Source organism: Molothrus ater, assembly GCF_012460135.2.
Source record: "Molothrus ater isolate BHLD 08-10-18 breed brown headed cowbird chromosome Z unlocalized genomic scaffold, BPBGC_Mater_1.1 matZ_random_MA35, whole genome shotgun sequence".
Lineage (NCBI taxonomy): Eukaryota > Metazoa > Chordata > Aves > Passeriformes > Icteridae > Molothrus > Molothrus ater.
Genome location: NW_023416471.2, coordinates 545,558 through 617,646, shown reverse-complemented (window position 1 = coordinate 617,646; position 72,089 = coordinate 545,558). Strand labels below are relative to the sequence as shown.

At 38.5% G+C, this 72,089-nt stretch overlaps 1 protein-coding gene across 1 annotated transcript; it reads left to right on the top strand.

Annotated features, from left to right (window-relative positions):
• Positions 1-37,241: 37,241 nt before the first annotated feature.
• Positions 37,242-64,610, top strand: SLCO4C1 (solute carrier organic anion transporter family member 4C1). Its single transcript, XM_036403330.1, has 13 exons — positions 37,242-37,476; positions 42,306-42,569; positions 46,319-46,513; positions 49,105-49,201; positions 50,094-50,215; positions 51,059-51,174; positions 51,455-51,599; positions 53,496-53,691; positions 56,870-57,023; positions 58,558-58,745; positions 60,313-60,377; positions 62,154-62,291; positions 63,797-64,610. The coding sequence occupies exons 1-13, from the start codon at positions 37,242-37,244 to the stop codon at positions 63,880-63,882; spliced, it is 2,001 nt and encodes a 666-aa protein (XP_036259223.1). The 3' UTR covers positions 63,883-64,610.
• Positions 64,611-72,089: the final 7,479 nt, after the last annotated feature.

Sequence of the window (72,089 nt, the reverse complement as noted above, 5' to 3'; positions counted from 1 at the left end):
GGCTGTTCTCCCTGGATCCATGTGCAGCTAGCTCCTCACTGGCAGATAATGAGATACTGACAAGTCCTTAGCACTACTTAAACACAGCCAAAACATCAGTATGTAATTAACATTATTGTCATACTGAATCTAAAACACCAGCTACTAAGAAGAACTAACTCTCTCCCAGATGAATCCAGGACATCATCAGCCATCAATTTCCATCTCTTGTTCTAGCTCTGATTCTCACTTAGAATCCCTTTTCACTTGCTGAAAGAAACATAAATTCCAGTTGTGAAATGCTGTAGTTATATGTTTGCAAAGATATAAACAATTGTAAGAGATACACTTGCTTACTCATGCAGAGATATTTGTAAGTGCCTGAATACTCAGTTAATAAATGTAATTCTGTATAGACATTTAGTATATAAGATTGTCTAAATATAGAAGGTATCCATTAGTTCATCTGAAAATTACACATTTATGTTAGTTACTGGCATCAAAAACCTTCTGAATCTTCTGTCAATCTCCTAGGTTTTGTTCTTTTCTCCTGCTTCTCATGCTGAGCCTTTTTTCCTCAGTAGATATCCAAAGAATCAGCCATAAATATTCCCCTTTTGCAGCATGAGCTATTTTATCCTCTTATCCAGGATGCTGATTTTGAGGGCTTCTTCTGAGATACTGTGCAGCAGATATATCTATTATTTGAAGTCTTTCCTATGTTTAATCTGTAATATTCAATGCAAGGGGTGGTGCTGGAGCTCAAAACTACAGGTTTCTTAAACTGGAGCCAGCTTGCAGTCATTAATGCTGTTTTAGGCTTAACCTGAGATTAAACAAAGGCATACAATAATTTTAGCAATAACAACAACAATGATAACCACAACAATTACAATGATGATGACAATAATGATGAAAAATTATACCTGTAAACAATGAAAACATCTATAAGGAGCATGGCGCAATTCTTGGTAATTCCTAGTTTTGTCTAAGAAGATGTAAGACAATTAAGAGCTCTCCGATATTTGGTAAGTCCAAGAGAGTCGTTCAGTTCTATTCCACCAAAGAAATACTGGCTGTTATATGAGATATGCTCAGTCTTCATTAGTGCAGTTGACAGAAAGAAAAAGCCAGAGTCACTGTCCCACACAGATAAGGAGAAGAGAAGCAGAGCATCCCAAAATTATGTCATTGTAAAAGCTCTAGCAATTTTAAAGGATATTCATGAGATGGCATAGACTGTTCTGAAAATAGTCATCGGATGTCTGCTTTCATTATTAGCAATAACAATCCTTCCCATCCCCCAAAATATGCTCCTTGAAGTTAATAAAGATATTTCTAGAGGATTCCCTTTTAGACTGGGAGTAATGATTCTGCATCTTACTTCTCAGTTACAGATTATAGTTTCTCTGTTATATATTTGTAGGCTGAATAAAGACCTGCCATTGATGGTCAGTTCCTGGCAATGTTTTGCAACAGTTTGGAAAGTACAATTTGGGTGTTATGAGAGTGAAATCCCAAGTCCCAAGGTTTGGATAAACTCTGAAATATCAATACAATTATTTAAATCAATGGAAACAGTTTCTGTTCCTCCTTCTGTTCCTTTCACTTTTTTTGTTTGCATTTACTTCCTTCTTCTTTAGCTTTTAACAGTTTTCTTGCTATTTCTTACTTACATGCTTACAGCATGATTCCTGCTTTCTTAATATACCCTTTAGAGAAATGGCCTTTGGGATAGATGTTATTTTCAAAAGCTTTCCTTTATATCTATTGCTCCTGGTCTTTGAAAGCCTAAGAAAGACCCATTTAAGGAAATTGTGAAGAAAGAATACAGTTAAGATAAACCAGAGAAACTTTTTTTAATACAAAGTTTAGAGTTCCAAACACACAGCTTTAGAAAATCTGGAACCAAATTCAAACTCCTTAGTTGAAACCACATTTTGAAAACTGTGATGGACTTTCTGTGGAGCAAAATAGTATGTTATGATGATCCTTTCTGCTCCACATTTCCCTTTGAATGTTTAGCCATATCTAGTAACTTATCTGCTAGGGCAGTACATGTTAGTGAATCAGTATAAGTCTGATAAATCTCAACATCAGGTTCCTCTGGTCACATTTTGAGAATCAGTTTACATACAGAGCTCTCCAAATATTTTATTTAACTAAAATTTTTCTTCCCAATAGATTTGTAAATATAGATTGTATTTTGAGAGCTTTTGCATTTTCTTAGGAAAAAACATCCAACTTCTGCCTTTTAGCACTTTTCCCAAATCCGTGGACTACAAAAGTAGATCTTTAGCCGACAGTCTCTGTCCATTAAAAATTAATTGATGCCATCTTGTGGCACATAAAGAAATTGCGAAAACAATCAACCCACATTCTTTGCCACAACTTGTGTAATTTTGCACCACATTTTTGTGCACTTCCTTTTTTTGCCTTTTGTCTACCACAATGTGCATGCCATTTTGTTACAGCTCAAAGTCTATTCTACAGTTGAAAAATGTTACTTTAAAACCATAATTTAAGAAATCTTCTAAAAAAGTTTGTAATTTGTAGTTTGTAATACCTATTATGATCAAATTAAACCAGGAAATATAAAGAAATTTTTAATCTTATGGAACTAAGTTTAGTCTTTGACAATTTTAAGTTAAAAGAAATATTAGGGAAAGGCTGTGTTTGGTGTTGGCATGACTGTGATAATACAAACCTTGCAGAGACATATGTTCAATACTCAGTGGAACTAATTGTTTTTGCTATTAACTGGAATTTCTAGTGCTCTTTGATTTCCAGTTTTGTATCAGAATTAACTCGATAATTTTTTTCCTCAGAATGTTTCATGTCAGATTGGCCATCTCATCTATGGCATGATTTGACCACTACAATTTGCAGTGCTACCTAATTGCTACCATAAAATTATTTGAAACATTTCTAGTATGTAATGAAATTGACCTTATATCTGTAATTTACAGACATCCCAAAATGATATGTATGTCCCACTGTGTCACAAAATTGTCAATATTTCTACCTTATGCTTTTATTGTCAATTTTTTAGTCATATTCCTGCAATAATAAGGTACTTAGCAAAAGAGCAGGCAGTCAAATAACTCATGTTTCCTTAAAGGAGTGTCTGGGAACCTATGAGACTCAGACATACCTTATCCTAGACTAGAATATTTTTTTTCAATAGTAAATTTATGGAAGAATATCATGTGGAGGATTACCTATGGAATAGTTGCAAGAGGAGTACAGAAAGCCTGGCCCTTCTGGGGACAGACTTGTGACACTCTTTGTCTATGCATTTCCATCTTTTTAATCTTGTAGAATAGATAAGCTCTGCATAATGTTCAATCTTTCAAAAAATCTTGAGGGAATGTTGAGACATGGGGGTAATAAATAGTCCCTCTGAGCCCTATCAATATTTTGCTATTACCAGGAACTTCCAAAAGAAAATCAGTGGAAACATTAATTCAGCCCCATGTCGGGGGAAAGTGGGGACAACATTTTCATATTTCCTTCAGTCAAATCACACTTCCCTGACAAGATCAATACATTTTATATCTCTTTCACAAGGCTCCATAAGGCTCAAGGACTCCTTTCTGTAATTTCATGGACCACTCCATCTTTGTGAAAGTCAATGGTGTTCTTGGTTTTCCTTCTCTGCAGAAACAAGCAGCAAGTTTGAATTAACCGTTGTGTGTTTCATGATCTGAACATGGTTAATTCAAGGATTATTTCAGGTGTTTGTTTTCACAATAACTGCATAAATGCTTCCTGGTACAATGACATATATACTTATATGTCATTATACAATGAAGAATGTCAATAGGTGTCACCGTGATATTTTCTGAAAAATCACTTCACCAGGATTTCTTCTCCTAGGAAGCTTTAGCTTCTCCCTGTTTTGCTGCTTTGGAATGTGATTTAGAGAATTGTTCACCCAGCATGTGGATTGTTTTAATTTAATGACCAATCCCAGCCAGCTGTGTCAGACTCTCTGAGTCTGTCATGAGTTTTTATTACCATTTTTGTTTAGCCTTCTGATGTATCCTATGGGTCTGAACACCCAGTGTTCCTTTTGTTTCTAGAATATGAATATTCTACTCAAAATGTACATGTTAGTCTCAATACCTAAACTGTGCAAATGGAAACTGAATAATGAAAACTTAATAGCTGGAGTATCTGCCTTGTGGTACTACAGTCACCATGGGGAAGGAAAGAATATATTTGTCAGGATATTTTTCAAATTCAGGGTCCAATATGCAGCCATACTGAATAGTTTTGCCTTCTTTTGTTTATGCTGAAAAGAAAAATCCCATGCCTAAGAGGGTGGAAAATAGTCATGAAATGATAATCAGTGTATCATGCGGTTGAAGGAAAAAATAGGGATAATTATGAAGATGTGAAGATTATTTGTTCTGAAAGTTTCTTTGTAAAATCCTTCAATTTTTAATTCCAAGCAATGCTTTTCATTACAAATTAGTCATTTTTTCAAAGCACCATAAAGTCGTGTAATCACCTTGAGTAACATGTCATCTGAGCTTATGCTGTGCTTAAAGCCATGTTAATCACACCTTCAATATGTCTAACAAAGGTTCATTTAACTTAATCCTAAGGACCTCCAGTGAAGGAAACACTACAACAGTACCAGGAAATCTGTTCTGGTTCCTTACTGTCATCATTGTTCACCCATTTATCCCAGTGTTTAATCTAAATCTTTCCTGCAGCATATGTGCTATTCACAGAACAGCTGTGAATAGTTAGAACAGTTTTTCAATTTCCTGTTAAGAAAAGCATTTACAAATTTTATCCCCCTTTTTTTTCTTTTCCTGCAGCTGCTCAAGCTTCCCCTGTAGATCACACTGTCTTGACTTTCTAACATCTCTGAATCTTTCATCCTTATTAATCCATATCTAAACTGAAGCACGGTGCAAAAAATAGCCTCTAAATGCCCAAATACCTCACTACTGAAGTATAGAAGGAAAATACCATTTATTGTTCTCAAATCTTGTTTCTTTTTGTTGAACCTGTGGGGTTTTATGTTTGTTTTTTAAATTATATTGCATCTTTTTTTTTTTTTTTTTAATTATCTTGCATGACTCACAGCTTTGCAAACCACTATGAACTCACATGGCGCTCTAGGAAACTCCTACCCACATGATTGGCTCACATTCTACATTGCGCAGCTGCCAATTTCAGCCTATACACGGGGTAGTAAATTTGGCACAAGAGGATTTATAGCTGCTTTGAAATTTCATCCCTTTTTTCCTCCAAATTTCTTCAAGTATATAAGATTAGTCCATTTTCTGCTATGGTTATAAAGAATCTAGACTTTCTAGTACACCACAAAGTGTACTAGAAAGTCTAGATTCTAGTTCTGTTACATATAATTAAAAGAAAAGAGAGACCAGAGTGTTGTCAGAAAGTTAGGAGAAACCTGAGATATATTGTCTTTGAGAATGAAAAATTTTTTCCCAGTATTATTGGCGCTGAAAAGGAACCAAAATTTAGAGGAGCCTCCCTATACTAATTTACAAAGCTTCCTTCCTTCTTTTCCTACTCATAACTAAACCTGCTTTTTAGCAAGAGCAAGTAGAGACTCTAAGCTCTCTTTGGTTCCCACAATGGAGTTTTCTTTGCACTTCCAGGTTTCACTCTAATGATACTGTGAATCTCTGAATTTGTTCCCTATGAATTGAAAATGTGATACTGTACTGTTAATGGGGTAGAGGGTGCAGGAAGTTTGCAGTGTGTTACAAGTATATTTGCAAGAGACCAGTTGCATTATTTCCTCATGTTTGCTACATCACGATTCAGGGTTACAAAACTGGATAACCCCTAAAAAATTTAAGTGTGTGTCGTGAACGGCAGAAGAAATGCCTCACACAATATGCGTGAATGGCAAATCCCAAAGTTTATTGAAAGCTCACACATATTTATATTGGTGTTAATGAAGCTTATACATATTGCAAAAGCTGAGCTCATTATTGGTTAAAGCACACTTAGATCAACCACACCTAATTCTATGCTCTAATGATTATTTTGTTTCTATGTTTACATTCTTCTAGCTTCTCTACCTAGGATATCTACATTTTCTGGCAAGCGATTTTCTCCCCCATCTTCCCGTTTCAGCGAAGGTCACTATGACCTTTGTCAGTGATTGGACACTGGTTGCATAATCCCCAGCTTGTTTCCCCTATCCTTATCCAACAGTATCACATCAAAGTGGCCTTTCTCAGCTAGCCAATTATCCAAAAAGCTCTCTACATTTCCCCCGTTTTTCTGTTGAACAAGCATGGTTTGATTAAATGCGGTAGTTATCATCTTTCGCACCATATTCTGTAAGCATATACAAACACACGGCAAAACTAATACTAACAACAAAGCTACAATAGCTACTACAATGCTAACCTTAACAATAGAACGTAACCGTGATCCTAAGTTTAAAGATTTGAGCCATCCATCAATACCAAGGCCTGATTCTACCTGTAAGTTCCCAGTTAACCTCCGTAACTCAGAGAGCTGTGAGTGAACAGACTGTGCATGATCAGAAAGATTCATGCAACACATGCCTTCAAATTCTTCACAACCATGGCCTTGTGCAAGTAAGAGAAAATCAATTGCAGCCCTATTTTGAAGTGTCGCATGGCAAATAGAATCTACATCAAGCAAAAGACTAGAAATCGCTAAAGAAGTTGCATTTGTTTGTTTAGCAAGCCAACACCCTAACCTATTTAAAATAGCATGAGCACGTGCTGCTGATACCCCTGGAGCTAAGAAAGATGCTGCAACTATGGCCGCTGGGGACCAAAATTTTACATCATCCCGGCAGTCAGCTGCAAATGCATGAGCCATTCGTCTGCCTCTACGATGGCGGCGGCTCATGTTTAGTATCATGGACATGCTAGGTGTAAGTAGAGACAGCCGTCCAAGTGTACATGGTCCCCCGTGCAGCATTGATGGGATACCGGCCCAAGCACGGTCTCCACATATCAGGAAATATCCTGCTGGCAATTGAATAGGGTCATTGGATGAGACTGACACCATCTTTGTTGTATAATTGCACCAGGCCGATGCATTTCGGTAGACAGTCATGCTGGAAGTTACAACATTAGAATGGTTCTTGACTGACAGCAGGCTTCTATGGTTAAAATGAATGCATGCATCTGCCATCACTGACCCTAACAACTCCAACTCTTGGGGTTCCTGTGGTGCTATAGAAAAGTGGGAAATCCACTGATCTCAATTATCCACACTCGTCCTGGCATTGCTGACCTTACAAGTTGGTACATGTGGAGGGCATGGCCAGGGATCTGCTGGTAATCTAACCAAACAGGTTGTGAATGGATTGCCAGGAGAGGATAATGACAGGCAAATAGTCTCCTGTTTAGTCAAGTTTGCCAGGGTGACCCATATGTTAGTCTTGGGCTGAGGTGGGGCCCATGCCTGATGGTCTACACTGTCCACAAAAGAAGCAAAAATTGATAAAGCAATAACATAAAGCTTCCATCTCACCCTGATCTTTCTTTACACCATCTGTTTCTTGTACGTAGTGACGAATCACAGCAGGAACCTTATTTTCCCCCAAAACACACAAGTGGTTCAAAACAAACAAACACTTTGACAACCTTTCTTGCGGCTCTCTGGTATCTATATATTTGCTCAAATATCTTTTCAAGGTACCATTTGCTCTCTGCAGCTGCATTAACAGCTCATGTAACCTCCGGTTTTGAACCTCTTTTATAGAGGCATCCTCTATTCGCTCACACACTCCTGCAACATACAAAGAATCTGTTACAATGTTAAGAGGTCCAGAGAAATGCATCATGGCCCATACAACAGCCAATAACTCCATTGTTTGCAAAGTGTCCAACTCAGTAGCTCGGAGTATATGATGATGCCATTGTCCCTCTTCTTGCCAGGTCACTGCCGCAGTTTTGGATTTTCTTCCTGCATCTGTGTAAACAGTTATAGCATCCGATAATGGCTTTAGTGATCTTTTTGGGCATTGAATCCAACCCCACTGTCCTATCCAACTCAATGGTACATTGGGAATATTATCAGTGGCAGTCACACTACCGGCTCCCAATAGGGCCTCTTGTAACTCCATACTGTTTGTCAGATACCAGGTCAATGTATCTTTCTTCATTGGTATCTGTATCTGATCAGGTTCCTTTCCCATAATCTATACTGCCCGTTCACGACCCTTTTTGAGCAAATCAGCTAAAATTTCAATTTTCTGAAGAAGGGTTTTATGTTGTTGAAGTGGAGGAGATATCCATTCCAAGGCCCATATCTCCCCCGTTTTTCTGTTATGCTGAGTAAGTGCACCCAGTAAAAATTTTGGTCCACACCAAACTGTCAGCTGTATAGGGAGATCAAGATCACGTCTCCAAACACTGCCTTGTGTGACACAGTCCAATATCTGCTGCAGTGTCTCGAGGATGAAGAGCAATAGTAAAGAAGCAGTCCTTCAGACCAATAATCAAAAGTGGCCAGTCCCTTGGCAGCATAGCCGGATTAGGTAATCCTGGTTGTAAGGCTCCCATAGGCTCCCGGTGGTGGCGGGCTGGAGGCAGGTTGAGCTGAAGCGGTGACAGCTGCTATTTGTGTCCGGGCGCAGGGAGCTGGTGACCGGGAAGCAGAACTGCGCCGGGCAGCCACGGGGCGGGCGGACACACAGGAGCCCGCTGCCCCACTGGGGGTGGGAGGCCCGTCCTGCCGCCCCCCTGGCTCGGGGGTCGGGGCGGCTGCGGAGCGGAGCGGGAGGCGGCCAGGCTGCAGCTGCTAAGCCGCTTAGGGCCGGGGCTGGCATGAGCCTCCCCGGCGGGGCGGCTGCGGGCTGCGCGCTGCGGCGGGGAGGCTGAGGGCACAGATCCGGAGCGGGAGGAGGCGGAGGGGGGGGCTGCTGCCTGAAGCAGGAGCTGAGAGTGGTGGGGAGCTGCTGTTTAGAGCAGGAACTTGTGTTGGCGGGGAGCCAAACCAGTCTCCGTAACTCCTGTTTCTTTCATGGGCTGCACTAGCCTGCTGGGCAGCTCTCTCCTCTGCCTGGTATTTCAACAATTCATCATGCACGACTCGCCATAACTTTCCCAACTTTCTCGCGGTTTTATCATCATCTATGACTGCCTGCCACTACTTATCCCCAAATATACGTCACTCTGATAACCTATGCACTGCGTGAGGATTTTGAAACAGTCTTTGTGCATACTCATGAGCTAACAACCCATGAAGCTCTTTCTGCAAATCTATACCCTTAACCTGACGCTTTTATAAAAAGCCAGTAAATAAATCATATGCTGCTTGCCTTTCTTTATCCATGTTAAAGATAACAGCGCGCTTCTTGCAGCCCTTCAAGGCGTCGGCAGCACGTATCAGCCGGGCTCTCCGATGAGGTCACCCGGGGCTCAGCATTTTCCCTTTTTAAGCGGTGCTTTCGCCGTCCTCGGCTGCGGTAGGACCCAAACCCCTTACGCCGCTCGACCATGGCTACCGTCGAAAAAACGTCCGGGGTCACCATTTGTCGTGAACGGCGGAAGAAATGCCTCACACAATATGCGTGAATGGCAAATCCCAAAGTTTATTGAAAGCTCACACATATTTATATTGGTGTTAATGAAGCTTATACATATTGCAAAAGCTGAGCTCATTATTGGTTAAAGCACACTTAGATCAACCACACCTAATTCTATGCTCTAATGATTATTTTGTTTCTATGTTTACATTCTTCTAGCTTCTCTACCTAGGATATCTACATTTTCTGGCAAGCGATTTTCTCCCCCATCTTCCCGTTTCAGCGAAGGTCACTATGACCTTTGTCAGTGATTGGACACTGGTTGCATAATCCCCAGCTTGTTTCCCCTATCCTTATCCAACGGTATCACATCGAAGTGGCCTTTCTCAGCTAGCCAATTATCCAAAAAGCTCTCTACAAGTGTGGGGTACAACTTTCAATTTTGCCAAAGAAAACTGATATGTCAAAATCAATGCATCAGCCTTGTTCTAGTAACCTTTGTATTCAAAGGAGGTTGCACAGAGGAAAAATAAGCTTTAAAATAGCAAATATTCTCTAAGTACACAACCAATCTGAGGACACTCTGAAAACTTCTTAGAGGTTTTTCAATAATAGCAGATATCTACTGTGATATTTTTATAAATAAAGCATTAGATAACACATATCTAAAGGTATTGTATTAAACAAAACCCAAACAAAATAAAAATTCTGGAATACTGCATTAATTGCTGACAATAAGTCAGGAAACAATGAATTTTGGATGATACCAGAACAATGGTATTGTTCCTGTAAGACAAAAGATCTCTCTCAGCAGAAAAGTGGATACATTTGTTCTGCATCTACAGACAATGAGATATCATATGGAAGAGTAAATCACTTCAATCTCCATAATGTGTTAGTATTCAATAGGAAAATACCATTACCTTCCATTTTACAAACATGTTTTTTTCATTCTAACTTTGCAAACATAGTCTACACTCAATAAAGACAGTAAATAATGTTCATTAGTGATCCCCTTTTTGTCCTGGTCTTCACAGTACCTTGTGGGACAAAAGCAGGTGATTAGTCGGTGGAATGATGGCTGACACAAACATTCTTGGTAGATTATGTAGAATGTGATTATTATCAAATGTTAAAAGAGTGGTTTTGTGAGTATTAGGAAATCTTATAACCGATAGTGTAAAATAAGCAATAAAACACATGAAATTGGCATGGATTATGTACTGTAGTTGATAGTTTCAGTACAAAATAGAAACATTCAATTTAATAACAACTTTTCCTATTTATGCTATCATCTTTTTGCTTTCTGTTGCAGTGTGTCGCCATTTCCTGTCTCACCTATCCCATCCCCCTCAGGTATGCCAACCTTTCCCCCTCCCCCTTTGCCTCCTGCCTGGAAGCTGCCCATCAATCTAAACCTTCCAGCAAGGCGTCATGTGATTGGCAGATGCCCCCCAGGCCTGGGCTATTGGTTTGTCCTAGCGTCCACATCCCTTGAGCCTTCCCCTGCTCCCACCTGGTTGGCCCTCACCTGTCCCTCCCCTCCCCCTGTCCCCGGGGCTTAAAAGGACACGAGACCATGAGACCATGAAGCCAGGTCGTCTGTCAGTCCGGAGCTGTTACCACATTCAGAGGGTCTACCGTGCTACAATAAAACTCTGGATCTAAGCTCCACGGCAGAACCCGCTCCTTTTCTCTTCACCGTCGTCAGAACCTTTTCTACCAAAGGTGAACTGAGTTCCTATTTTGCCGGGACTTGTTCTGGGTGCCCAGCTGCAGCACCTAGCCAGCCAAAGGCATCTCTGGGGTGAAAAATGCCACAGCTGCCGCCTTTGGTCCAGCAGCGAGGCCAGACGAAGCCAGACAGGACACACCCCAAAACATTCGGGGCTTAATGTTTAATATAGTGGCGCCCAATGTCCAGCTGCACGGACCTGCAGCCCCAGAAGGAATTTCAGAACCTTGGAAAAGCGTTACAGCAGCTTTGCTTCCACTGGAAAGAGCTGTGGTTGCACAGCTCTCCGGAGAAACTTGGGACTGATCCCACAAAAAGCCTCGAGGAATGCATTGCGCCTTTGGAAAAACAGCTCCTTTCTGGTGAGCGAATTTTCCAGGGGAGAATAGGGGAGCCCCTCCTGCCCAAGGGGTCCTATTCAGTGAAGAGACCAGCCTGCCTGACCTTGCCAGGAACTGCTTCGATTTCGGTGAGTATTTCTGCTCCTTGGCGGGGTAGAACCTCAAAAATCCGTCTTTGCCGTGAGACGAGTTCCTTTTTGCTCTTTGCATTTTAGGCTGCGCAGCCCTGCGGTGATAAGGTTGTTCCCTGTGTAAAGCTTTAACTCTGCGGCGTGTTCTCGCCGCTTTTGGAATTCGCGCTGTTGCTCGGAGGAGTGGGACAGCTCTGCCTGCCCCTCCCCCCGGCTCGGCAGTGCCGCGTGCTCTCTCTCCATGCGGGGGGGCTGCATTCTCCCGCGGGGGAGGCTTTGTCTGTCTCCATGTGGCCGGGGCGGGTCCCCATTCCCTCCTGCTGCTCCTGCCACGGCAATTTTAAAAGCAGTGTATACAGCTGCATTGTGAACGCTTTCGTATTGTTACCGCCTTTTAACCGTGGTTTTTTTTTTTTTTTGAAATCAGTAGCTGAATTTGGCTTTGCATTCGGTCGGTGGGAATTTGTTCTGTGCCATTTACATCTAACATGGGCTCAAAATTAAGCACAGCACAAAAAGGAGTGTATTATCATATTATTAGGATTTTAGTTAATGCAAACGTAAAGTTCTCTAAAGGAAAATTGAAACAGTTTATAAAGTGGCTTTTTCTGCACTTCCCACAAACTTCTCCTGAGGAAGTCCACAATATTCAATTTTGGGATAAAGTAGGGCATGAATTGATAACCTTGGGACAGTCTGGGAATACATCCTCAGCTAAATTTGTGTTCTGGAGCTTACAAATTCGGACCACTTTACTCAAACAAAGGGAATTGGAGAAAAAGCCAAATGTTAAGCCATGTACCTCTGCTCTCCCTGTGTCCCCCCGTTCCAGCCCTGAACCTCTTACCCCAAAACTTGGTATTTTAAAGAGAGCAAATCCTGCTCATGTGCTGGGAAGTCGACTCCCAGTGCAGGTTAAAATGCCTGAGTTCCCTTGTCCACAAGGCCCTGGCCAGGTGTTGTGGAAAACTTCCCAAGACCCTGTTTCCCCCACTCTAAATCCCAGAGCACGTGTTAGCTTTTCGGAGAGCAGCGATCCCCAAAATGACCCCCAGTGCCTAGGGGGTACCCAAGATGGAGGATGCCATGTGGCACCCTCCCAGACCTGGTCATCTTCTTCCCAAGATCCCCCTGAAGATCCCAAAATTCCTTTCCCATCCCCCTCTCCTCCTGTTCCTCGTGACACCTTCCCTCCCCCTCCCCTACCTGCCGTTCCCTCAGCTCCGCCCCTCTACTCCTCCCAGGGGGCGTCTGCCGAGGTGACGTCACCAGGTGTCCCCGCCCCCTTTTCCCACGGTATCCCCGCCCCCTGCCGTCCCCCTGTCCCGCTCCCTGTTCCCATTGCATCCCTGCCGCCTCTCCGGGTTCCCTTGGTGGGGGCACACCCACTGCATGTCCCCAAACCTGCTTCTGTGATCCCGTTGCTTCCAATGCAAGGGATACAGGGCAGGAAGCTGCAGACCCAATACAGGGTCCCACTTTGTCATTTGCCCCTGTTTTGTATCAGCCTGCAGCTCAAGGGGGAGCTGCCCAAACTGCTAATTGGAGCTCTTTTGGACGACAATTGATTAAAGAGATCTGTAAATCTCACAAGGAGTATGGTCCACACAGTCCATACTTCCGTGGCCTTTTAAATGCTGAATTGAGCAGGACTGTAGTCGTCCCGCATGATTTAAAACAGCTTTTCTCATGCCTCATGACCTCTACAGAATTGAAATTATGGGAAGTAGCATGGAAACAACTGCTAAAAGAAGCTCTCTCAAGCTTCCATGCTGATCCAAACACAGCGAAAGATGCTAATGGCATGCCAATTACCATTGAGCTTCTCTCTGGTGAAGGGCACTGGTCTGCAGCCACAATCCAAGCTAATGTAATACCTGTAGAAGCACTGGAGAAGGTAAAGGAAGCAGCTGAAAAAGCATTCTTTTCCCTCCAACCTGAGGGGCCTTTTGAGCCCTACAGTAAGATCAAGCAGCTACCATCCAAGCCTTTTCTGAAATTTGTAGAAAGGTTAACTAGAGCCATTGAAATCCAAGTTAAAAAAGAGAATGCAAGGGAAGAGGTTTTAGAGGAAATGGCATTTACAAATGCAAATGAACAGTGTCGAGTGGCAATTTTGAGTGTCCCTCTCGAACCCCCCCCTACACTAAAAGATATGCTTCTAGTTTGTAACAGGAAAGTGCCTCTGATGAGTGTTGCTGAAGACACCAGACCAAGGCTGCTGCCAAGACCACTTCAGCGTGTCACCGTTGCCAGCCCTGCGCCCATTCCCTCAGCACAGCAGTACCCTGGGCAGCAGCGAAGACGGGCAATGGTTGACCCCACAAAGCCATGCCTGCTTTGCCACAACCTTGGGCATTGGAGTAACCAGTGCCCCCTGAAAAAGCAATTTGATGAATTTAGAAATGGCACGGGAGGGAAATTACAAACACTCCCAGGGAGTCAACAACAACAAAAAAACTGAATGGGGAGCGCCGGCCTGCCAGGCGTGCAGGCACAAAAAGAGCAGGCCAAGGGAATAAGGGAACCAAAACAAACCCAACACGCAGTAATGTTACTATTTCTGTAAGTGAAGCAGATACTTCAAAGACCACGTCTACTGGTCCACTGTGAAAAATGCAAAAAAATAACCTTTGTTATAATTTAAGTGAACCTATGTTAACCATGTCTTCTGTCAATGAGCCTTACAGGTTGCAGCTGACAGAATCACTCTACCTGAAAGACACGGACTGGCGTTTTGTTTCTGTCAACCCAGAACAGAAGGGTACTTGGCACCGTATTTGTTGTAAGTACATTGTCATTGGGGACACCAAACACACACAACATGAGATTGAAATTGCTCCAGGAATGACAACATCAGATCCTGAGCAATTCGTTCTCGGGCTGCACTGTTTCCACCCACCCCTGTTTCTTCCCAAAGGTCAAATTGTTGCACAAGCTATCCCTGTGCCGTTTTTGCCTGAAGGCACCGAAAAACAAGGGCCCACAGTCACCCGGGTCCAAGTTATTGGGAGAGATAAACCCAAATTATGGTGTAATGTCAGTGGGGGTGGGGAGTCAAAACGCATTGAGATGCTTGTAGACACGGCTGCAGACTGCACAGTGATCCCAGTACAAGACTGGCCAGCACATTGGCCTTTGCAAAACGTTGCTGGTCATGTTAAAGGTGTAGGAGGCCTGCAACTGGCAAGACAATCCAAAAGCATCATCCAAATAGAAGGACCAAATGAACAGTTGGCAAATATCCGTCCATTTGTGTTAGATTATTCGGAACCTTTGTTAGGGAGAGATTTGATGGCCCAATGGGGTGTCACAATTGATATTCCAGACTCTCCACAGGATTTTTGTACAGCGGTCATTGAACAACAGCGCCACACCCAAAAATTGAAGTGGAAAACAGACAAACCAGTTGAGGTGAAACAGTGGCCACTCAGTAAACAAAAAATAAAGGCGCTTGAGGAGCTAGTGGAAGAGCAATTGAAAAAGGGTCACATTGTGGAGACCACGTCCCCATGGAACTCTCCAGTGTTTGTCATTCAGAAAGAGAATGTTGTCATGACAAAAAGAGATGGCGGCTCCTCCACGACCTCCGACAAATTAATAATGTCATTGAAGATATGGGCTCTCCCCAACCTGATATGCCATGCCCAACAATGCTTCCCCAGGATTGGAAATTAGCGTTATTGATATAAAAGATTGTTTTTTCCATATTCCCCTCCACCCTGACGATGCACCGTGTTTCTCATTCTCGGTCCCCACCATCAACATGGAAGCCCCTATGAAAAGGTACCATTGGACAGTTCTCCCTCAGGACCTTAAAGTCTCGCCAGCGATCTGCCAGTGGTATGTCTCTTCCCTGCTTTCCCCAGTGCGTGCAGCCGCAGAAAAGGCCATCATCTATCATTATATAGATGATATCCTTGTGTGTGCCCCCAATGATGATCTACTCACACATGCGCTTGACCTAACGATCGATGCATTGATTGTTGCAGAGTTTGAGCTCCAGGAAAAGAAAATTCAAAAGATGCCACCTTGGAAATATTTGGGCCTAGAAATTGGAAATAGGACCATTGTTCCTCAAAAACTAGAAATCAATCCAAGGATCAAGACCCTTGCGGATGTCCACAAGTTGTGTGGATCTTTGAATTGGGTAAGGCCATGGCTCGGTCTGACTAACGAAGACCTTGCCCCTCTTTTCAATTTATTGAAAGGGGGAGAGGACCCAGGTGCTCCTAGGTCTATTACCCCAGAGACACAGAAAGCTCTAGAAAAGGTTCAGATTGCAATGTCCACAAGACAGGCCCACCGATGCCGGCCTGACCTGCCATTCAAATTTATCATCTTAGGTAAGTCGCCACACCTCCATGGTATCATTTTCCAGTGGGAGAAAAAACAAACTCCAAAGGTAAAGGGCACACCTAAAAAGGGCCAGGACAAGAGGGACCCTCTCTTGATCATAGAATGGGTTTTCCTCAGTCACAAAAGGTCCAAGAGAATGACAAAGCCTCAGGAGCTGGTAGCAGAACTGATCCGGAAAGCAAGGACCCAGATCAGGGAGTTAGCAGGATATGACTTTGAGTGCATTCACATGCCAATTGAGTTAAAATCGGGTCAAAATTCTATGCAGATATTGGAACAATTGCTTCGAGAAAATGAAGTGTTGCAGTTTGCTCTGGATTCCTACTCAGGACAAATTTCTGTCCACCGGCCTGCCCACAAAATGTTCGGACAAGATGTGCAATTTATTCTGAAATTGAGAAGTGCTCTGAGTAGGAGACCTTTAAAAAACACTCTGTCTTTACAGATGCGTCCGGGAGGTCCCACAAGTCTGTTATGACTTGGAAGGATCCTCAAACCCAGCAGTGGGAGACGGACATTGCTGAGGTGGAAGGTTCACCTCAGGTTGCTGAATTGGCTGCTGTTGTTAGGGCTTTTGAAAGGTTCTCAGAACCATTCAATCTGATTATAGATTCTGCATATGTGGCAGGAGTAGTGTCCAGGGCAGATCAAGCAATACTGCAAGAAGTGTCTAACATCGCACTTTTCGAATTGCTCTCAAAACTTGTAAAGTTAGTCACTCGCCGGGAGCAACCATTTTATGTGATGCACATCAGGTCACACACTGACTTGCCAGGGTTTATTGCTGAAGGCAACAGAAGGGCAGATGCTCTTGCTACACCTGCAGTGATGGCCACTCTCCCAAATGTTTTTGAACAGGCTAAAATCAGCCACCAGCTTTTCCACCAAAATGCAGCTGGCCTAGTTCGTCAGTTTCACATCACTCGAGAACAGGCCAAAGCAATTGTGGCCACATGCCCAAATTGCCAACAACATGCACTCCCTACAATGAGTACGGGAGCAAACCCAAGGGGGTTGAACAGTTGTGAACTGTGGCAAACAGATGTTACACACATACAGTCATTTGGATGGCAGAAATACGTTCATGTTAGTGTAGATACCTTTACTGGAGCGGTCTATGCTTCTGCCCACACAGGAGAGTCATCTAATGGTGCCATTAAGCACCTCTTACAGGCTTTTTCTTTCATGGGCATCCCCAGGGAGTTGAAAACTGATAATGGGCCTGCCTATAAATCCAAGGAGTTCAGGAGCTTCCTACAACAATGGGGAGTAGAGCACAAAACTGGCATCCCCTATTCCCCTACAGTCCTTTATAGAAAGGACTCACTGCAATATTAAAAGAGTCCTGGACCAGCAGCAACAGGTTCTGAAGGTGGAACCCCCCACATCTGGTTGTCCGGGGTGCTGTTCACAATAAATTTTCTGAATTGTTCCTTTGACAGCCTGAACCTGCCCATCCTGGGCCACTTTGGGGGGAGCAGTCATACAATGTTGAAAGAAAAGCCTCCGGTTTTAGTAAAGGACCCTGAGACTTGGAAAATGGTGGGACCTTACAAATTGGTTACTTGGGGACATGGATATGACTGTGTGTCCACCCCCTCTGGGTTAAAGTGGGTTCCTTCCAAATGGGTAAGGCCCTATGTTCCCAAGGTCTCAGAGAAATCGACAGAAACGCTCCAGGTTGCCAGTGCTGCCTGGAGAAGGAAACGCCGCACGCATTCTCTGGAGGAAATTCCATTTAAGCCTCCTATCTGGAATAGTTTATAATATGTTTGTCTTAAGTTTCCTTGTACCAGTTTAGATCCCATGGTTTGTGTGTAGCCTCAAGACACCGTGAGACCAAGCCTGCTCCTTGTCCTACTCGTGATCATCCCACCAGCGATCTCCTGGATAGTCCCTCAGCCCAAAGCACGTATGGACTACCTTGGCAGAAGACTTCGGACATCAAGAGAGAAACTGACGACTGGCTGAGTGGACTGTTCAAAGGCTGGGGACTCTCGGGCTGGGTGGGATCTATTCTGAAAACTGTAATTTTAGTACTGTTTATATTAGTTTTTGTTGTTGTAGTTGTTAGCATTGTTTTTGGACTAGTCGACCGCATGGTTCTCAAGTTGATTTCAAGCTCATCTCCCCCTCCTGAAGTTTACCATTTAGAAGCCCTTAGTGCTCCAATGAATGACATAGAACCCTCAGTGGAAAGCACTGAACCTCTTGTAGAGGAGGAACCGATTTACCAACCATGGATTGGCAAGCACTCTGCACCACAAACCCAGTCCTCTTCTTTTTAAACAAAACTAGGGGGAGATGTTGCAGTGTGTCGCCATTTCCTGTCTCACCTATCCCATCCCCCTCAGGTATGCCAACCTTTCCCCCTCCCCCTTTGCCCTCCTGCCTGGAAGCTGCTCATTAATCTAAACCTTCCAGCAAGGCGTCATGTGATTGGCAGATGCCCCCCAGGCCTGGGCTCATTGGTTTGTCCTAGCGTCCACATCCCTTGAGCCTTCCCCTGCTCCCACCTGGTTGGCCCTCACCTGTCCCTCCCCTCCCCCTGTCCCCAGGGCTTAAAAGGACACGAGACCATGCAGCCAGGTCGTCTGTCAGTCCGGAGCTGTTACCACATTCAGAGGGTCTACCATGCTACAATAAAACTCTGGATCTAAGCTCCACGGCAGAACCCGCTCCTTTTCTCTTCACCGTCATCAGAACCTTTTCTACCAAAGGTAAACTGAGTTCCTATTTTGCCTGGACTTGTTCTGAGCGCCCAGCTGCAGCACCTAGCCAGCCAAAGGCATCTCTGGGGTGAAAAACGCCACAGCTGCCGCCTTTGGTCCAGCAGCGAGGCCAGACGAAGCCAGGCAGGACACACCCCAGAAACATTTGGGGTCAAATATTTAATAGTTTTCTACTTTAAAGCATATGCATACAGATAGAATAAAAAGCAGTTATGAAGTAAAAAAAATCCCTATTGAAGTCAGTAGTGAATTAGACATAGTAGACAACTAGCTGTGTTTTTCTACCAAAATTCTTCTAACAGAAATACAAAACTGATTTGTTTTGTTTTTTGAAACAAACACTATTTTTTTGTAAAATATCTTTAAATGAATTTTGCCCTGCAAATTTCTATAAGGGATTTTTCTTTTTTTCTTCCCTAGAATCTGACAGAAATGTGGATTGAAACTAAAGCAAAGAGGAAAGACTAACTTTTAAAAGCAACTCCAGAAATGTAATGTGATTTGTTTTTTTTACTTCACAAAAAACTCCTAAATTTTTTCTTCATGTGGTGGTTTAACCTCAGCCAGAAGATACTCACCTGCACAGCTACTCACTCATTCCTTCTCTTGCCTACTGAAACAGGTAAGGGAATAGGAAGAAAAGCAAGAAAACTTGATGGATCAAGATAAAAATTATTTAACAGGTGAAGGGAAGATAAAGGTAAAACAGATGTGACAGAATAGCAATCCCTCACCACCTCCCACAAGCAGACCAATGCTCATTGCCACTCTTTGAGTGATGGACACCCCAGAAACCAAAAGCATTCCCTTCTTTCTTCTGACTCTAGTGTTCTTTGCTGAGCCTGACTGTGGATGTGACAACCTCGTCAGAGAGTGAGAAAACTAGGTAAGTTTTCCCAGAATTGGCCTGGGAGACTTTAGGGAGTAGAAGACAAACAATGATAGCTTGTTACTATAAACAACCTGGCAGGTGTTGTTTTCCTGCTCTCTGTATTCTTGTTTTTCTCAAAGAGTGTTCATAAAAAGGGTGTCTTGTTAATTAGCCAATCAGGTGAAATGTATTAACTGAATGACCAATCAAGTCCACCTGGATTGGAAACAGTATATAAAAAGGAGCACTCCAAAATAAATGGTGCATTATGCCAGTCAGTCTTCTGGTGAGTCTGTGTATTTTTTTATTCAACAGTGACATCTGATATTAATGAGGTATTAAATATTCTTTTGGCCAGCTGGCATCAGCTATCCTAGCTGTGTCCCCTCCCAGTCTCTTGCCCATTCCCAGCCTGCTCACTGAGTGAGGGGAGTGCAGAATAGAAAAAAGGTAAATCCTTGCCACTCTTCATTGTTTAAAAATGGCCAAAGCATTGGTTGTAATTAACTCTGTTTTAATGATGAGTCCAGAACAACAGATCTGAACAATCATATGCTAAAAGAAGATAATTGTTTTTAATAACGTATTCCAGAATTTTGCATGTATCATCTGCAATGTATCAGTGGATGTATGATATAATTGCATGTATCGTTTAATTTTTAACTTAGATATTCATGACATTGACAACTTCAGCAATTTTTTCCCTAAAGTAAGGAAAAAAGCATCTTTTCCCACCATATTTTCCTGTCTGTGACAGCTACCTGCAAATAATTTTCCTATGTGACAAGAGCCATAAACAAACATGAAAAATAACTTCTGTGTATTCTTCCTCAGTAAAGACGGTGCCATTTCTGCTATGATTCAACTCACTTACTTTTGGTAATCACATATCCTCTGAACAGAGAGAGACATATATACATAATTCTCTCCCAGGATTTTCCTGGGAAGCTGTGACAAAGCTCAGAGCAAATGAGAAACAATTCTTATCTCCACTTGCTGACCCTGTTGTGGTGCACATGTGGAATGTGTTATAGAGATTGTTTACCAAAGGGTGGTTTCTTAACTGGACTCTGGTGATGGTGATTTGGATTCATTGACCAAGTGTGTATCGGACTATCTGGCAAGGGCGATGGGTTTTTCTTAATAGGAGAGTATAGTAATAAAGCAATTGATCAGCCTTCTGCAATCGTGGAGTCAATGCTCGTTATTCCCCATTCAGGGGCTTGCTGCTACAATACTTACTCACTACCTGTATGTATAAGGTCTTCAAACACTAGTCTTTGCTAGAAAATGCTGAGGGGAAAGAGCTGATACATAATGATGTAGAGTTGAACATTGTCACCCAAGAGTATCAAAATGTCTGCTCAAATGGCCTTTAACAAATTAATGTTATAATAAGATAAGAATGTTATAATAAGATAAGATGGAGCCTTGTGGAATACTGAAGGTATAACTGCCTACAAATACTCTTTGTCAGTGCTCTTGGAAAAGGATCATATTCTTCCAGGATTACATAGGGCACTAAATCTCATGATGACTACTAAATAGCCAACAGATATTAGTTATAGTAAATCAGATATAGTAAATTAGTGTGATACGAGACTTTACCTCCACACACAGATCAAGGCACCCAGGCAAGGAAACTAGAGTAAATGTGTAGCTAACGATCTCTAGCCTGACTTCATCACATTGCCATCAAATGAATAAAGTGGGAGATTTCAAGTAGATAGACAGGTGGGAAAGATGTCTAGGGAAAGAAAGAGGTAGTTCTGCTGCTTGTGATACCACACTTCCGTATGCTCATCTTGACAAGGCAGACAATCAGTTCCTGAACTCTCCAGAAGGTCAAACTGCAATGTACACAGACCTTGCCAAGATTATATTTGCATTTTCTAAATGTATTACTTAGAATTTATTCCTAGCATTAATGTCTGTCTCTTTATAGCGTAGTCATATTCCAAAGGAATGAGTGATTCTTAGTCCTTCAGTTATTGAATTACTCCCTCTAAGAACAGATCATCATAGCTGCTTCAGTAGCATGCCATCATTTTGTACTTAATGATTCACTGTTCTAAGTTTATCTTAAATCTTGAAAATATGTTATTTAACTGTAAAAATTAAAATATTTAATTTTTTTGGAGTTATAAATCTTAGGTTAGCTTCTGTTAAAATACTGCAAGGTGTATATTGTGAAATATTCACCTTATTATTCTTTTCAAAATGACCCCGGTCATTTTTTTCTCAATTTTTACTGAAATGATTGAGTATAGAAATTAATTTCCATCAATGAAAATGCCAACATAAGAAAGTAAAGTTTCCCTTGCCACTAGGCCACCTGAAATCAGATGTCTATATGTTTGCAAAATATATGTTAATAGCAAAGTAACACCTGTCAATTGAAACCATACATGCAAAATATCAAATGAAATAATGCCAATAGAAAATGTGAAATATTTGTTTTGCTGAATATTTTTTATCAAACATCTGATCAAAACTTTCTACAAGTTTAATTTGCCATGGAGTGTGGCGTCGTGTGTTTTAAAAGTATTTATAGAAGTTCAGTTGTAAAGTTAGTTACCCTTTTTTTAAGTTTAAGATATGGTTTTGTCCTCTGTTCCCCCCATGTACTCCCCTCACTATGGTTTCTCCCTAAGTTGTTTACCCCTTGTTTTCCTGCCAATGGCTTGTCCCTCAAGATGACTGATCCCTTGATCCTTCCCTTTATGCCCTTATAAGTTTATTTCCTCCCTCCTGGGGCCCACTTCCCCTGTCTATCATTGTAACCCCCCCCCCCTTTATTTCAAGAATTTTCTGTGTCAATCATCCCTAACTCAATGTATGATTTGCCTCCAGAGCCTTTTCCCTCCTCTATGTGATCCTCTTTGGTCCAGCTGTGTCTCGCACTCCTCCCCTGATCTTCGTTTATTGGTTACCTTATGTCCCCTTCTATCATGCCCACTCCCTTTATCAGTGCCTCCCCAAGCCCTTCCCCTCTGACACCCATCGCTGGTTCCGTCTGGGAAATAAAGTTCCTTGGCATCTACACAAGTGTCCACTTTCTCCTTCCTTTGTCTCGGGACTTCATAGCTACGCTCTGGCCTGCGCCACCCACACCGCAGATGGCACCACTACCCAGGGTTTTCCGAGGAGAACCTGGTAGTGGCAGATCTTGTGGTGCCCTCTGGTCACACACCGGGAGCGGCTAGCCAGCATTTGTCCAGCTCCCATGGCTGCAGAGCAAATTTTCTACAAGCTTAATTTGTCATGGAGCAGCAGAAAAGTCTTTTAATAATTACGTTGCTTGGGTACTGAGGAGAAAATTATTGCTGGTCTCATGGCCTGTCCTGGGAACTATAAAGTTGAATAGGAATCTTCTCCAAAGATAGTATTTCTGTAGGTAATCTTTCTATTCTGTTAGGTAAACATAATGCTTGAAGCACACTGGATCTGACAATGAGTTCTAATTGATCTACTTTAGGATCCAAAAGAGAAATTACTTCAGAAACTTAGCCAAATTCTGACTTCATGTGTGTTTATTTAGAACCTTATCTTTGCTAATGATGAATTCTTGGTAATACAAACAAAGTTTCACTATGTTTTTTGAACTCAGAGTATAAGTAACTTAAACTCACTAACAAACAACATAGCAAAAATAGTCCAGAAATTCTAGCTTATCCTAAACTAATACATTAAATATGTAAGTTATATGCCTACACTACACTAATTATACACCTATTTTGAACTTCAGTCAGCTTATTATCTGTCTTGAAGATGCCATTGGCCAGAGAGTCAACTGATATAAATTAAGATAGTGATATTGATACACTGCATTGATTTACTTTACTATGGTTTATTGCCTTGAATCTTCAGGATTTTTTTAACTGATCTCAAACATAATAACATACTTCTAAAACAATATTTCAAGCAGTGGTATTTGTCTTTTTATATTTACATTCTCCACTTCTGTTGGTTGCCCAAAGAACTCTTGGGAAATTGCACTGACTTATTTGGAAAAAAATTACTCATTCTGTTGCGTTGAAGGAAGCTTGGACGCTCAATATGAGTGTTTAGCAAGGTTCGTTTATTGAAGAGAGCATCAGACTTTTATGCACAAGTAATAAGCTCATACATATTCTGCGAGCTAAGCAATCTATTGGCTATACTACAAAATCAGCTCTTCCTCATACCTTAGGGGTTACATCTTTCTTTTCTCATGTCTCTCTCACTACTTGTTATTGTACCACAGCTGTGCTCAAGGACACAGTGTTTTCCAGGTTTGGGGACCCAGATTAGCTGCATCCTCCTGATTTTTGGTCCAGAACGTGGCCCCTGTCACGTAGCCATTCTTCCACATCAGTCTCACCTCCAGTTTCAAGCCAAGTGAAAACTGAAGAGATTTCTGAAAGCAGAACATGGAATGTTGAAAGAGGAGAAAATTATTGTGGCTAAATATTAAGCTGACCCAATACTGCTATGAAGGAAGAAAATAAGCTAAATGAAGCTCTATTCATAATTTGGGAAATCCAAAGACAGAGGCAAGAGTACTTTGAAGACTTTGTAGAAACATGTAATGAACTGTTTTTTAGTACTGGTGAAAAAAAATTTCTATTCACGTAAAAACATAAGGTATGTTTTCTACCATATTTTAATGATTTTATTGCTTGTACACAATTAAAAAGGAATAAAACCAGTATTTCTGTAAGTGTTAGCAAGGGTTGACGCGATTGTGCTCAAAACTTTTCTGATGCTAAAATTAGAATAGGACAGAGTTAGGGCAGAGCAGAGATGAGAAGCCTTGAAGGGTCAGGGTGGTAGACAGGTGTGGGTCATGATGCCATGTCTGCTGTTGATGAGAGGATTTGGTGCTCATTAAATAGTTGCCATGCTTTACATCGCAGTTTCCTTCTCGGCAGCAAAAACTGCAACCAGCTTGCCTTTGAGGACTTTGCTTTGATAAAGTAGTCATGGACAGTGTACTGATTAACACATCTTTTCCTGCATTTACACTTTTATCCTTTTATCAGCTATTAAAGATATTTTCAGCGATAAAGATTCTGCTAAGCTCTGGAAGAAGAAATGAGAGATAGCAGAGACTAGAAGGAAAGAGGTGTTAATGGACTTGCCCAATGAGACCCTGGCTGATGTCTCACTGGTTGAAGCTCTTAAAACACCATGCAATGACAGCTAAAGAACTGGTCTCTCCTTTTCCATACCTGTTAACAAGCACAAAACTGGCTTTTAAATATTTGTGCAGTGTCCAAAGAGACAGTGCAATAGTTTATTCATGGTAATAGCCCAACCCTGGGCAAACAAATGGGCTAGTTTAATATGTATAAATAATTGTAAAATAAACAGCAGCAGAGGTGACTCAGAGTCTCACAGCTTCTTTGTGTTTGCAGCAGCAAATCAGATCATCCACTTCAAGAAGTATCACCACCAGTGGATGTCTGCTTTTCCTGCAGCATGAATCCTGTCATAGACGTGTGGAGAGCTTTGTGGACAGTTGGCTAGCTGAGAAAGGTCACGTCGACATGATACCGTTGGTTAAGTTAGAAGGAGACAAGTCTAGGATTCAGCAGTCAGTGTCCAATCACTGACAAGGACATTGTGCCCTTGGTGCAACAACAGGATAGAGGAGAGGATCTTTTGCCAAAAATATGAGGATAGTTTCAGCAGAATAACCACAAGAATGTAGAAGTAGTAACAAAATAACCATAAGAATATAGAAGTAGGCATGGTTGACTGCCAAGTAATTAACCAGTAATGAGCTCAGCTTTGCAACATGTATAAGCTTCATTAACACCAATATAAATATGTGTGAACTCTCAATAAAGTTTGAGACTTGCTGATCACTCATATTGAGTGCCGCATTTCTTCTGCTGATCCAATATAGAGGCACATTTAGCCCTCTGAATAAAACATTAACTGAAAGAGATAATGCTAGAAAGACATAGTTCAGAAGAAGAACACTCTTTCTTGTCAAGGAATTCCTTTGTGTTTCTTGTTAAAGAGTTCCTCTGTGCTCTCCCAAAATGCAGCTGAGGGTGAGGACCTACTAGTTTCATTTGAACAAGATGAATATAGCAATTTTGAAGGTATTCTGTTAAGCGAGAGGTTTCACACTACTGATTTCAAACTCCAGAAATAATAAATTTTAAGTGGTATTCTTATAGCCAATGGAAATATCATTCAGATCTATCACAAAAAAACTTCAAACCCAAACCCCAAATCAATAATGAATAACGCTGAACTTTTAGCATTAAGGTATTAGGGCAGAAAAATATTATTTCATTGTAGACACCAATTATGAAACATAGTTATAAAAAAATTACCATAAAAGAGATTATCACTATGTACAGCAGACCTTGATGTTCCAAAGATGAGTGGCAATGCTTGCTGAAGCAGACTACTATTGGAACTTCTAGCCACTGTGTAGATTGCTTTATATTGAATATTAGACCCCGACGTTTCCGGGTGTGGGGTGGCCTGGCTTCTTCTGGCCCTTGCAACAGCTTTAAAAACTGAGATAGAAAAATTTCATTTCTTTATGTCCTAATAAAAGTATTGGCTACGTCTAAAGCCCTGTGGGCAGCAGGGGAGAGTTCATACAGTCTTGATAGTGAATACACATTGTGGTGTTCCTACTCACACAAATGATTACTTGCTGGTCTTCATTTATTTAGAATGATATCCAATCTGTTCAATTCCTTCTCAAAGTCTTCCTCAGATGACTAACATTCTTCCAAAGAGAATATATTCTAAGTAGAATAAATTGTACACTTTCTTCTTGGTTGTAATCTAGTAATCTGAAAAATATCTAAAGCCAGAATGAATTTTAAGAACTACTTAATCCTTCTGCATCTTCATGGATGTGAGCTGCATGCTTGGAACAAGAAAAAGACTATCTAAGGTTCAAATAAGACTACTAATACCTTCTTTTTGGAGGTAAAATAAAAGGATATTGACACAACAAAAAAATTTTGTGTGTCCCCAGCTGCCATTACCATCTAAACAAGGGTGTGGAACAAAAGAAAAACACATTATAGCAATTAAAGAAATAACAGATGGGAAAGATGCACAGCTGGTGCTATTTGAAGTGAAGTAGTTCAAGAACACATATTCATAATATGAGTTCTTTAACCAGGTCAACCAGGATGTCCAGCATTCCAGACTCCTTACTTTCATCTGTCTCTTCTTCAAAGTGTCCATGGATGTGCTCACACAAGCTTTGATGGTGCAGCTGTGCTACCCTAGTGTCTAGGCTCCTGCCTTCCTTGAAATGGAAGATGCAAACCCCCTCCCTCTGAATTATTATAATTTTGAAATTAAGGGACTCTCAGGCAAAGATATGGGAACTGATATAGGAAAAGATGTAGGAATAACAGTTCTTTATTAGGAAAATTAAAAAGCACAAATGCAATAGTACAAAAAAGAAAAACAAACCCAGAAAACAAACCACTCTCAGAGTCAGAATACGACCTGACACCGGTGTTGGTAACTGTCCAATTAAATGGTGGCTGCAATCTTCCTGGAGTAACAGATGGGGTTCTGTTGAAGCAGTGATCCTGTAGAAGAGTGTTGTCTTCCTCTGAAGGCCCGGTGGTAGTGTAGATGAGCCTGGTCTTCCTCTGAACATCCAGTGGAGAAGCAAGCTGGTCCTCTGGGAATCCAGAGGGAAAAGGCTGTGTCTGTTGTTCCAAATCTCAGATTACATCTAGGTAGGAATGCTTGGCTCCTCCTTCTGGGTGGAGCCAAGCACAATGGGATGATATAATTTTATCAGTTATGCAGTGAGACTCAATAGACCATTAACAGAACATATCTCCCCAGAGGGAGGATTGGTTGTGGAAGAGATGAAGAAACTGCCCAATTAACAGAAGAGAACTGCCCCACCTCTAACAGATGGCAAATAGAATGCACACATATCTTACAACCCAGGGGCTGTCTCTGCTTCCCCTGGGAGCTGCATCATGCCCAGGTCTCCTTACGTGTGGTGTTGATGCTCTCAGTGCCTGGCTCCCCAGAAACTGCACAGCAGCAAGTGCTGCTGCTTGACAAAACCAGTCATGAACATACTTTCATCATGCTCACAGGTCTAACAGTGATGGAGCTGTACTGCCTCCAAAACTCAGCCACTGCTCACTTGTTTGCCCTCTGTAACAGCTTCTATTACCTTCCATACCCTTTTTCTAACGACAAGTTGCAAATGTCCACCTTGTGTTTCTGATTGCCAAGTGGAAAACACTATGGATTGCTCTCTCACTTTTATATTACCCACAATTATTCCTGAGATTTTGATTTTTCTCTGGTGACACACTCTAAGACACTTTGAGTCTGAGGCCTTGAAAGCCTCACATGGGGTCTGCACCCACACCTTTGCTTTTCTGCCTGCAGCCTGGGGCTTCAAGGGAGAACAGGGGAGAGGCCCCTGCCCTGCCTTCCTGGCTGTGTTTTTGTAGTTTCATTTTAGCTCCTAGTCCCTGGCACACCCACTGGCCCTTTTTGTTCCCTGACCTCAGATTAGGGGTTATGCTACCTGGTGTCTCAAACAACTGCTACTCCTTACACAGTAATTTGTTGTCATTATAGTGCAAGAGTTTTATTGTCATTACATTGCAAGGTTTCTATATTGCTAGAGTTTCATACCTCCTTGATGTTTCTTGTAAGCAGCTCCTCTAAGCATTGACTCTTTCTTGTCCTTGCAGTAACCAACTGACTCCAGTTCCCCTCAACTAACCAATCTACGCTTTTATAACACTCTTCTTATTCACTACAGCTACAGCCTGTTAACATCAGGCCTGCTCCTAATCCTTAATAATTGGCTTAGTTGCAACTCTTTAGGGAGGTAAGATTACTTTCTGTACTACCTTTATTTACTTATGTTCTATCCCCCTAGTCATTGATTACTTCTGTGAGGCTGGAGGTGATTTTTGCTCCCTCAGGTCTCCTGAAATTTCACAGTCTCAGTGTGCCAGTGCTGAAATTGCCACTTGGAGAATTCAGGGTGTTTATGGAGAAATTTGACTAAGCCACTCTTCAGTTGATCCTTAGCTATTGAGAGATGATGACTAGTAGCAGAAGATTCATGGGCTGTTCTCCTGCCTACCTTTATAATGTCCTTTTCCAAGTTACATAAGTGAAAAAATGATAGCAGCCTCTCACCCATCACCCAAACTGAAGCCTCAAGCCATCTTTGGAAACACAAGAAGTTTCTGCATGTCATTTTAGCTATCCACAACTTAGACTCTTAATGTTAAAAGCATGGTCATTGGACTATCAATAATTCCTTGATTAGAGGCCTAAGTGTGTTTCACCTAGAAATATGAGCTTAACAAACTATTCAAAATTCAAGGAAGCTATTCCAACTTGGATCCCATAACCTGGTGATAGTAAGAAGGACCTGTAGATCTGTCAAAATCTTCCCATGCCTTTCTGTTGGTGCCATGTCTCCTGACACTCCTGGTGGGTATGTTATGCCCTCTCCTGTTGCATTTAGTGGGAAATCCTCTAATCCTTTTTCACCCTATACCTCTTTTGTTACTCTTGAGGCTGTTAAATAGATTGACTGTAAGGTTTTGGTTATTTAATCTTGTGTTGAATACAGCCCTTTCTTTTTGCAAGGTACTTTAACATCACCTACTTTATTAACTGTACATGATACAAAAGTGTGAATATGATTTATTTGATAGAAGGCCATCAGTTTAGCTTATTTCTGTTTTCTCAGAGCTTCAGTTTCCTAATCACATAATCTTCAGCGAATCAGGTAGCTCTGACCCAGATATTTTACTTATATGATCTGAAACAGAAATCTTGTTATTCCATTGCATTAGTCACTATAAAAGTAAAAAAAAAAATCTAGTACAAAATTAGACTGTATATGAAGCAAATTTTAAATCTGGTATATACAATCTCTCAATCAAAAATAAAGAAATAGAAATGTATTATTATGTTTTCTTGTGACCAACACCTATCATATGATTTTATGTATAAATTAATTGCAATTTTAATTATTGTGCTATGGACCTCTCAAGTGGTACTTGAAAATAAACCATTGAATGAAGAACAATACTCTTTTCCAGTCAAATAAGTCACTTGAGCATCTTTGCAAAAAATAAAAAAGTCTTCTTATTATTTAACTTCATAATTTGGCTACTGCCTTTGTTAAGAGCTAACATACAAAGGGTTTGAAGTTTTTCTTCACTTACATTTGTTTGATATACTCCATGAATTATATCTACCTGCTGAATGTGGTATTCAGTGGGCTGCTGAGTCAGTTAATTGCTTAATTTGTAGCTAAAATTAATTGAACTCCAGTGCAGTTTTTCAATTGACTTTGAGTTGTCAAGTTCTCTCTTTTTTTCTTTTCATTTAGAGCTTTTAATTTATATATTTGCTTCTTAACGTTATTTTCAGTATTTTGTTGTTTTCTTGTTTAAAAGAAATTAAAAAGGTAATTAATATGTGCAAAGCTTAAATTTTCTGTTAAAAAGAGTATTTTTCTGTTCAAGTGTTCTGGTTTGAAAGCAAAACCAGTGAGAGACTCCAAGTAAGAAATACAATTTATTAAGAAAAGGAAAAAAACCTCTAAAATACATGCAATACAAAAGAGAAACCACTGACAGAGTCAGAATACAACCTGACACCCTGTTGGTCAGGGTGTTGGTAGCAGTCCAATTGGAATGATGGCTGCAGACCTCCTGGAGCAGCAGATATGGTTCCATTGGAGCAGTGATCCTGTAGAAGGGCGTAGTCTTCCTCTGAAGATTCAGTGGAAAAAGGCAGCTGTTCCTCTGGGAATCCAGTAGGAAGGCTGTTCTGGTGTCCCAAAAACTCAGATTATATCCAGTTAGGAAGGCAGGGCTCCTCCCTCTGGGCAGACCATCTCACAATGGGATGATGTAATTTTTATCAGTCATGCAGTGAAATTCAACAGCCCAGTAAGAGCAGGTATCTCCCTGGAGGGAGGGTTGGTTTGTGGAAGAGATAAAGAAAACTTCCCAATTAACAGAAGAGAACTGCCACACCTCTAATAGATGGCAAATAGACTACATATTGCCTTGCAAGCTAGGACATCAAGGAAACTTTTGAAGGCTTAATTTGTTAATAGATTTTTGTGATAGAGATATTTTATGGTGTTCTTCAGATCAATAATTTTCGTGCACAGATTTTTCATTTTGTAATATATATTAATACTGTTCACCTTTTATATTCCACATATACAATTATCATGACTAAGCACATATAAAAATAAACCTGGAAACATTTTTAGCCAGGAGGATAAGTGAATGAAATCATACTAAAAATCTCCTAGAAAAACAGAAGCTTTATAAATTCAGAAAAATGGGAAAATCCCTGAAAAACCCAGTCAGGTTTATGCTGCATCAATAAAATCATGGGGCAAAATCATGTAATTTTAGTTTTATTATACTTAATGTTAAAATTTTCCGGTAAAAGGCTAGAACCGTTGGAAATATTTGACATTCTGAAAATCAAAGCAACAAATTCAGAATTTATATATTTATCTGGATATACTCCTGGCATCTAGACAGAAATATCTGCTAGTAAGATGTTTTCACACAATGTGTGGTTATAATTTGCAAGACTGCTACAACCACCCCATATAATCTTGATGACTTGAATTACAAAGAATGTATATCGATTGACCCATCCCTTAAAAAAAATGGGTTTTCCAAAACTGAAACCATAAATTTCTTAGAAAAATGTGAGATTCAGGAAAGAGAAATAGATATGAGACTTTAAGACCAAAGTCTCAAGTCTCTGCCAATTCAATTTAGAACTCAAATCTTATAAAAAACTGATTTTATAATCTATTTTTAAAGGTTAACTATATGGGCTGTACTTAGTACTGACTGGACTTCTTTTGTAGCACTATCTCTAAGATATTAGCAAGTTTCTTTTTTACACATGTCTTTCAGGGAACTTTTTTAACAGCTGAAATGTAGATATTGATAATTTCTCTTTCTACATGCACATTTACAGCAGTGTTCTCAGTTAATAAAGAGGAAAAGTCAACTAGACTACTTCCTAGATTAATAACTAGAACTAGACAGAAGAGAATTATTCCATGCCACTCCAAAATATGCACATTTGTTTTCTGCTGTTGAAATATGTGTTTATGCAACAGAGCACAGAATCACAGAGTGATCAAACATGGCAGGACCTCTGGAACCAGTCTGGTCCAACAGGTTGCTCAAGCATCACCTACAACCAGGTGCCAAAACCATATCCAGTCATCATTTTAATGTGTGTAAGCACAGATATTTCCCCAGCCTCTCTGAGAAACCTGCAGTAGTGCTTGAGCATCCTCACAATGGACAATTAACTGATGTTCCGATTACATCCTGTGTCTCAGTTAGTGTCCATTGCCTTTGATCCTGTCACAGGGCACCACTGAAGAGTCTGGCCCTGATTTCTCTGCTTCCTCCCTTCAGGTACATTAAGATCCCTGTCCAGAGCCTACTCTTCTCCTGGCTGAAGGGTCCTGTCTATTTCAGCCTTTACACATAAGAGAGATTCTCCAGTTCCTTCAACATTGCAGTGGGTCTTCACTGCAAATTTCTCTCTTGCTGTAGCACAAACTGGACAGCTCCAGGTGTGGTCTCACCCATGATGAGTAGAACTTACCTGGGAATGAAACCAGTGAAGCAGATTTAATATAGAGGGGCTGTGTATTTTCACCTGCAATATGAACATTATATTTAGATCAAATTCACTGCTAAAAAAACAAACTGCCATTATTGTAAGCATAGTATGTAAGACAGAAATGATGTGAATTTTCCTGCTCTGGATATGCAGAATTTACTGTATATCATAAAACTTTACTAGCTGCCTGCCACTAGAGGCCATCTGTTTGCTGATGAAACAAACAATGAAGCAGATCCAATTTAATTTCATTTTGTTCAATCTGTGAACCAGGCAAAAAGAAAAGAGAAGAGACTTCCCAGTTTTAGAAAATACTGAAACTAGTGGTTCTGAAAAGAAATAATTCATTCTTCTCTGTTGATCTACTCATTAAATTTCAAGGGTAGGAAAATTCCAAGGATGAAACTTACTATCTGAAAAATCAATCACTCTGGTAGTGGTAGTAGTATCGTATTAGGTAGTGGCCCTGAATATGTTTACAGCTCAAACAACATGAAGGTTACAGAAAGCAGGTGAGGTTTGGCTGAAACAAAAAGATTATGGCATTGAGACAAAAACAGGAGAAGCCTTAAGTTTCCATATTGAGGCATATCAGTTAGGCAGCTTAATAAATTATGGTAATAACTATAGGTATTAATTGTAGGATATCCCTTTAACCCTCCTAGTAATCAAACTAACCTAGTAATCAAACAAGCACAGATTTAAATGTGTTTCACTTCAGGATATGTTGGTTGGACTTCCCAAGAATTAAAATGGGATGCCTTAAAAAAGATTCAAGAAAACATCTCATTTGTCATATATTCAAAATAGGAAAGTTGATATTGCTTCCTTTGGCCGATACTAGTGTCAAAATTAGGTACAGTCCAAACTAAAAGCTACACTGCTGTAATTTATGTAGATACAAGACTCTAAATAAGCACTACTGTGGTGACAGAGGAATATGATTTCCCTGAGGCACAATAGGATTTGGAGATACAGACAGCTACTTAGATCCTACAGAAGTGTACATAGCTCTAGATTTTCTTTTTTCACTTAAAAAGATAATAGGGTTTCCAAAAAGAGACCAAAGCAGATAATTTTTACATAAATAAGTAGAAAACTACACATAGGCAATAAAAATGCATTTTTAAAACATTATTTTGAGAACAAACACACCACCAGGACTGGAAAAGGATTAAGATCTTACAAAAGGATGAAGATAGTCTAGAAAAAATAACTAATATATAAAATTCCTAGTTCTACAAGTCAATCAAGCAGACTAATTTCTATTTCATTCTGACTCTCTCTGGTTACTAAATTCCTCTTAAAAACAGGAAATATACTTGGTAAAAGTGCTAGCTGCATTTTTAAATAGCAAAAAATATGTAAAAATTCAAGACTAATTTTCATAACTGGAAAAAATTTAAAAAGAAGATACAAGAGGAGATTCTTCGTTAAAAAAAAATAAAGGTAATATTGTTTTTTCATAGTATTCTTTGCATGAATTCTGACCCAGCCCAAATAGTAGAAAATTATGCAGAAAGAGCTAGTAGAGACAAAAGAACTAAAAGAGGATGATTTTTGTCAGTGGCAAGGTATGAGAAATAAAGTTGTGCAAGCATTTGAAGTCTGAAACATTCAGCAAATACTCAAAAGCTGCCTGGAAACTTTGTTCTAAGGACCCTAGGTAATCTACTTTGCATCTTATAGCTGGCTGACTCAAAGGAAATATTGTATTGACAAAATGTTTTACTGAGTTTCTGGGAGATAATCTTGCAATATGAGAGTGGGCCTGTGCTCCACTTGGCCTTTATATGAGAGGGGATGGCTTTGAGATCCTTGAAAAAAATATTTTGAATATGCATTTTCCCCTGTCTGCATTATCTGATTGCAAAATCTCTATTACTTGACAGAGAATGGCAGTTCTGAGACTTCATAATGCAATTAATATTTCTTAAACATAACCACAGGTATTATCTGGCATTCCCATGACTACAAGAAATGTGACATGGCATGATAACACGCAACTGGACAACCATGACTTGTGAGGATGCAGACTCAGTAGCTGATCAAACACGATACTGTGAAGTTGGAAGGGCCACAATTTTATAATTCTTCTACAAATTTAGCAATTTTTTTCTTTAAAATAGTTGTTTTCTTTAAAACATGTTCTCTGCAAGGTATTCCAGTATAAATTTTATTATATTCTTCTGTAATAAACATCCTTCCCTAGAATATGGTTTTCTATACCTCCTTTACACTTAGAGACTGAAAGGGACTTCCTAGATAATCAGTTCTCATTTCTTTATCCTGGTTATAACTTGATACATCTCCATTTGGAATTTTAAAATTCTGTAAATCCATTACTACTTTGTTCCAAAAACTCACCTCTACTGAAGATTAAAAGGCTTCTAATGTCAAAGAAAAAATTAATTAGTTGTAAAAGAGAAAATTAATTGTAGTCAGTTTGCTCATTTGTTCTGAAAGTGTCTGTTGCATTTTATCTTTTTTCTTATGGTTGCATATTTCATTAAACACTTCAACTTTTTAGATTGAATGAGCTTTTTTTTTTCACCTTTGTGTAAAAAACAAACTTCTCTGTAATATTTCTGCCCATTTAATCCTGCAAAATTTATTCCATCTGAAGTTGAGAATACAAGTAGTACACTATATAGAATAACATAGAAAAGAATTTTAGCAGATACCTCTGACTTCAATACACACATAAACTATTGGTCATATTTGCCCTTTTGATGAGCATCTTTGGTCTAGGCAAATACCTCACCAAATTCACCTCACAGTCTTTTTTTTTTTTATCTGAACAGTCTAGATACTATCAAAGAAACCACTTATATTTTGCCATTTTCAGGTAGGTTTTGTGTCCAGTCTTAAATGCCACGAACTTAAATGTCTGTTATGGCTTTAGATACTGTCTCAGAGTAAAGCAATTTATAACAGCTGGTTAAATCTTCCATATTTCTCTGTAAATTGCTTTTGGGGACATAACCAGCACAAAGACACATATTTTATTCTCTGTCTTTTCCTGTCCCTGTAGGTTTCTCCTAAAATCTGTACACTTCTAAGTTCAACCCAATTTAATTTCCTTGATTATTCAGTTCCCTATTTAATTTTCAGATTAGACTTACACTGGACACCACAATGCTACCCTCCTCCCCAGTTTTCTTAAAAATGTTGTTTGCTTCATCTGAACACACTTTTTTTTCATACCAAGCTCCACTAGCTTCTCTTTTTGCCTTCCGTTCTGTCACCTTCCTGTGGTGATAAAACAATGCCACCAATTGGCAGAGTGACAACTAGATGAAGGTAACAACAAACCTAGCTGATCTGGCAGATCAAGGGAGGTTTTCATGTCTTATTAGCAGTATAATAATTAAGCAATTTCATGGGTTACTCTTACTATACAAGCATGTAGGAACTCTATCAAAGATCAGGATGTTATTTCAAATGGCATGTCCTACTTTACTATAATTAGGAGGATATAAAAGAAAACAAAACAAAAAAAAAACGGAAACACAAAAAGAAGTTCCTTTAAACAGACTGGTGTGCCAGCTGGTTTAGGTATATTCTTAGACCTCTCATGAAACTGTTAACTGGAATATATCTTGATAGCCATTTAAGGAAACAACATGCTGGATTAAAGCCTGAAATTACAATAAATTTCAGGGCTTGGGATCATCAGTGACCAGCAGAGGAATGCTTCACTGGGAAGCAGCTTTCTGCACTCCTGTTGGCTTGGGAAGGTGACTTCTGGCTGTGGGTGTGGGACAGCACCTTGGAGGGACCCTGAGGTGCCAAGGAGGAGGGTGGAGAAGACTCAGGGAAGTCCATGCCCTTCCAGCTCTAGCCACCACACACTGTCCCTACAAGATGCTGCAGAAACATCAATAACAGCTGATTTTCCATTTTCAACCTATTTGAATAAATAGAAACATATTCTCTCATCTAACTTACTTGTTTTCATTTTACAGAAGAATGTCTCCATTAAGTTTCTGTGTTGTTATGTAAATACTGGAAACTGTGTGCTTGCATCTAAGAACAGTTGGGAATTCAAGATGATGCCCTGGCTTTCACTCTGAAACCAAAGTCACTGCTGATGCCTCTGGTTTCAATCTTCTTGCTCTTGATTCTGAAATGTCTTGGACTCTTTAAAAGGGAAAAACTTTTCAGGACTGTCTTGTACTGCCCAGAGATGAACCTCCATGGTGAAAGCTCTCAGTCTGGATCCCCAGACTCTCTCCTAGTTATGCTTGTGAAGATGAGTCAATTTATACTAAATGCAAACAAATTCAGACTTTCTTATGCCCTTGACAAATTCTCATGATTGATGTCTGTAACTGAGTCAATGTGTTTAATGACTTGGAACTCCAGCATGTGGAAACTTTCTGAGGTACAGGAAGAGAATAATATTTCAAAAGGATAGCATCTGTGAGTGTCCAGAGTTTTTGTTGTGGGCAAATCATGTTGCCTCAAGTGGGAAAGTACTGTATCTGGTACATTTTGCAACTTTTCCCTTTTTTGCAACACTTACACAGAACATTTTTATGTCTTTGGTTTTTTTTCTGCTTCTTGAAAGGAACATTCCTGATGACTTTTCTCAGGTACATGATTTATTATTATTACTATTACTTCTTTTTCCCCTCAGAAGAATGTTGTTGGAGAACATCTACATGCTTGTCCACCTGCCCGACATTCAGTAAATCTCTCAAAGCTGTTGATGCTACGAGGCCGCGGTGGGGGGAGATGTCCCTGCAGGGCCGGTCGCGGAGCAGGAGTGGGGGCAGGAGCGAGGCGGGCCGGGGAGGAGCGGCGGAAGCACCGCCACCTGCGCGGCGGGGCCGGGCCGCCCTCGGGGTATTTAGCAGAGCGTTGGGGGCGGGTGCTGCTTGCAACCGTGGCTGGCAACGGCTTTTTTGGGCGCCATGAAGGGCGGTGGTATCGAGAACCCGGCGTTCGACACACCCTCCTCCGACTTCGGCCAGCGGTACCACGCGGGCCCCGCTGGGCCAGGCGCCGGCGCCGCGGCCGCCGCCGGGCCCGGCCCTTGCCCCGAGGAGGGGCCCTGCGGGTGGGGTCCCTGCGCCCCTAGAGCTCTGCAGTTCTGCAACAATTCTGAGGGGTACTTGGCTGCTTATAGCCTGTTGGCCATCTTCCAAGGTAACCTGTCCCTGCTGCCCAGGGCACACGCTCTTCCCCTTCCCGGGGCTGTGGGGAGCCGAGCGGGAGCCTGGGCTGGGGAGAGCGGCGAAGGAGTTTTGGGTGGTGGGTCAGAAGAGACAGGGTTCGTCTAGTGCCGTGGCTGAACAGTGACGGTAATGGTTTGACTAAGGGACGACAGTATACATTGTTCTGTGCCCGGGATGGAGACGTTCCACAGTATTCCTTGTACTTCATTCCGTTTGTCCTTTTTTTCTTTTCCCACGTACTTTACTGACGACGAAGTCCACGCGCCTGCAGGTTCTTTGCTTCATGCACTTGTCAATGCTGCATCCCCACTGACTACAGCTCTTCATGTGCGCACCCAGGCAGAGGCTTAAAATCTGGGGATTAAAACACCAATATAAAATTGTAGCACCCCACTACTTTCTTACTTGTTTGCTGATTGAAGATTATCCTGGCCTGGTTGTGTAGGACTTTGGGTAAATTTGAAAACAGCAAAAACATGTGATTTTGTTCTGTGAATCACAGTGCAGCCATCTTCTTAAAATTTAACTAATGATTTAAATTGACCTTGGGAATAACCTGAAGTTTAGCTTGCTCTAAATTCCTGTTTTTCAGCTTCAGAGATTCTTGTCCATACTTTTGGTTTTTTGTAATGATTGATTAGGGCCTTAGCAAGCCTTAGACTTAGAAAGTAGAAATGCTCACTGAGGGGAGGAGAAGAATTACTGTAAAAAACATTAAAAAGTGAGGTTTGTGAAACTTGGATACGTGTGTCTGCCAAAGGGAGTGATTTGGTCTATATTCATAACCTTTCAACTTTATTTGACTAGCTAGGAAAGAAAAGGGTATTTCCTGAACAATTTGCTTTGAAGCTCGTTGTTATTACTCATAAAGGGATTTCTACAGAGGTATGGAGGGGGATATTTGGATATTTGATGTTAGAGGAGAGACCAGCCTATACCAAAGAAATACATTATTTGGATGGCTCCATTGCATGGGGAACCACACTGAAGCAACTGGAATGGTATGAGGAGAATTGGAGACTCTGCTTAAAACCTAGAAGGATTTTAATGCTACTTGTAATGCTTGGAGATTCCTTGCATGAAGTAGTGCCTTAGTATGTGTTCCTGAGAACTTTTTCTGATTTAATCCCCTTCAGATTCTGATCTTGTCTTAGCATATAGGTTTAGTTTTAGAAAAGAAGTATTTAGAAAATTTTGGGATAAGCCTGTTGTTTCTTGCTTGAATTTGAAAGGTCTATGGCTGGTAGGGTCAGGAGATGATTCCTGTTGCAGTTGTCCTGCCAAATTTGTTTTCTCTATGAAAACTGAGAGGTGGGGGGCGGGGTGTGTCTGTGGAAGAACTTTTTACATCATAGCTTTCAATAGTAGCTGAGTAGTAAAAGACTTTTAGAATACACATATAAATTTTTTTGGGTTGCATAAGAATAAGGATAGGCAATTAAAAATGCCTTAATATGACACTGAAAAGATTGTTAAAAATAAATATAGTGTCTTGAATATTTCTAATGTGTCTGAATTTCTTAAAATCAGTCCTCCTGTTCTGATCTGATTGTTGAGCTGAATAACAAACCCAGCATACTTTAAAATCTTGGTTGTAGACTGGATAGGTTTCCAACTGTAAAAACAACTTGTGTTATAAGAATCTCTGTCCCCTTAAGAGGTTATTTGTGTTGCTTGTGCCATTTGTCCAAATATTGCTTTGGTTATCTAATGCTATATGTATGCCAGGCACCTAATGAATGTAGTTCAGGTTTAAGGCCTTAAAGGACAGAAACTGAATAATTTTTGTTTTGGAAGCATGTGTAGGCATGGCTATTACAGATCTTGTGACACTCCTGATGTGTTACCTGGATTTTCTGACAAGACTCTTTCCTTTGCTTAAAACATAAAGGAAACTGGGTGCTGAAGACTAGCTGCAATTCTTTTTGAGATGCGTAAAACTAGGTTCATCAGCAAGAAATTCAGGCTCGTGTGTGAAATTTTTGTGAAAATATTCAGGTCTTGCAGCTTCAGAGTTTAGATAAAAGCACACAAAACACACCTAGGATTTTGAAGTGATGTGACCTAACACTGTACTCTAGTTTGGGTCTACTCGCCAAATTACAGAAACCATCACTGAGGAAGATAAGATCTATCTATTAAACTTGCCTAATGTACCTCTAGAAAAGATTACTTCTTAATGAATTGACGATTAATGAAGTAATCCATAACACACTTTTGCTGAATGTAAGTTGTTGTCCTAGTCTTTTTAAATGAGTGAACATAGTGGATGATTATCTGTAGTGACCTGGTATGTTGTGAATCCAACTGAAAGCATGTATTTTTCAGCATATTTTCTAGCTGCTCTCAATAATAGATTGGTGTCATTAGCACCTGATATGCTGTATTGCAGCTTCTCAGAAGATTTCAGGTGGAACTTAACTCTAATTTCTGGCCCTTCATGTTTCAAGTACATGTGAAACCTGTATTTCCAGAGCACAAAACATTTCTTTGCCTAGAATTTTTTTACATGACTAATACCTGCTTTCTCTATAGCACTTAAAGTTGCCTAAATGTATGATTGCATCTAGTGATACATTAACTGGATATGCTGCAGTTCATAGCTGTAGTAAGAAAACAAGGTAGAGATTATCTCACTATTTTGAATACAAGAAGGACTGTTTATTTCTCATGTCATTAATAATTATTGGTAAATAAAAAAACAGAACCACAGTTTAAGACTGTCCAGTCTAATCTATCTAAAATCTTTGAATATCACTAATATTTTATAGGCTGATTAGACCTGGTACTTTTACCAAGGCATTTTTAATTGTTATTTTTATGTGTTGTTAAAGCCACCATTCTTATGACAACTGCAAAACACGTGTTTTTGTTGAATGGATGAAGAAAAAGAATACTCTTGTGTTTTGTGATAGCAAATAAAGTTGGTTTATAATTAATCTGGATTTTATGTGTCAGTGTACACTGTACCTAAATCTCTAACACATGTGGCAGGACAACAAGGTTTTGGTTGGTAATTCCTATACTGCAGTTTTAAGTGTTGAGATGTCCTTACAGAATTTGGTTTTCAGATCAAGTTACTATCAGCCAGGTTCTGTCTTTCTTGAAGAGACTTCAGTGATTAATCACTGGATGATGTAATTGGAGAAGTTATGCTGCCATTTATCCCATCTGCATTTTTACAGATGAAGTCCAATTATCCAGTATAATTAAATGGAAGGCTTTTTGGGTTATAGAATGTAAATTAAAGGTAGTAACTTAAAATACCTCTAAAAGACAATGCATTCTAGCTCTGTAATCCATTTGCTGTGTAGCACACCTTCATTCAAGTGTTTTAAAGCCTTAGTAAGTGTTGAAGGTCCAGCAGATGGGAAAATTTGTTTTTTCATTCCTTCATGCTAGTATTGTTCTTTGGTTAATGCTTCTTAAAAGGAAAATAAAGTTACTGAATGTGTAACTAATGGCACTGGAAGGACACCTGAACACTTGTGTCAATCCCATATGAATTTAAGGGTGATGAGTAAACTGACGGGTGAAATTGTCAGCCTTAATAAAGAGGCCATAGTAGGGTATTGGAACTAAGATTGTGCAAAGAGTTGTTTCCATGTAGAAAGCTGACGTTTGGCTATTAGAAAATGGCTGGTTTATTTGGAGTAATTTTTTTAAATAAATTAAAGTGCTCTAAGGAGATGTTGAAACTTAGCTCAAGTAGTTGTACTTATGGATGGTGCAATGCTTGTTGAAAACTAACTTAAACACATTTCTGTCACTAGTCTTGTATTCTCTTCTTAGATAGACAATAGAAAAGCATGTTTTAATTTTAGAGTAACTAAAGGGCCTGTGTCAGGGAAGATCCTCATCAGTCATCTGTAAGGTTACAGAACTCAAGCATATTTGTACCTCCAGCCCTAAGACTTCACAACTCTTTTTTCAGTTATCTATTTTATTATAGGTACAATTTAATTAGACTATAATAAATTTATCTGACAGTGTTATAATTACAACTATTTATCCTGTAACTGAATCCTATTTTGGGATTGCTAAAACCAAACTTACGAAATTTTAACTACCTAGTCTTTTTCACAGAAACACAACATGAAGCAGTGTAGAAGATTTAAGTTAGTCTACAAACAGTGCTTTTGTAAAAATGGACAGTGTTTAAGCATGCACTGGCAATTGTAGCTTAGTTCTACTTTCAGTTAATTTTTTTGCAGTTCATCTGTGCTTCAGTAGGGCAGCTTGTGCAGGTTGTTCTGTAACTTCAGGGAAGTTACAGATTCAAGGGGCAAACCTTCTTTGCTCAGTTGAAGTAAATCACCTCAGTTGCTCTGAAACAGTTGCAAAGAATTATTGAATGGCTTTACACTTTTTATATTATAGAGGATTCATGTTTGTTCACCTTCTTGTATCTTCCCTTTGTGATGTCACGGAGTTGGTTGTTTGCAGTAAGTAGAAAACTATGTCCTGAACTTGCTTCAGCCATAGCATGTATTCTAATGCAAGTTATAACTTTGACTAAAATACCTTTAATTTTTGAAGTGTCTTATGACACCGTAAAGCATTCCATTTGAAAGCTGTGCTTCAGACAAATACATAGGTCCTGTACATTTTGACTGGCTAAGCTGGCACTGTATTACCTACTATGTACCTGTGTTTTATAGCTAGTAAATACCTTATAAAGCAGCCTGGTATAAATATATATAATTTTAACTTTTCCATCACACAAGGCTAAGTTTAGCTCTGCAACTCTATTGAGTTAAAGTATCTTTGACTAATTATCTCCTTTTTTTATTTTTGTAGGTATTGTGGTAAATGGCCTGATTAACATTAGTATTTCAACAATTGAGAAGCGTTATGAGTTGAACAGTTCCCTCACTGGTTTAATCTCTGCAAGCTATGATATTGCTTTTTGTTTATTGTCACTGTTTGTATCTTACTTGGGAGAAAGAGGGCACAAACCACGATGGCTTGCTTTCTCAGCATTTATGCTAGGACTGGGCTCACTTGTATTTTCTTTACCACACTTCAGCAGTGGAAAATACCAATATGGAGGTAAAATTGAAGGTAAGCTTACAGTTGTTTTGAAAGTTACACTAAAAAATTAAAATCTCTGCATTAACTTGGTGCAACTCCTTATTTTCAACTCCTTACAACATAGTTAATCTCTGTCAATGTCCTAAAACAGGGTGCTATCTGTAACTGAAAATTGATTATTTGAAATCTGGAAGTTCAAGAGCTGCCTCTCTGCACAGTGAACTTTATTTTTCCAGAAGCAATCTGAGTGTCAATATTGGTTCTTGCTATTAAGCAACGTTTGAATAAAATGCTTTTTTTTCTTGCCTTGATGAATGCAATTAAAATTCACTAAGGAAAAAATTATCTGGCATCTCTTCGTGACTAGGAATCAAGCTGGGTTAGCAAGGTAGGAGAAATGTTAAAGCTGTTAATCTTACCATCTTACCTGAAAGGTGACTAGTGCTTGCATTTCTTTGTGGTTTTGAACTTTTAAAGGCATGTGATTAATTAATTAACAAGTTTTTCTAAGTTCTTTTAAAAGACGTTGATTTTAACTTATATATTTACTTGAAATAGAGAGGGAACAAGCAATACTGAACAAAGCAATACTTAAGTCATGGGTGTAGCTATCTCTCAGTTCTCAAACTTTTTTCACAAAACAAGACTTAGCACGGTGTGATTAATGTCAACTATTTGTATTTCAATTTAGTGGCACACCTGTAATACAGAAATGTTCAGATGTGTTTAAAGCAGGATGACTTAATCTTTTAGGATTGTCTTGTTATTGCAGTCTTTAATCAAAATTATGCCTTCAATGACTAAGCATATTAGAGTGCTCACTAAAAAAAATCAGTAGCTATGAAGCAACATGATGAAAGGTTGTTGATCCTCAAATTGATATCTTCAGTAGTAATCATTTTGTCCCCTTCTATGAGCTGTCTACATGTTAGTCTAAAAAGTTGGGCAAGCTGTTTTATTGTATCTAATTATGATGATCTGAAATGGAAGTTAACTGAACAAGGTCAGAAGAAAACAATCTTTATTGTTTTGGGGACTATGAGCAGATAATTACTTGTTAGCTCTTGGGAGAAGGACAAAAGGGTGTTTGCTCCTGGCTCTGTTAGTCCCATTTCCCTGTAACTTTGGTTTCAGTATTCACCTTTCTACTGCACTTTGATGAAGGGGAAGCTGCATTTAATACATAATACATAAAAGTTTAAATCCGATTTTTCTTTTTTCATTTGGAACAAGATACTGACAGTGTGGGAGAGTACATTACCAGTTATTCCAACTGATCTTCCCCCTTTCAAACAATTTTAGTTGAAATCTCAAGGAGCATGTTACTGTTTTATCCAACATCCATCATTGAAGATGGCTGTATATATTGATACCTTTATTAGGTACATGTTCCACATGGAGTTTTGAAATCTAACAGGAGTGGGGAATTTTTGAATTGACATGTGTTTCTTCACCATAGCACTGCCAGGTGACAGCTTGCCTGCTGTTCTGACTGTTGTAATGCAGGTGCCTATGCTGTGCTGGTGGTGAGCACATTCCAGATCTTAAGCTGACTTAAACAAAACACTATCAAAAATAAATGACTGAGAGTGCAGGGAATGTCAGCACTGAGGCAGTCAAATCTTGCAGGTGCTGTGCAACAGCATCTCTTAGCTGTGAAGTAAGCCACAGCACAGGATTATGTGTTGTCTGGTTTAACTAGCTCTGAGGTTGATGAAACATGTTAGCTATACAATTAGTTGCAGGATTTAATAGCACCACACCCCAAAAGTGTTCCTTTTAGTTATTTGTGTGAGTTGCTCATAGAGATCCTAATTTTTTTTTAATTAAGCTTGTATTTTATGCTTGTATTAAAATCCACCACTTAATATTTCTGAACAGGTCCTATAAGGCCAATTTATTTATCATAATACTACTTCCTAGAAATAGTCTAATCCATTTCATATTGAAAGATCTGCTAATCTGCCTATTATTGTTTGGGGTTTTGTTTTGTTTTTTTTGGGGTTGGGATTTTTTTTGGGGGGGAGCAGAGGAGTTGGTATTTTTGGTTTGTTGGGGTTTTGCAGTTTTTTAAGCCACTGTAAAATGTGTTTTCTATTTTCCAGAAAGGTTTTAGACTCAAATTTGTAACCCAGGTACAACCAGCTGTTTGTTCTGGTAAATTTCCAGGTTGCATGGGCTGCTGGTGCCTCAGCTGGCTCTGGTATGTGCAGTCAAGGGCTCCCCCTGCTGCCTTAACAGAATCAACTTAATTTGATTAATTAGCATGGAGGACTGTGAAAACCTCAAATATTATAAGCAATGTACCTTTAAACTTCAGTCTCGGATTTTATTTTAAAAATTAAACATGTTTCAGTATGTCTGTGACAGCAAATGAGAATCCTAGGTTCTCACTTGACACAAGGAAAATAACTTCATTGTGAAGACAGTCAAACATTGGGACCGCGTACCCAGGATACTTCCTAAGTTGAAAGGAAGGAAAACTTTAAAGACTCTTCCTTTTGAAGTGAGGTTTTCTTATCCCACATGTTGGCCTGTTTCTGTGCAATGGCACTGTGTCACCTATTGTCTGCTACAGGAAGTAATGATTTAGATAAGTTTTCTTTAAATACCTGGTGCGTGGCTAGCACTTTCTTAAGCTTTGTTTTGTAAGACCATAGTGTGGATTGATCTTGCCTCTTCTATGCGTAAGTAAAAAGTGTTCTCAGATGTAAAAGGATCTAAGGAAAATAAAGGTTTTAATTTTAATAATAATTTTGTATAATTTTGTAGTGAAATAGTGTGAATTAATCAGTCTGCTTATCTGATCTGGATGACATTTTCATATATTTGTTCAGTGGGGCTCATTACTACCAAATGGATGGGTTTATCCTGCTTCTTAGGGTTTTATGCTCTTATGAGGAGAACCATGGAAATGTTTCTCCTACATCTTGTCTCTTGGTATTCTGCTACCGAGAGTGCAATGATAGCAAGAGAAAGGAGAAGACAACACAGTACTACCTGTTTTCAGTTCCTCTTTTCTCTTCCCTCCTTGTAGTGCCAAATATTACACCAGCACACACAACCTTACGCTGCTGTACCACTGCTTTCCTCTTGGTGTGTGTGCATTAAGTGCAGAGGTTTTATGTTAACTTCTCCTTTTAGAGGCATAGCAGTGTATGTTCTATGAGAGAATGGTGTCGGTTTTTAAGGTTTTCATAGGCAAACACTTCTCAAAAGAGTGAATGTAAAGGAAGGGTTATCTTTGCTAATGACAGACTTCACTTTCTGGCAGATTTCCTCAGGTTGTGCAGGCTGCTCTGTCACCTAAGAGTTGGAGTTGTTAGTGCTCCTCAGAATTGTTATAAGGTACAAGCACACAATGAAGTGTCTGTTACCTGGGAGTACTCATAACCTTTGGAATGACCATTTGACAGGTGGTTGGTTGTTTGGTTTTTTCATACAATAATTTCTGGTCAATAATGCTTTCAATAAGCCAAAGCATATTTATAGGGCCATTTGATTCCTGTTGCTAAAGTGTATTTATAAGGCTATTTCAATCCTGTTTCTTCATAGACAGGAAACAAAAACTAAGCCCTGCTAATTAATCTTTTTGGGGATATGATATCACAGAAGGCTTGGCACTGCAATATTGGATATATTAATAGGTGTGAAAATTAAAATAGGAGCCTGGCATAACAGCATTCATTTGTAGTTTAGCTTTTAGTACAGGTTATTCTTCAGATTGGACTGTGAGTAAGGTAACAGAGTTGTAAAGTCTTGCTGTCTCTGTTTTTCAGACACATGTCAAACTGCAGAAACCACCTTTGCTAATGCCACTTGCAGTGCCAGCACAAACTCTCCACTTCGCAAGTATCTGTATGTCTTTATCCTCGGACAGCTGCTGCTGGGAGTTGGAGGAACTCCTCTATATACTTTGGGGACATCTTTTATTGATGATAGTGTCCCAAAACATAAGTCTTCCCTTTACATAGGTAAATTTAAAACTGTATATAGAACACTGTCTGCATAGATCATAGACTGCAATGCATTTTAAGTTTTTTTATGAATTCGTCTAATTTAACAATTTTGTAATTATTATTTATGTGCATGAAGTATTTCTACATCAGTTACAGTGCAATTTAGATACTAATCTGCTCTAAGTACCAAGTCTTATAAATTTTCATTTTGTAGAGCATGGTAAAGCTTCTTTGAGCACCCTCCTGTTGCCTTTTCATGTCAGTAACTGAAAATTGTTAAACGGTTCATGTAGCTTGTCTGTTAATGACAGAATAAGTTGTAACAAAAAACTTACACAGTATTTTTCAACACCTGTGACTAAAAAGTATCAGTCAAGTCAGTAGCTAGATCGTATTATATCCTTTAATAATTTTATTTACTTACCTTCTAATAGTAGGCTGTCCACTCAGTGCATAAACACTGGTGTGCCTCGTCTGATCAATCCCTTTCTCTAGCCACATACAAATTTGGCACTTGGCTGTACTGGAAGTACAGAGATTGCCTCACTGAGACTGTTTAAAAGCTAAGGAGTACGAATACTTGGCAATGGTTTTTAGTCTTTTTCAGTCACCATTCTCTAGGTTATATGCCATTTTATTGCCAAGTTCCTTGCAGTCTAAGTGTGTTTTCTATGGGTATGAAGATATTTATTTCCCCTATCTCATATGTAAGCTGATTAAAAACATATTATCTATACTTCTTACTTGCAGGAGGAATTCAAAACGTCTCAGATTCCAGGACTGTATTCAGACTAGAACAGTATTTTAAGGGGCAAAATTGAAATAATTATCTGTTTGCATGCAAATTTTTCACAGTTTTCCAAGGCAAGCTACTTCATTTGATGCCAACAAACAGGATAGGTGCCTATGATAACTCTTAGATGAAAAAGACAAGTTTTGGTTTTGCTGTTTCTTTATTTTGAGAGGGATAATACTGCATTTTTTCTTCCTCCCCTGAATCCAGTGAAATAAATAGAGCAGAATTAGGGTTGTCTGCATAAATGGGGAAACAAGAAGTGACATGAAAACTCAGGAGAATGGTATCAGTGTTTATACTTTTAGAAAAAGATCAATACAAAAAACTAATTCATGCACAGTCTTCAGGCAACTGGGTTGAGTACACAGAAGAGCAGTGTATTCTGCTTAATATAACAAAACTGGAATGCAAGTGGGTGGATAGGTAACTAAGCTTTGATTATTTTCCTTGCTTCATGCAATGTATTAAGTATTTAAGTATATTGTGTTGATTACCTTATACAAGAAGGCTTATGCAATGCAGAAAAAATAACAAAGCCCAAAAAAACAAACCACAAAACAAAACCAAAATAAACCCAGAACCCACCCCTAAAATGGTCCATAAATAGCTGCCAGCACCTTTTGATGTAAGCCTGCAACTTAAAAGTTGGTATTTTCTTTATCCTCTCTACTGGGTGCATGTTCATGAGGACTGGTACATCTACAACTAAAGCCAAACAATTCCAAATGTATTTAAACTGAGTGTGTGGGAGAAAATAGGCACTTCTAAGCTCAGTTTGAAGTTCTATAGGATGAATATGAACTTAATTCATTTCCTGTGACCATGTCACTATTTCTGAAATGTAGGAAAACCTGGGATATATCTACTCAGTATTTATTTTTACTTACTTGACTGTCACATTCTGCAGTGCTTTATCCTCTTGCACCCCTCTCACCCTCCTGACTCCCCCATCATTTCCTCTTACTAACTAGAGGAAAATTAAGTACTTGTGATCCATGTACTTCAGAAACAAATGAGAAATCCAGATTATTCAGCCTGGGGAAATGGTAGGAATGCATGTTTACTGATTAAAGATGGATCTAGTTGCTATTAATTGCAAGACTTAATTTGCAGAGACAGTGTTCCTGCTGTCAGTGAGTGCTAAACTGCCTACCAGAAATGTGTCTGATAGGCCAGGAATGCTATTGTGACATCAAAAAAATCTTACACTCTTTTGTAGGGTATGGTTACACCTGCAACTTTGCAGGTTAGTGATTTCTTTTTTAGGGGGAGGGGGTCAGGGTTTGTTTGTTTGTTTTGTTGCTTGTTTGAGTTTTTTTCTTTAAAACTGTCAGGAGCTATTAAGAGCCTTGGCTTTGTATTTTAAGGCAGATATTACTCCAGTCACACACTTTGATGTAACTGTCTTCTTTTTTTAGAAAATCTAGAAAACAACTAAAGATTGAAAAACAGAAATAAGAAAACTCTTAAAGATTGTGGTTAATACAGTTAACAACCAATGTTCATAATTTCACTGGTTTTTTTCACTAGTTATTTCTTAAATATAGGCACAAAATGGGGGAAAAGGCAATCTAATAATGCTTAAAGGTGCAGTCAGCCTTTTGCTGGACCTGAAGCTTCTGAGAGCTGCAAATTTCTTTGTTGAGGCATAATTATAGATTTTGTCTTCTATGTGCTACAACTGTAGTGATGGTAAAACAATGGGTTGACTTACAGTCAACTTTGGTCTGAAGTTGACTTAAAAATGTTATTAAAAGAAAGCTTAAAAAAATAAAAAGTTATGGTGAACTTGATATATTTTCTCTTCTAGGAGTTGGCTATGCCATGTCTCTGCTGGGTCCTGCTATTGGCTATGTCTTAGGAGGGCAGCTGCTTCAAGTTTATATTGATATCCAGATCCCAAAAAGGCAAGATAGAACTTAGTTTATTGCTTCCTATTTTCCTTCTCTAATAATTTTTACTAAAATATTCAGCTTTTCTCCCTGTGAGGAGAAATTTTTTTCAGAAAATACTGTGTTTTCAAAAGCTTCATTACCTTGGAAACAAGTTGCACTTGAAAAGGCTTCATGTTAGTGAGTTACTTCCTAGAGTAGTGACTCCATTGTGTGTGGAAGTTTCTCTGTAGTGCAAATAGATAGTTCTAGCATTTAGATATTAACTATTCTAAACCTCAGTAGCAAAAAATGCTTTTTCTTTTGCTTAGTTGTATATTCGGTGTTAAACCTCCATCTACTGATGTCTTGTGGAACTGTTTCCTTGAGCTGGAGTATTAGGATTAGGATTCTTAACTCCTAGGAAAGAGCTTGCTAGAAAATCTTTCTGTTGAATAATAGTCCATTTTTTTTTAAAAAGTGTTATAAATTGTACTAATATTTAAACCAGCAGCTTCATTTACACTTTTATTTCCTATGTTTTAGAGCCTTCAGATTGATGCAATGGCATTCTGAACTTCTGAATTGGTTTTGGTATAACTCACTGATTGAGGAATCTTTCTAAATCCAGTATTCCCAGTATCTTCATAATGCCTCAGAATCTTGAAATCAGGACCATAGAATTGTGTTTAAATTGGAATGACCTTAACTAATGAATTGAAGGCTACATTTGGTAGAATTCATTATTTTTATAATTGCCCAGTGAAGGTGGTTTAAACAAGCAAACAATAAATTTAATACATATAAAACTAAGAAAATAGCAATATTAAAAGGCTTTCTGTTAAAATACATTAAAAGGAAATATTCCAACTCACTAAAATGTGAAATTCAGGAAGGTAAACCTGCTTTTTCTGAATTACTTTTTCAGTACAAAGGTGGATCAAGATGACCCACGTTGGCTTGGAGCATGGTGGATAGGATTTCTTGCATGCTTTTTTGCAATTTGGCTTCTTATAATACCTTTTTCATGCTTTCCAAAGCACCTACCAGGTAAAGGTTTAGCAATGCTTGGCTACTTTGGAAGAGACATTTGTTCATATTTTTGGGTTATAGAGTACTGAACTGAATGTTTCCTGTTTGATTTAGTTTCTCAGTTAACTGTCTTTGACTAAAATCAGAGGACAAGTTTGTTTGTTTATTTTTTTTGTTTCCCCCTCCAATATGCAGTCTTTACAACTTTAAAACAAGGTGAATCAGCTAGAGGGAGGATCTCATGTATGGTGGTCTTGCTGATGGCCAGGGGGTTGGGTATAGATGATCCTCAAGGTCTCCTTTCAACTCAAATCAGCCTGTGATTCTATGATTCTCTATAATGATGGACTGGACTGGAAACATATACCTAAGTGTGGAGACTGGTGGTCAAAGTATGAAAGATGCTTGTAGCTGAGCACCCAGGACTATATTTAAAGCTTGTTACGCAGCAGGAACAGTGTAGAAATTCCATGAGCATCCAAAGGGACTTACTATACTAATATTGAAGGAGAAATGATAGAGGAAAATAAAAAAGTAGGAAATGGAGAATATGAGGATGATTAAAAAAAAAAAGGGGCTTCAGCATACTCCGAAGTTTTTAGGATGTCCCTGTTAATATCTTCTTGCAGCCAAGACCTTCCAACGTCCAATGAAAGTATAATGCTTTCAACAAAAATCTTTGTTCAACAATAAAGTATTGATCTCTGTAAAAATCTGTGCCAATAAAACAGGCAAGAAGACCTGTAATATCTGAAAGCACTTTCCCAACTAAAGGAAATACAAATTTTTGTGGTTTTTTGACATTGTCTAAGAGTGCAGGTATTGAGTGTTTTCATTGTTGATAAATATGACAATTTGTAGGAACTGCAAAAATTCAGGCTGAAAAAATCCCTGAAACTCATGATGGTGGAGGTCAAATACTGGTTGAGACCAACGATATTGGACAAAGTTTTAAAGACTTTCCTATGGCTCTCCTGGTAAGAAAAATTTCAAATTTGCTAAAACTGAATATATTCTGAGAAATGAAATTATTTTCCAGATGTTAGACGCCTATAGAAATGGCTTAATGTGTTGTGATAGGGAAAACTTCAATGTTACTGATAACTTAATGCACATTAATTTTGTTGATGCCTGAGATTGTTAGAAAAACATATTACTAAAGTTCCATTTCAGAGGATCTTCTTTTAAAATATAATGACTTTAGTTGGTACCAAAATCAAATAATTTCCAGAGCGTTATGATAATTTCTCCCCATAGATACTCTTGAGGAATCCAGTGCTCATGAGTCTAATAGTAGCCAGCTCCTCAGAAGCTTTAGTTGCCACTGGATTTGCCACATTTCTACCGAAGTTTATAGAAAATCAGTTTGGAAAGTCGTCAAGTTTTTCAGCAACTCTTGGAGGTAATATGGCTTTTTAGTTTTAAATCTTATATATATATTGTGTTGAACACTTTATTAACATTAGAGGTGGAAGATTATATGGGTATCTTTTTTGTTTGAGATGTTTGTGAATGTACTTAGATGGAATGCAGTAATCAGAGCAGTATTTTTGTTATTCTTGCCTGCCCTTAAGTACTCTAGTACTACTTAAGTACTCTAGTCTACATATTCAGAGTAGACTGAGGATTTTGAGTGCTGATGCAACTTTTAGTTTATCTAGTAGTTTATTCCTTTTAGTAGACTTTTAGTTTACTAGTAGTTTATTCCTTTCTTATTCTTGGTGAAAAACATTCAATTTTCCTTTATTTGAAATTGCCTGAAGGAGCAGTAGTATCTTAGTCCCTACTAAAATAATCAAGATGAAGGGCAGGTAGGGAAAAAAAGCAGTGCTTATCACAAATAAGAAGTTGATTTTGCCTTTCTCTTCTTTAATTCCACACTGACGTTACAATGAGTTTGCAATAAAATGACTGATCAGAATATGTAATAAGTCTGTTATATAACTGGCTCTGCTGTAGTTGGCTTACTGTCACCTATTTTTATCTGATATGCAGAAGTAATATGTAGAACAGGAGAGAGCTTCTATGAAAAACTGAGTATTGGAGAAACAGAAAACATCAGATGGAAGAGCTGTGCTCAGTAGGCTCACATCATTGACATAATTAATTCTGAAGAATAGCAACCAGATCAAAGCAGAAATGTCCATAATGCAAACAGATGCTTGCAATATGCAGATTTAATATTAATCGAATGTGTCTTGCTAAGCTGTAGAGCGCTGCAATATAACTATGGTAGTTGAACTGCTCTTTTTCCAACAGAAATGTGTTTGGGAAAGACCTTCTGAATTACTTCTCTGGGCAATATTAGATAGTATTGTTGCATCAAAACAAATAATCTGTAAGTTTTACATAAAAACATATTGGAATATATGCTCAGTTGTTAACCAAAGACTAGGACTGAAGTGAAAAGCTGAGTGTTGCATTTTTTGTCCATAGACCTTGACTGAATGTCTTCAAATTGAAAATATTGACAGTGCCTATTAAATGTACAGCTTTAAAGAAATGCCTACAGTAATGTTGAAAGCTGGCTGTACCTGAACTCAGCTAATTTGTCTAAACATTACCAATGATTGTGGAAACTATTTAAACCATCATTGACTGTGGTTTTTGGAATTCCCAGGTCTGTGGCCTGGGCAGTTTTGTCACTGTACCTGAACTGTTTGTAACGTTAACTCTCTCAGGTTGGTGTAAGTTATACTGAGTTCTGTGTTGTATTATAGATTAGCCATATAAAAATGCTCAGTTATTTATCTGGAGTGCAAAGAGGATAAATCATGGTGGACTACATAGACTATGACAGCAAATCTGACCCACTGATATAGACTTCTTTGCATCTTTCAGTAGATGTCTTCTTGCATCTTGTGTGCTGTCTCTTGTATAACAGTGTTTATGTTCTTTTATTAACAAGTTCATAACAGATGTATAAGAAACAACATGGACATGTCAAAAAACCATCAAAAGAATGAAACAGGATTTTCTGTTTTCGTAGAGACACCTACTGGTGTTCAGAGATTCCCACCCCACAGTGCTCCTAAGTCATCTAGTTTGGCTATGTTGAAGTTGGGTTTTGGACAACTATAAATTACACTGTCCAGTTAAACCTCTGGAAAGGCTAAAGGTGATGTAACAGTAGAATAAATTACTTATGTAGTTAGATTCTGGTAGTATGGTTTGAAAGCAATATCACATGGACTGCTTTTTGCAGGTAACTGTTTTGATGTTTTTCTTAGCATAAAATTGCATCACAGTTAAGTCTTGCACTTTTTATGTAACTGCTCCTTGTCTTGTTTTCCTCTAGGACTTGTACTAATTCCAGGAGCAGCGCTAGGCCAAGTCATAAGTGGTGTCTTGGTTTCCAAGCGCAAAATGGATTGCAAAGGCATAATCAAGTTCATGATAGGCACCTGTTCAGTGGCCTTAATATTAAACACAGTGTTTTTATTTGCTAAATGTGGGAATGAACCTTTTGCAGGTGTCTCTGAAACATATAATGGGTAAATACATTTTAATGCACTCTTGGCTTTCATATTAGTATTTATTCAATTGCCATAGTTTCATATAGTACACACCAGCAGTGTTTAAAAGCAGAAGGAGGGCAACTAGCTATTCTAGAAGTCTGCTCTCAAGTGGTCAGTTATCCCATTATAAATTAACAGAGGCAACTGCAGCTGTTGGAAGGTCTGTCCAAGAGCTAGATGGGGCTGTGCAAAATAATTCAAGTAGGCTGTTACCTAGGGACTGCTAGATGCCATCTAAAAAAATCATGGGTGTCAGTTGTATGCTGTCTAAGTTGGTAAATAACTTCCCAATACCTTTTTATTGTTTTCCCAAATCCCCCATTATATGCAAAGGCTAGATACCACTATCTTGTATAAAAGCATAATCTGATAGTTCTTCTCCAATGCATAAAGAGACACTTGAAGCTAAATGAGATGGGAAAGAGGAGTGGTGCAGTTTGCTGACACAATAGCATGATATGTACCATGAAAACACAGAAGACGGGTTGGGGAGGAAATTGGTTTTTTAGCCTCTAATGCCCATGCAAGTTGGTGGAAAGTAGAAATGTACTGGTATGGAAAAATATGCAAAATGAATCAACAAAGTTCCATACACTGGTGACTGAAAGAAAATAAAAAACCTTAAAGCCCAAAAGGCCCAAGTTACGACTCATTCTGATTTCATCTTTACAACTTGCTGTATAAATTGACAGTATATTTAAAGGCCAGTGTTGAAATTGGATGACTAAAATATTGCTTTGCTTCAGTGTCTGAAAAAATAGCAGACAGATTACTTAGACAACTCAGAACTGTGAATCATGATTCAGATTTTGGCTACAGAAAGGTTATAGTTACATATTTAGCGAAAGAATTTGTAGTCATCAATAAAATGCTGAAGATGTAGCATAGAAAATGGTATATGAAATTACCAGTATTTTTATATCAGGTCCTATGGTAACAGGCAGCAGACAAAGTTACAGCTGAACTGATTTTCATCCTAAGTTAAATACCACTAGCTTGTATTTTACAGTTTTGTGTGACTTTATCAGTTATGTAGCTTAACTGTTGCTAAAGGCTACTTATCTACAGCAATTGGAAGTTAACCAGTCCTGAAATATATCTCTTCCCTTGGTATCCATTATAAGAAATGGCTCATTTCTACCTTATGCAGTGTTACCGGTTGGCTTATACTTTACTGGACATGTGCATCAGAATTGTTAGTGGCATTAATACAGTGCCAGTTCGTAAACTGTTTTCCATGAAGAAATAAAATACGTTTTAAAAGCAGTAGCTTTTTTAAAGCAGTAGCTTTAAAAAAAAATAAATTTATAAACTTGTGCAAGAACAGTCAAGTGTTTGCTTTCATGCTACTGAACAAATGCTTCTGAATGAATAAGTTATGAGACTACTCTGAGAGTTGACTTAGAATTTGATGGAGATTTTTGTGGAGAATTTCAAGAAATCCTTCATGGCAAGCATTATCTTCTTATTGAAAAATAAAAATAACTCAGAAAGGTGAGAGAAGCTTTTGCAGGTTTTGTCTCGGAATTATAGGAGTACAGGATCACTTGTTTGTGTTAATGAAAACAGCATCTTAGTTTTAGTAACACTGTTTATTACTAAGTTAGGCCATCAGCAGAACTAACATAATTTTGTCCAACAGGCACTTCAAAGAATTGCTTTTGCCAAATTCTATTGCCCAGTGTTTCCCTTAAAACTTGAAGGAACAGAAATGTAGTGACTATTTCTGTACTTTATTTCCACGTGTCTGTGGGACTCTTGATTAAAAACTCCTATAGAGTTTTTTTTTAATGAGCAATTGATGGTCTCATCTGCTAGATTTTTTAGAAAAGCCAGAAGTATCTTTTTTGTTGTATTTTTCTCTGACTGGGTATAACTAAGTGTTCATTCCCTCTTTGGAGGTCGGGGAAAGAGACACTGCACATGTAAATAGGACAAATGCCACCAAATTGATTAAATATTTCCAGGCTTTGCATGCCTCTCAGGCTAGAAAGGCACTGAATGTACCAGTCTGATTAGTGAATTTGCTTATGGTGCAATGTAGTTCATTCTTCATACTTAGAAGAATTGAAGTTAGTTTGCTTAGGCTTAAAGCACAAATTAATTTAGTGGAGTTCTGCCAAAATGGATTTTATATGTAATTATGATATCCCTTATATTCCATTTGAAGTTTGACTGTATGTAAGTTAATTCCTACATAAGCTATTTCTTCTATTAGTATTTTTGTCATCTCAAATTCTGACAAATAAACATACCTTTAGATAATTAATGTGGAACTTTAATTTTACAGTACAATATTTAAACTCTAGTGGCAGTGTCAGTAACTTGGTTTTAGCTGACTGAACTTTTAAGCTGTGAAAATTCTTTACTTATTAATGAACTAACATTTGAAAATCAAAGGATGTTTTTATTCTCTCTGGTTATGCCTTAGGACAGTCCTCACACAAACCAAAGTGATCTTTCATGATAATAATACAGTGGGACTACTGCAAATAAAACCATATGATTACCTGTATTGGAAGTAAATTGAAAGTAAATATAGTGTGCAAGAGTTAAAGTAAACTCTGTTATTAGTTATTCCTTAAATAGCCAGAGGAAATCTTTAAGGTCCTTCAGAGTGTCATTGAACTCTGCATTTAACGTGTACAGTCGTCTTTGTGCTCATACAATTTAGATGTCTGCATGGCAGTGTTAGAAATAGTAAAAATAAGGTGGCTTTGCAACTGCACTCAAATCAAAAAAGGGGAAGAATGTTGGAGTATGATCAGTAGAATAAACAACTCCAAATACTGGTTTTAATCTTGTATTTTTTTCTTGAAATTATAAATGGAAGAAATTCAAATACCTAAGTGGGAGGGAGAGGATGATATAAGAGTTGGGCTGAGATGCAGAATTTTGTAATCTCTTTTGTAAGTGGAAATTGGAGGAATAATCTTTGGATAGAATAACAGCATAAAAAAACCTAGGTATATAATAAGTGGAAAATCTAGAGCTGTAACTACTATGCTTATTTTTAAACAACTAAGTGCATAAGTAACATGAATAGAGTTTTTTAAATTTAAAATTTATTATGCTATAAATATTGCTTTACTTATTTACATATCTTCTGTTTTCAAATTGCTTTTTTAAAAGCCTATTAACTTCTGCTTTTCAGAACAGGCACTCTATATAACTTAACAGCACCATGCAATGCGAACTGCAGGTGTTTGCGCTCTGTATACTACCCAGTTTGTGGCAGTGATGAAGTCCAGTACTTTTCTCCCTGTTTTGCAGGATGTACCACATATCTTTTTAACAACATGAAAAAGGTACTTTATGCAATGAAGATAGCTGATATGGTTTGTTCTGGTTTCCTGTAAAATGCGCTGTATTTCAAAATGTCCTTCCTACAATACCAAATATAGGTCGTATTTAACAAAATCCAGCGATTACAATACGCAGTTCATTTACAGTACCAGTGTGACTCCCACTGCTGATCTCTTAACATGTTCACTGCCACAGTGCTGGGCCTCCCGAGTTATTGGGAAGGTATTCATAGGTTGAAGCCAGGTCAAGCCCATTACTCTCTGAAATGTTTCTGGTAGTTGTCTGGCTTTTTATACTCTATGTTGGGGTGAGCTACACTCCCTTCCCTTCACCACCCCCCATGTTCATGCTGGTCTGGCTAACTTAGGAAAATGTTTTCACTCTCTTAATGAACTCAGAGAGAAGCATTTACATCTCTTTTGATTCACTGAAGTGGCATAGCTGTTTGTTTTCTATATAGCTTTCTTTGCAACAGTTCTGGTCATTCACAGCCTGCATTGTTCTGTGAGTTTTCTGGGCACAACAGTCTTTCCCACCTCTGGGCCTTCTTTTGTTGTAAGGGTTTACTGGTTAGCCACAGTGTTTCTCATTTGTGTGATGCCATTCTCCAAGTGTACATCTACCAGACTTCCTAATGCTGAAAATAAGTTAAATCTAAATGTACTTTAAATAGAATTGACAATCAGAAAAGTCAGCAATTGTCTTGAAGTTCTGAAGAACCTGAAGTTCTTATCTAGATCTTTAAGAAAATGCAGTGTTTATTGTATACATATACATGACAACCTGCTTCCATGAGTTTTGAAAACTTGAATGTCAGTAGCCTCTGATGCAGGAATGGTTAGCTGTGAAAGTGCCTAGGTTATTATCAAGCCTTCTTGGAACTGAGGGGCTTTCTATGCTTATTTCTTCTAGTACAATAGACTCTTGAGAAGGGATGTGGGAGCAGTATAGAGAGATCCAAAAAGCAAGCTGACCCAGGAAAGGCCTTTATACTTTTATATTGGAAAATGAGAGGAAGGTATTATCCATAAGAAAATGTAGGAGAGTAGAAATTTCACACTTTGTTGACACGTTATATTTTTCTTTGAAAACAAACTGTGGATTTAGATGAAGAGCATATTCCATTTGTTCACCTGCATATAGAAGTGGTACTATATGGCTTCTATTCTTTCCTGCTTAAGTCTGAAGAGTAGTGTTTGCCTCTCTGCATATGGTTTGCCTCTAACTTCTGCAAGTTTTTTATAGTTGTAGCTAAAAGCTTACAAAGCATACAGAATGGAGGCTATCACTGTCTTTTTACGTCAAAAATCCAAAAATACCTTTTGCTCAGGTGAGGTGGATCAGTCAAATTCTGGTGAGCCAGTTTTAAAAATTAATCTTATTGTCATGTGCTCATCAGGAAATTAACTGTTTCCCATATAGTAAGGTCAATGTTTATTCTTGTCTTCTGTGATGCAAATGTAATGAAAAATTTACCAAAAGATGTCATTTTGTAACATTCTGGGAGCTAAATTTTGTCTTATAAATTATTTGTAGACATACCACAACTGTTCCTGTATTGGGAAATCAAAAAGAGGAAATGGTTTAGAAGACTTTCTCTATGAAGCTGTTCCTGGGAAATGCCCAACACAATGCAAATTTTTACCTTTATTCCTGACCTTCTTCTTTTTTGCTGTTGTTTTTACATTTATGGCTACTACTCCAACAACCGTGGCCATTCTCAGGTATGTTTTTTGGTCTGCAAGAAAGGTGACATTCTTTTGAAAACTACTATCAGTGAAATATTTAATTCTTTTGCTTTGCAATGCGGTATTTTAATAAGGTTATGTAGTAAGCAAGCAGTACTTTAAACAGAGCATAGTCATACCACTGTTCGCTCTTGTTAGTAGATGAGTTTTGAAATTATTTAAAAAAAATCTCTCTAGCGTGCAGCAAAATTTATTTTATGGATTTTGAGCACTCTTGACTGTTTTAGTTGAAGCAAAAAGGAATAAATGTTCTTTGTGCTTTGATGAAGAAAATATTTGTCTAGCCTATTGATGGTGTCAGCATTTCAAATTGTATCAGGAAAAGGACAAAATAACAATTAGTCTTATATTTTCAATCTTAGATTCCTGTCTCAATTCAGAGTTCTAGCTTGAAAAATTGTAGTCTGTCAAGAACTGTAGACTATTTCCCATGATACTGATGTTGTATGTATGGTGGTCACTAATACAAAATGTGATAGTGAGTTAACCAGTGGTTTTGCTTTCTTCCAAATTGCTAAAGCTTATATGCATGAAATACAGGGGTTTTTTGTTTGTTTTTATTTTTAAAATGTGCTTCTCATTCTGAATTTAGAGCTGTTTTGTGTTTGTTGAAGTCAAACTACAAGTTTGACTTGTAGTTCTAATACTTGCAGTGAAAAGATAACCATGATGCAAAAGCATGTTGCTTTGTGAGGATGTGGCTAGATGCCCTTTGGTGAGAGGCTGAGGAAATCAGTAACATCTTACAGCAGTGCTTTGTAATAGCCTTGTGTCCAGGTTTGGTGTAAATCTGGAATTAACAGCTTGTCATTAGTGTGGAGGCAGAATAACATAAAGTTCTGCATTATCTTCAAAATTGAGCTGACACAGTTTTATTTCAGTAATTCTAAGCAGTAACATTTGGATATTTGAATCCTTATATAATTCAGCTGAAATAGTGGAACAGTTTTTTATGGAAAAAAGGACTGTAAATAGATTAATTTTCAAAAACTAATTTAAATAGCTAAAATGTCAGTAATTTTACAGTATATTCCAATGTCTTTTCTGTGAGCCTTTTTTGTGCAATTTCAAACATAAATTCATATACTCATGACAGTGTTCTACTACTAGAAAAAATCTACTGCATGATGTGGAACTCATTCTCCTTCTCTTAATTACCTATATGGATAATAGAGTCCAACACTTACTTCTTTATGTATAGTAGCTCTGGATTGCATCCTAGCACTATTTTAATTTCCTTGGTTGTTCTATGGAAAAAATGTTTAACAGTATATCAGGACTCTGATAGCAAGCTTCCTTTTTATTTATACTATTTTGTTAAACTAGTTAAATCTAAAATTTCTTGATGGGCTACTGGTGTTTTTTCTGTCTTTTATCTAAACACCACTTTAAATAGTTGGGTTACTTGTTCTGCACACTGGATTTCTAAACCCTTCAGCAATTAACAATTAAAAGAGTATATAGAGAAAGCATATTCACTGAGGGACACAGCACAGCAGTAGAAATTGTTTACTCTGTCTTAAACTGCAAATCTTGTTTGCAGGTGTGTGCCAGATAAACAGCGCTCATTTGCTCTTGGAGTACAGTTACTGTTTCTGCGACTATTGGGTATGACTTTCTTGTTGAAACATTTGCCTTTGAGTAATCTACGTATTTGACATTTTTTTTCTTGACTTTAAAAAAATGCCTTAAAAAACTTTCAGGGGCGCTTGAAGCAGTCTGTCATTGGCTTATAGAATACATTTGTAAGGTTACATCTGGATTCAAATTCTTTGTTAATAGGGCATTCATGCTCTCTTTAGCCTTTCTCACTCTTACGAGCACAAGCCAAATACAGGTAACTGCCATTCTTTCAGTAAAACACACCTGGTGCTACTTGCCCCAGAAGAAGGCCTATTCTGAAAACTGAGATAAGAAGAACCGATGTAATAGAAAACAGTTTCATGTAACATCTGGAATCCAGAAGTTAAAAGAAAAATGAATATGTGGAGTCTTTCCTCTTCTTCCTTCCTTTAAAATGTCTTTCACTAACTTCAGCATTTATTAAGATAGATAATTGTACATAATTATTTACAGAGTATAATGTGGGAAGTATAATACTTTAATTCCATATCTAAGCATATCCAGCATTTCAGTAAGATAGATGAATCTTCTTAAGTAAAACAAGGGTAAGCATATGTATTTTCTGGTCCAGAAGCATTTGAATTTTCTCAGGCATAATGAAAAATCTTGGTTTAGTAGTACACAGTTTTTAAATGGTATATTTAATTCAAGACTGGGACAAGACACAGTTGCTGATTGGACTTTCATGCCAATATTTAGTACTGTAGCCATTCCCTCTCCTTTGAGATTACATATCTAACACTCGCAGTATGAGTTCTGCCTTGCTGTATTCAAACTGTGATTAATATAAGTCATTCTCCTGATAAAGTGTAATAAAACAAACATCCTCACAGGTAGGAATAAGCTGGAAATCTGTGATCAATGTTGTATGAGGTTCCCTCTGTTTCACTTTACTCAGAGTTCAGATATTTTTGCTAGATCTCGAACTCCTGACTTTACTGTGGAGTGATAGAACTTTTTACACTGCCTGTACTATGGCTGAAGAAGGCAGTAACTAACAGCGTTACTTACCAGCAGCATATTTTTGCTGTAGGCTTTAAGAATCGCATGGGTTTTAGGCTGAAGACCTAGTGAGGAGGGACATAGCTACTTGGTTAGCTCTAGGAGAGTTTAGGCCTTGGGTAGTTGGGTAGACATGCAGTGATGTACCTGGTGTGTTTATTCTAAAATTGGCTGTACTTGGATGCAATACACTTGTGCATTATAACACACAAAAATCACATGGAGTTAATAAAATCTGAACAAGAATAATTTTAAACACTGCTTTTTTTTGGTGAAATTTTTACTGGACGCTTTGCTACATATGAGGAACAGGGAGAAATGTGTAACTGAACATTTAACATATTTATATTTTAGTTCTCATAATTTGGAGCAGGTTGGTGTGTATGATCAGAAAAAACAAACTTTTTTCCTTTCAGTTAAATTCCTGATTTCTTGATTAGTTTTTTCACCATTGATTTTAATTTTTTTTCCAGTGAATACAGAGGAAGTTAAGAAGCTCAAGTCTTTGAATAAATTTCTTGCTTAACAAAATGAGAGCTGTATAATGAATTAACTCTCTGCATCCTACCTATTAACTGAGATCAATGCTAGGTGCAGATTTACTATGTAATATGAAGCCTATGACTTTGATTAAAATTGTTACATTTAGTGTCTGGTTCTCCCATTTTATCTTCACCACCAGCTTAGCATTTCATTGTATGCATGAAAACTAGTATGTCAAGTAACTCAAACATTCTAATGTGTTGCTGTGGTTTTTAGGTACTATTCCTGGACCAATTTTGTTTGGTGTTGCTATAGACAACAGTTGTACTCTGTGGGATATTGATGAATGTGAAACTAAAGGAGCTTGCTGGGTATATGACAATGAAAGAATGGCTTATTTGCTCATGGGCATAAGTAAGTCTTTTATATTAAATACATATAATAGGTAATATATATACTGACCTTGTCTGCTAGATGGGGATTATTTTGATATAAAACCGTACTCTTTTCATTTTTGGCAGCAGTGTTTTTTAACTTACTTTCATAAATGATCAGCAAAATATTATAGAAGGAGAAACACCACAGTAAGTAAACCCTAAAGGTTATTTTAAAAACTCCTTTAACAATTACACAAAATAGTTTTGGTCTTTGATCTTGCTTCATTGTTACACTTATTTACTAGATTTATAAGGGACTGGCTCACACTTCAGTCTGTCTTCAGGGCAATGAGCATGATTAGGGGTGTGAAGATGATGAGAGGGATGGAGCACCTCTCCTATAAAGAAAAGGCTGAGAGAATTGTGTTGGTTCAGCCTGGGAAAGTGAAGTCTCCAAGCTGACCTTATTGAGGCCTTTCAGTATCTGAAGGGGAGCCTACAAGAAAGATAAATGGAGAGGGACTCTATAAGAGAGAATAGTGATGGAACAAGGGGCAATGGACTGAAACTTAGAAGGTAGGTTTTGGTTAGATATTAGGAAGAAACTGTTCACTGAGAGAGAGGGTTGCCAGGCACTGGAACAGGTTTCACAGACAAGTTACAGATGCCCCATGCCTGGAAGTATTCAAGGTGTGGAGCCCTGAGCAATCTGATCTTGTGGAAGGTGTGCCTGCCCCAGCACAAGAGTTGGAAATAGACAGACTTCAGGTTCCCTTCCAGCTCCTATCATTCTGTGATTATCTGGGTTGCGTGTTGGCAGTTAAGGTCTGGGGAGCTTTCTTCCTCTTTTTGTATCTCAGTTATTTTCCATAACACTTGTCAGAAAAAATCCTGACTTGTTTAACAATTTCTTCCCTTCAAATGTGTGGTATATATGCTGGTGGGAGAGAGGGTGTAGGCTAAGCTTGCATCTGAGATTAAGTGCTTATGTCCTGTCTTCTTGCAACGGTGATATTTACAGTGTGTGAGCTGAAGTACTGATGTCTAATCCTGAAACTGAAAAAGCAGCAGTCACAACTTGAGGATCTCAAGGCATATTTGTGATCAAATACAATCCCTCTGGTTTTGCCCTTCTCCTTGGCCTTCCAAGTTGTGCAAACACCTTTCTATAGCCTTCTAAGACATCTGACCAGAGAGTACTTAAGAGATATTCTATGTGAAAAGCTTTAGTTTCTGGAAAAGAGAATATTGATATAACAAATTACAGTACTGAAACAAGAAATAAGAAAGATTTGCACGTCAGGCTAGAATGGGGTGAAGAAATACAGAACTGGAGCAAAGCAAAAATTGGCAGGAGGTGAGTGGTCTAAATTCAGCTGTATGACTGTCATTATCTGCCCTTTGTCATTCATGTAGAGTACATTTAAATGAAGTCTTACAGGGTGTATGTAATTCAACATATGAAGCTTTATAAATGAGTGAAACACTGCGTCTGCTACTGAAAGCAAGTGTGATTAAAACTCTCCTGTTCTTTGCATTCAGGTGCTGCTTGCAAAATCGTCACAATCATCTTTGTGGTCATGGCAGTGTATTTCTACAAGCCTCCACCATTAACTAAAGCCCTGTGACAAAAGACTTCAGAAAAAATATCTGCCATTCACAAGTAAATTATGAGCAAATCAGGGATTTTTGAAAGAAAACTGTAAAAATAAGCGTTATTACAACACTTGTACCAAAGTTCTTGTACACCATTGCCTAAATAGAAAAGATCATATTCAACATTTGAAGAACTTGAAATATTTTGAATCTGTACTATTCTCTAATTCATTTAGTATTCCGTTGTGGCTGTCCAAAGAAGTTAGACTGAAATTTGCAGTCTAATTTTAAAAGTCTAGTATGTAACTTAATTGAAGTAAGATGGAATACTCTGATCATAAAACAGGAAAAATAAAGTGAACTGAGCTGTGTTTATCCCTAAATGTTACTGTAGTGGGAGTACTATTGACTTGGTATATTGAAGGGAACTGTGTATGTTTAGAAAGGACTTAATGTGCACATAATGTGGGCTAGTGCCTTTGGGGATTTTTCTGTAGGAACACTTGGCAATTCGCGAGTTTGGCTATGTTTTAGAAATATTTTTACATGTTATCTTAATGCCATAAGTTCATATTTTAGTATTTGTAGGAAGATGTAAATAGTTATGATAGAATAGCTGGGTTGCAAAATCAAAGTATTTGTTAATTTATGTACTTGAGTTTGTCTGGATTATATACAGAAAGTTGCTGTGCAGCTGCTTTATTTAAGCAATCTAAAAATGTTTCTATAAAATTTTAAAATAAAACCTATTTTCTTACTGCATCTGTTGTATGCTTTGTCATTTCCAAATGTGACTGAGTTCTTCTTGACTCCAAGAAACACAATGATGAAGGGCTAGCAAGAATGTGTATGGAAGCATCAAATCTAAAATACAGCTTCATTTTCTTTCTGACTTATGTTAAGTTTTATTAAGTTATGAGTCACGTTATTAAAGCCATATTTTTGTAGCACAGTGCAATTGGTCACAAGTTAGCCACTGTTACCAGACATTAAACAATGTTGCCTACTACTGAAGTATCATTCAAAATTGACAGGAAAATTTTAATGAGTAAGATACTCTATACTTGCTTTACTTTGGTGGTAGTTTTTTTTCCTGTTGCATTGGCTGTTCATGTCACTCTTATGAAACTGTGTGCCTTCTTTCTTGGGTTACGAGGACTGTGTTCAGTGACTCAGTCAAGATTTTTAAACAAGTGCTAGAACAAAGGATTATGACATATGGCTCAAGTTTCATCTAATTCTCTAAACATAGCTGTTAAATTAGGTAGAGGTTAAGTATGCAACTCAAGAAGATCCTCTATTCGTAAATAAAGATTCAGGAAATAAAACAAAATTGACTGCACCCTATGTGAAAGTACAAGACTTGATGGCTTTTGAGGGAGAGAAGAAAAAGGGCAGGATTTGCTTGCTTCAATATAGATGAATGTCTCCTGATAAGTTTTGTGCTTGTTTCCTGATGAATGGGCTCATAGCAAGAGATTAACTAGCCCTGAAAGAATTAAATACTGATCCTCCTTAATGTTTGGCAGTGTGGCCTAAAACTCTGAAATAACTTTCTAGCTCTGACATGGTTTGTGTGGGGTGTAGCAGATCATTAAAAGACATATAGTACTGTAGTTCAACTGGAAAACTTGTCTCTTTTGTTCTGTCTGAGACTCTGATATCATAGTTTAGTTTCTGCTGCTTAATGTGGTTGCATAAATTACAAAACTTGTGGGGCATAGCAATGAGAGCTTTCTCTTCTGAAGAAGTTATCAGCAGTCTTGGAGTGGTTATTTAGGGGGAGAAAGAAGGAAGAATTGCTGTTATAATTTATAATCTGGCTTTATGACTCATTAAAGATTTCCCTTGCTGGTTTAGTAGTATCACAGTGACTGTAAGACAGGCCAAATAGAAGTTTATCCATTTACTTTGTTTCACAGAAATACGTGGTGGAGGCAAGTAGATGTTGTGGAGGCCAGAGGTTTCACAAAGCAAAGGTTAACATCACAGTGAAGTGTGTTGTGTGTATCCAGACAGGGAGGGTGAGCTAAAAACTGACCTGGTAACTGTGCCCAGAGTGTCAAAGCAGGAAGTCCAGGTTGAATCAAGTCACTAGTGCTGAACCCCACAGATCAATACTGGGGCTAGTAAAATTCAACTCTTTTATGATGGCCTGAATGATGGGATATTTTGTGCAGTGGACAAGTGACTGATAGACTGGCTGATTGCTGCTCTTGAGAGGGACCTTTACAAAACTGAGAAAGGGGCAAACAGGAACCTCATGAATTTCAAGAAAGTAGCAAAGCCTGCACCTGGAGGAAGAATAACCCCATGCACCAGTAATATGTAGGGGCCCACCCATCTGGAAAGCAGCCCTTTAGAGAAGGCCCAGGAGTTCACAGTGGACAAGCTGACCACAAGGCAGCAATAAACACTTTTTGCAAAAAAAGGCCAGGAGTGTCTTTAATCTGCATTAGGCAAAGCACTTACAGCAGGTCTAGGGAAGTGATGCTGTCCTTACTCAGTGCTAGTGTGATCACATCTGGAATGCTGGGACCAGTTCTGGGTTCTCCAGAGCAAAGGTGTTACAGACTCACTGAAATAGGTGTGCTGCAGGACTACAAAGGAGATTAAGGAACAGGAGTATCATTCATACTGCAACCTAGGGAAGTTTCTTCTGGCCAGCAGATCAAGCTAAAGGGAGTTCTGAGACTTGAAGAGGTAGAAACTACACTGTTGTTAATTCCCAGCTTTCTGGACAGTTAGGAGGCAGTGCACACAAAGTAAGCACCTGAAATTTCCTCCGAACACAAGAAATTTTTAAGTGTGAAAGTGGTCAAACTCTGCAATAAGTTTTTCAGGAATTTGTGAAGCTTTTCTTGGTGATTTTTAAAATCTGACTGGCCATGATCCTGAGTGATCTATTCTGGCTGATTTTCTTTGAGCACAGGGTTTGGACTAGATGATCTCAAGTCTTTCACCCTAAATCCTTCTGTTTTTCTGTGAGATGGTCGTCGGTGAGACTTTTGCCCCATTCACCTTATGATGTGAAGCTTCTATATGTGTTCTTACAATGACAGAGATCTATCTGGTTTTGCACAGTGTTTTTTGGTTTGTTTTCTTGGGTTTTGTTGCTGTTTTGTTGTTTGTTTAACATCAGCCCGTATCTCATATTAATATTAAACAACCCTTCAGCAACTAATATTCTGTGTATGTCTCACTGGGTGATTACAGTTCTTTTCATGGTAGCAGTGGTAAATTTCAAATAGAAGTTGTGATTTTTACATGCTTTGTGAACTGCTGTTTAGAATGGCTGGACCGCTAAATTCATGGACTCTATCTTTGAAGTTATATGAATTACCACAGATTTAGGGTTTTAGAAATTCAAGTATTGTCCAAAATAAGGATGATTTAAGACTTTTTGAAAGTTATATCTTCTAACTAGCATGATTACTTTTAGAAACATATCCTACTGTAAACAAGACTGTCTAACTAAACATTGTAGTAGAACAAACATTGTAATTCATCGGTGAACCAGAAGTAAGCTTCTAAAACTAAGTACATTGCCCTATATGGCTACTGCAAATGAATTATCCAAAAGTTTATTAGAGCCTTTGTCCAGTAAATATATAGGATTCCATGAGTCTTACAAGGGAGTGACTGTAATTAACTGTTAGAGATGAGACTAAACTGATCTAAACTTTCTTAGTTTTTATATGGATTTTTAATCTCAAAACCAAGACTGCAAACTGCATTTTCTCTCATTTGAAGAGGAAGGATGATGATAAGGTAACCTCAGCCTCCGTCTGGACAGCAAAAGCAAGCCACTGTTAAAAAAGCTAATTCTTCTTGTTTGAAAACTTCTCTAAATTTAATAGCTTAACACCAAAATTTACTTGTAATGGCAAGAGTACATTCTTTCTGGTGTCATGAATACTGAGGAAGGGAAAATAATAGGAACTTTGTTATGCACGTGGCTACCATAAATATCATTACTTAAAACTTTAAAATATTTTGTATACATGCCTGGTTTGTGAGGTCTATTTGCACATGATTAGAAGTATCTGAACAAAATAACCTGAAATATGTTGGTTATGAACACAGTAGACCAAAGTACATCTACTGACTGATTATGGAAAGAAACATGGGAACCTTAGCAATGCTGCAGCTTATTAGCTGGTTTTACATGTTTGTTGACCATTACTGAGATGATGACAGTATTGTTGTGAACGGCAGAAGAAATGCCTTACACAATATGTGTGAACAGCAAATCCCAAAGTTTATTGATAGCTCACACATATTTATATTGGTGTTAATGAAGCTTATACATATTGCAAAAGCTGAGCTCATTATTGGTTAAAGCACACTTAGATCAACCACACCTACTTCTATGCTCTAATGATTATTTTGTTTCTATGTTTACATTCTTATAGCTACTCTACCTAGGATATCTTCATTTTCTGGCAAGCGATTTTCTCCCCCATCTTCCCGTTTCAGCGAAGGTCACCATGACCCTTGTCAGTGATTGGACACTGGTTGCATAATCCTCAGCTTGTTTCCCCTATCCTTATCCAACGGTATCACATCGAAGTGGCCTTTCTCAGCTAGCCAATTATCCACAAAGCTCTCCACACAGTATGAAGAACTGGTTGTTCAAGCAGTTACCTTGTTTAAGGTAGGTTCAGGTGCAAGCAACTGTAAGAAAATTACTGAAAAACATCTGTGCCTGAAATCCATCAAAAAGGGCTATGGGTTAAGTAGTATTTCTTTTTATGAATTAGTGAGTATAAAAGACTGTCTTAATCTTTAAGACAGAAAAACATAGATTAGGCATTAAACTTTAGATTTTTGTTTGTTTGTGGAGGTCTTTTTGTTCATTTATTTGTTGTGGATTTTTTATTGTGTGTGTGTGCTTTTTCCCTCCCCACCAGATGGTTCTGTTTCTGCTAAAACCGGACAATTCTGTTGGGTTTTGCATGCAATATCACAATTTTTAAAATGCAGAGCAATAATATGCAGCTTTTGCAAAAATACTCAGTTAATGAAAGTCTAACTTTGCCTTTTGTCGGCTTGATTTCTGCTTTTGCAGTGGCAGGTATTCTCTTTTTCGTGGTAAATAAATGAATATGCTTGTTTATGACTTATTTGCTTTTCATGACATGTCTGTGAAGCACACTATACAGCTCTGTTTTTATATGGGTGGAGTTCTTTTCCCCAAAAGACAGAAATCCACAGGCAAAAAAGATCAATGTTAGATTAAAAGAAGCTTTAGAAAATTACTGTTACTGAGGAATACTGTTACTCTTGTATCTCAGTAATATCTGTGATGAAAAAATTTGGGAATAAATTATTTGTGTGCTTCTTTCATGGAAAATCCAGCCAGAAGAATGAGTCTGCTATACAGAGGAATCTTATGAATTTGGATAGCCTACTCATGTGTATGCCTTTCAAAATCTGTATAACGGGAGTTTTGGTAACTGGTTGTAACTCCTCTCCAGTCTACAGAACACCTTAGAAAATGCCCAAAATGGAAGTACAAGTGGTACATATAAAGTTTCTTTCTGATCCTTATTAGTCTTTGAGCTTTCATAATGAAGATATAATTTTTGATTATATATAATGAACATATTAATTTTTAGTATCAAATGGAGCTCTTGAGCAAAGGTGAACTATAAACCAGAAAAATCATCCTTCTCTCCAAATTATTCAGGTACCTCAAAAAATTTCTGGGCTCAATTGATACTTGTTTTGCCCCCAGTATTTTATTCTGAGATTGTCTTTAAAAGACACAAAATTAAGTATCTCATTTGTATGGAAATAAAATGATAAAGTATGGGTCTGAAGTCAGTGAAAGTTTTGCTCTTTATTTAAAGGGAATAAGAGTGCTTAGATAAATTGCAAAAATAGTTGTTTGATGTGTGTTGTGTGATGTGTGTACCATGTATCTAGTTGCCGAAAGTTTCTGTTACAAAACTGAAAGGGTTTAGTAACCTATAAACCTGGTAAGAAATGACTGAGCTATGACAGAAATGCAAGCTAGAGATAGAAAATTAGTGCTTTTCAGAAATTTTTTTCCTACTTAGTCACTTTTAAAAAGTGTCTAACTTGTCACGTTTTAATTGGCTTGATTTAGAGTTCGGTTTCAAATATTAGGAAAAGCCTCCTGATTAATGCAAATCCACATCTCCACCTTTGCACTTCGTGTTTCTCAAGTATGTGTTGCCGTTCCTTCAAATGGCAAGCTGTCAGGCTACGGATAATGGAGGCGCCAAAACTGAAGTAATTACCTGCAATAAGTGAGTTGAAGCAGTTCCTGAGGATATTGGCAAATAAACATGCTGAAAAAGCTATATCAGGAGATAGGAAATGAAACAAAACAGGTGCAGGCTGAAAATCTGACACAGGCAAATTCATATAGGAGATTAAGAAGATTACATTGCTGATGTATTTTATTATAGTCAAGTTAATGACCTGCATTTGAAGAGCTTTGTAAATCAGTTATTTTTGTCTACCAGAACACAAGGACATACAGTTGATGATTGCATAGGCACAAAATCTCCTGGAAACAAATCTGGTAGTGGGAACATTGCAGTATGTAGCAGGTGTTGTGGTTTAACCCCATCTGGCAACTAAGCCACAAAGGGCCACTATTTTACTCCGTTCTGGTGGGAGGAAAGAACTGGAACAGTAAAAGTAAAAAAACCTTAGGATTGAGAAAACTATAGCTTAATAAGTAAAGCGAAAGTCACATATGCAAAGAAAGCAAATCAGGGAGTTCATTCACCCCTTTCCATGAGCAGGCAGGTGTTCAGCCATCCCCAGGAAAACAGGTTTATATCACTTGTAATGATAACTTGGGATGAGAAGCCAAACACTCCAAACATCCTCCACTTCCTTCTTCTTCCCTAAACTTTATATGTAAAGCATGATGCCATATGATCTGCAATATCGCTTTGGTCATCTGGGGTCACCTGTCCTGGCTGTGTCCCCTCCCAACTCCTTTTGCACCTCCAGCCTGCTCACTGGTGGGATGAGAAGCAAAAAAGCCCTTTGTTCAGGAGGTTGCAGTGAGAGAGGGATTGGTCCCTGCTACTGTGCCTGCAGAGAGGACCAGAGGAAAAGGCCTCAAGCTGATACACAGGAGATTCAGATTAGGTACTAGAAAACAATTTTGGTGCGGTCAGGAACTATACCAGGCTGCTGAGAGAGGTGGTAGAGTCACCATCCCTGGATATACTTAAAAGACACCTAGATCTGGCACTGGGTGATGTGGTTCAGTGGTGACAGTGGCAGTGTTGGTTGAACTGGATGATCTTGAAAGTCTTTTCCCATCTTGATAATTCTATGATTCTATGAGAACACAAAAAAGCCTTCATTGCATTAGTCAGTATCCCTCCAGATAGTTTGAGGACTGGTTCTGGAAACTGTAAAGCACTTTTAAATTTTGCATGGGAGACCAAGTAACAACATACTAAAAATTCTTGAGTAGCTTCTTAGACACACTGAGCTAAGACATTTTGTTTTTTCAACGCCTTAGTGGCCAACTCTAACTTTTAAAAAGAAAAAAAATTCATCAGACTTGTGTCATTCTGAAACCTAATAAATCTCACTTGCTTAGGTCTGCTCACATAACTAGTGTCAAAATTTTGAAAAAAATAATTTAAAAACTAAACAAAATAGCTGTTTAACTCTTCCCAGAATGGTAGCTTCAGTATTCAGGAAACGTCCAATAGAGCTTTTTAGCAAAACAGGCAATGAAAAAAAGGGTGGTTTTTCTACTATACCAATAAAAAAAATTTTCTAACTCCAAAAGGCTCTGAGAATTTCCTTATCAGCTCAAGTACTCAAGAAAACAGATATGTCCCAAAACCTCTTCTACTGAAAAATGCAGTAAGATCCATAAGGCAGGGTAGACTTACTACTACTGCAAATGAATTAATAGTATCTAACTGCTTTTGCAATTCTCTTCAGAAAGGATATTCTTCTCCTGCTTCTGAGAGTAAGAGTAATTGAGATGGACAAACTGGGGCACTAGATCCCCTTCTTCCCCTCCCCCTGCATATACTTCTGAACTATTAAGTTAACTAGACTTTAGTGACTACATAATTTAACAATACAAAAATATGCAGTTGCTGCTCTCTTAAAATGTGATCCTAATGGGAATATATTTCTTCAAGCAGTAAATTCATTTGCTGAGAGCAGCATATTCATAGCAGAAAATGAAAATGGAAGTAAAATTGTAACTGTCAGCATCTGA

What these genes read in the sequence shown, in the direction of transcription:
- SLCO4C1 (XM_036403330.1), top strand. Translation starts at nt 37,242, where the DNA reads ATGAAGGGCGGTGGTATCGAGAACCCGGCGTTCGACACACCCTCCTCC. An exon ending in TAAGTCTTCCCTTTACATAG is followed by an intron (nt 46,514 to 49,104) that starts GTAAATTTAAAA and finishes TTTCTCTTCTAG; the next exon opens with GAGTTGGCTATGCCATGTCT. An exon ending in GATATCCAGATCCCAAAAAG is followed by an intron (nt 49,202 to 50,093) that starts GCAAGATAGAAC and finishes TTACTTTTTCAG; the next exon opens with TACAAAGGTGGATCAAGATG.